Source organism: Magnolia sinica, chromosome 9 (genome assembly GCF_029962835.1).
Source record: "Magnolia sinica isolate HGM2019 chromosome 9, MsV1, whole genome shotgun sequence".
In the NCBI taxonomy this organism is placed as follows: domain Eukaryota; kingdom Viridiplantae; phylum Streptophyta; class Magnoliopsida; order Magnoliales; family Magnoliaceae; genus Magnolia; species Magnolia sinica.
Window position 1 is genome coordinate 6549094 of NC_080581.1, and position 72089 is coordinate 6621182.

The 72089-nt window shown below is 41.5% G+C and overlaps 3 protein-coding genes across 3 annotated transcripts; 2 read left to right on the forward strand and 1 right to left on the reverse strand.

Annotated features, from left to right (window-relative positions):
- The first annotated feature begins 4466 nt into the window (after nucleotides 1–4466).
- Nucleotides 4467–4793, forward strand: LOC131256334 (myricetin 3-O-rhamnosyltransferase UGT77B2-like). The gene has a single exon (XM_058257285.1). The coding sequence runs from the start codon at nucleotides 4467–4469 to the stop codon at nucleotides 4791–4793; it is 327 nt and encodes a 108-aa protein (XP_058113268.1).
- A 33958-nt stretch (nucleotides 4794–38751) lies between these two features.
- Nucleotides 38752–40706, forward strand: LOC131256117 (transcription factor MYB36-like). The gene is made up of 3 exons (XM_058257166.1): nucleotides 38752–38924; nucleotides 39220–39349; nucleotides 39943–40706. The coding sequence occupies exons 1-3, from the start codon at nucleotides 38789–38791 to the stop codon at nucleotides 40682–40684; spliced, it is 1008 nt and encodes a 335-aa protein (XP_058113149.1). The 5' UTR covers nucleotides 38752–38788; the 3' UTR covers nucleotides 40685–40706.
- A 9736-nt stretch (nucleotides 40707–50442) lies between these two features.
- Nucleotides 50443–64724, reverse strand: LOC131256772 (anthocyanidin 3-O-glucosyltransferase 7-like). The gene is made up of 2 exons (XM_058257813.1): nucleotides 64164–64724; nucleotides 50443–51637 (listed from the first exon to the last, which is right to left on the reverse strand). The coding sequence occupies exons 1-2, from the start codon at nucleotides 64654–64656 to the stop codon at nucleotides 50757–50759; spliced, it is 1374 nt and encodes a 457-aa protein (XP_058113796.1). The 5' UTR covers nucleotides 64657–64724; the 3' UTR covers nucleotides 50443–50756.
- Between the last annotated feature and the right edge of the window lie 7365 nt (nucleotides 64725–72089).

Below are 72089 nucleotides of genomic sequence, written 5' to 3' on the forward strand. Positions count from 1 at the left end.
AGTGGGAGACGCGGCCTCCTGGTATTCGGCACTCGGGCGCTCATGTATCCACTCGGTCTCGACGTTGGGGCGTCTCCTGGCCTCGGAGGTTTAGGGATTTTCACCCAGGGACATCTATGGCGCCCGTATGCTAGAACCAAACATTTTCGGTGTCCCATCTGGCCATCCACGATATGCCTGTGGAGGCTACGGCCCTGATGTCGCTAGGGCACACAATGCAAGATGCATGAGTCATACAATCCAATCATACATCAATCCTGCGCATACCATGCAGTCATGTGATATAACTTCCGCCTATCAGGGAGTCTCATAACAATCTGTCCAATGACAAATGCAATGGTCAACTACATCTCATAACAAACATGCAGATGATGCGTATAGGCATGTATCATGATGCTATGCAGTCACATACTCATAATCGGTATCAATATCTGGCCTCAACAATCGGCCTCGACAATGTGGACATTTAACCAACATTGCCCCCCCCCCCCAAGGAATGATGCTCACAAAGCCAAACATATAATGGGACCATGACCTCATACAAAGGCTTAATATACAACACAATGGGCCTTACCCAAAGGCCACATATACACAATGGGTGGGCCCTACACATGGGCTTCAAATACATAACATGTGGGCCCTACACATGGGTCTCATATCCATCAAATGGGCTACGAATCTGGGCCTCAAATACATCAAATGGGCCATGCATTAGGGGCCTAATACATACCACAATGAGCCTTGCCCATAGACCACGAATACATCACAATGGACCTCAACTATGGGTCGCATATACATCATATAGGTCTCGACAATCGACCTTGGCAATCGAAATCGACCTCGACAATCGAAATCGGCTTCAACAATCGGAATCAGCCTGCATAATCGGCCTTGACAAATCAGAATCAGCCTCGATACTCGGCCTCGACAATCGGAATCGACCTATACAATTGGCCTCAACAATCGAAATCAATCGATAATCAGATTTGGTCACGACAATCGGAATTGGCAATCGGTCATGATAATTGGCCTCGATCACTAATCGGTAATCGGCACCAAGGCGAGGTTCATAGATGGATGGCCGATGATGAATCAAACAATATCGAAGGGGGCCCAAGCGTTTGGGTAACCCATTGGAGAACGATGAGAATGGGCCTATCCAGGCCTAAGGGAAGGTCACAATGTGGACATTAAACCAACATTGTCCATCAATGTGGCCTTTTAACCAACATTGCTCCCAGGAGTGGTCCACATAGAGCCAAACGTATTGCGAGCCCATGGCCTCACACAAGGACCTAATACATATCACTATGGGTCTCGCTCATGGGCCGCTTATGCATCACATTGAGCCTCGCTCATGGACCTCATGTTCATCATAATGGGCCTCCAGTACGTCGCAATGGGCCTCTGCACATGGGTCATGAATACATCACGTTGGTCCTCATATAGGGGCCCCAAATATACATTAAGTGGGCCGTATCCACGGGTTGCACCAATGGGCCTCATACATCAAGCAAGTGGGCCCCATCATTTGGGCCGCACCAATGGACCAATATGCATCGAGTGGGCTACACCAATGGGCCGCATCAATGGGCCTAATACCCTGGGCTTCAAATATATCACAATGGGCCTCTACCTATAAGCTCCAAATACATCACAATGGGCCTCAACCCACGGGCCCTAATACATCACAATGGGCTTCATATACAACACATCGAGCCTTACACATCGTCATATAAATGTCACATTGGGCCCCACCACATGGGCCATGAATACATCACTTTGAGCCTTGCCCATGGGCCGAAAATATATCACAATGCGCCACAACCCATGGGGCTTAATATACAATGGGTGGGCCCTACACATGGGCCTAATATACATCACAGGTGGGTCCTGCACATGGGCCTCAAATATACATCATGATGGGCCTCAAATGCATCTCATTGACCGGGCCGTGAAGGTGCATGTAATACACTCACACTTACGGCTGAGCTCCTGTGTAGGCATGCATTCAATTTATATTATCAGGGAGTGCTTACTCGACCTCAAGCCTCGCATGTGCCTCCCTATCATAGTTTAGCTCATGCACGAATCAGGTGTCCATCCCATATATGTCACATATGCATTCAATATAACCCACCACTCATGCATGTATTACTTGCATCCATGCATGTATAACACAACGTGGTGTCATGCACTTTATCACACACTCATCATACATGTATGCATGCATACAACTATTACAAGTACTAACTAGTCATGCATCTCACATGTACATACACACATGCCATGCATTCGAGTCATTCAACGTGACATGTATGCATGCAATCTGTCACCCACAAATGGCATGGGCCCACTTCACTACTAGATGGTGCTCTATGGACCCATGATGTTTCATGTACCTCATCCAAGTGGATGGTGTAGGTATAGTACATACATCACGGCTGGTCCACATCCTCAAATGAACGGCTGGTTTAAATCACATACCTCTTATCAGACCTACATGATTTGTTGTCGTGCACAGCAGCTAAGTGGGGTCCCCACAGCCCATCGAAATGGATGGCGTGGAATGCGGAACATACATCACAGTGGACCCTTCAGATGTACAGGTGGAATGTAGCACGTTGCATTAAGGTGGGGTCCACATCCCCTGCACGGATGGGGCGAATATAAAACAATTACATCAAGGTGGGTTCCATCGCCACACGTGCCACACGTGTGGGTGGGCCCTATCCCCATCTGGATAGACGGTATGTATAAAATACATACCTCATGGCCGGCCCCTCTCTCTGCTCCGTCCCGAAATGGACAGTTTGGGTATAGTCAACACGTCCGAGGTGGGGTCCATAGACTGTGTAGATATACATATACGTACATCATACGTGGGTCCCACAGATCTTGCTGACGTCAACAGCAGTGGGACCCACCATCCCTGCAGAATGGATGGACGGCATATATAAAACACATGCATCACCGTGTAATCCCACCATCCAGCAATCTGGACGGTGGAGGTAAAACACATACTTCACGTTGCCACGGACCGTCCAAATGTCTGGACAGTGCAGACACAACATAATCAAGGTGGGCCCCACCCGATCGGCATATGGACGGTACGGATATCATATAAACATCACGGCGTGGCCCACAGGACCCGCTGCTTTAATACAGCAGCTATGTAACGGGTGTCAGCGTACGCCAGCAACTCCACTACCTGACGGTGGGTCCCTCCATGCTTGTTGACGTCACTACCTAAGCAATGTTGCTGGGGTAGGTACTCGAGCCAAACCTTCCACATGGGTGGGTCCCACATAGGGCCCACCATCATATATAAATTATTTTATATATATATATATATATATATATATATATATATATATATATATATATATTATTCATTATTGTTATTATTACACCAACGGCCAGCCCTGGACGTCCATTGATGGACGGTCTGTATCTGACTCCCATTGAGGGACGGTCAGGGTATAAAACAGATGGTACGGTGTGGGTATACAACGTACCTGGTGGGTACCATCCAAATGGATGGACGGCGTGGATGAAATCCACGGATCAGATGAGTCCCACATGGATGGCCACCCTCCCTTCTATCAAGTATACATATAATTTTTATTTTTATTAAAAAAAAAACTAACTGTTGTTAGTGTTTTCCTTCGTACAGTCCAGCAGCAAAAGCTGCTGGACCTCTCATAGCAGGACGGTAGGGATGCAATACATCCATTAAGGTGGGGTCCACGTACACGTGACTCACCAGTCACATACATCAAGGTGGGTCACATATGGGTGGGCCACACGGCTACATCATCACACTAAAATATTGAAAGAGGGAGGGAGAAGAAAGAGAAAGAAGCACCCACCTTATAGAAATGGAGAAATCTACCCTAAAGATGCACCCACCTTCCTTCTTTTTCCTCCATAGTGCTCCAAAGCTCCAAGGAGGCACCTTCAACGGTGGAGATGGACTTCCAATGGTGGGATTGAAGGGAATCTAAGGTAAATGTGGCTAGAAATGGGAGGGCTGCCATGGACGTTTCACCTTCTCTCTTGCTAGGGAAAAAAATGAAGAAGAAGAAGAGAGAGAGAGAGAGTAATTAATTCATGTAAGGCCATAAATGCTAGGGTTGACTTATGGGAAAAATAAATGCCATAATTGCTTGTAAGCATTTATTACTTGGCATGGGGTGATGCATCATCCCATGACAACTTAAGAAATGGTGCCATTGTGATATGTGGGCCCTGCAAATGTGAGGTCCATAGCTATTACAATGTGCGAGCTACATCTCATGATCTAAGCGTCGCATTAACGCACGAGACGCGGTGTTGGAATCGCGGCGTCGGCGCGGTTGCAATGGTATAAGTCTCGGGTTGAGCCGACTCAGATATATGAGACACATCCCAGGGTCGCGCGCAAACGCCGATAACCGACCGCGGGTAGCCGAAATTCAACCGGGATGACCGGCGAAGCCTACGGAACAGTTCAGGCTAAGATATGGTTCTTACACCTCACATGGCTCGACCGCTTCGCCCATAACCTTGCTTCCATAGCTTACGTTGGCTTTGGCACGGTGATGAGGCTCACGCTCGCTCAAGTAGCAGCACTAGCCGAGGGTCTGGAGTCGAGTGGGGTCCCCTTCATATGGTCCTTGAAAGCGAGGGAAGGTTTGCCAGCTGGATTCCTGGAGCAGATAGCTGGGAGGGGTCTCATTGTCCCGTGGGCCCCGCAATTAATGGTGCTGGGCCACGTGGCTGTGGGGGTGCACGTGACACACGGTGGGTAGAATTCAGTGATGGAGAGCATTGCGGGAACGGTGTCGATGATCTGTTACCCGACTATCGCGGACTAGAAGTTGATTACTCGGTTCGTGTCTCACGCGTGGTGGATTGGGGTGGAGGTGGATGGTGGGGTGTTGACGAGGGATGGGGTGGTGAGATCTATCGAGCTGGTGTTGAGGAAAGATGAAGGGAGGGTAAGGAGAGAGAGGGATTGTAAGCTAAGAGAGTTGGGTAAGGAATATGTTGAAAATGGGAGTTTGGTGGAAATTTTCAATAAGCTGTTGGGAATACTAGTCCCTGGCGGTGGAAAGGCTTTTTTTTCTTCCTTTTTAAATATGAAAATTAGGGTCATTTGCGCTATCTTCATGTAATTCAATAAGACCTTTTTAAATAAGAGCTGCAATAATAAGACTTTTTTTCGTCTTCGTCTTCGTCTTTTATTTTATTAGGATTGTACTGACCTCAAAGTTTGGACAAATTACTTAACGAGATTCAACCTTTCAAATATCCCAAGAGTGATCCTTTCAAGCTTCCATAAATTACTTAGACCAAAATGCCCTTGTCCTTATTTTAGTAGTAGTTGTATGATTTCTTAGGGAATAAGAAGTTACATCGTATTTAATGCTAAGAAAGTGATGTATATGGAATCCTTTTTTGCACGTGGGCAAGGACCAAACTAGTAGGGCTCACATGGATGTTTGTGTATAATCCATGCCGCCCATCCTTTTTGTTGTGCCATTTTAGGGTTAGGGCTCAAAATCAGCCTTAGCCAGAGTTCGTGTGGACCACCTAATAGAAAATTATGGTGACAATGGAACCCACTGTTGAAACTTTTCAGGCTCACCGTGATGCTTGTTAGAAGTGAAGACTGCCCAAGTCAGGACTTTTTGAGCTCATGGCAAGCAAGCCGACAAGGTGAACGAAACGGATCACCCCATTGTGGGCCTATCAGCCTAATCCAGCGCTCGTGTGGGCCAGAAAATAGAAATATAATGGTGGGGCCACATTAATGTATGTGTATAATCCATGCCGCCCATCTTTTTTGGGCCCACAGCGAGCTGGCAGATAAGGTGAAAGGAACAGATCACCCCATTGTGGGCCTTAGGCTATTGTATTAATGGCTATTCTTTCATTTGGTAGTAAAGAAAGTGAACATGCAATAATCGCAACCCATATAACATGACAACCACGACCCATATAATATGATAACTACGATCAATGACAACTACAATCCATATGACATAACAATCACGATCCATGCAACATGACAACCACAACCCATATAACATGGCAACTACGACGTAAACAAACCACGATCCATATAACATGACAACTGTTGAGGGTCAAATATTGCATATCAGACCCAATTATTGCCTGGATTTACAAGCATGATACCGTTCAATGGCCCGATTTAATCGTGTTTGTGATGCAAAGTGTATTTATGAGTATGAACTGACAAAGGGTGCTTAAACAATGGATTTAACGCTCTGATGACACCCATGGCAAGGGACGGACTCCAGGGGACCAAGATTGATGGAATTACATGCCAGAGATCCGAGAAAATTGGGAAACTGAAGCTCAAGTGGCCCGAAAATTATTCAGAATGCAAGATCACGGGGTTCGTACCATCCATTCGGCTCGAAACTTTATACATGGCCTGAGGATCATAAATTAACCGTACATGTAAAATTTCAACCATTGGATCATTGTGGAAGTGGCCTAATGGATGGATCAGCCCATAAAATCTCATTTTGGGGCCCACCTGATATCTGGAACTGCCTCAACTTTGGATTCAACGCCTTAAATGGGGCAATAAAATGAATGGATGGATTGGATTGGATTTCTGAGAAACATCATAGGGGGCCCTGTATGTGCACGTGTACGTACACAGTGCACACTTATTTGCTGTGCACCGGACCGACTGACTTGGTTAAAGTTGGTGTTGACCGACTCTTCACGCGAAATTTATTTTTTTTGTAAAACAGCGTCCGAGAAACGGACGCTCGGTTGCTATTGTGGGGCCATACATTGCCCTAATGGCCCCAATGAACTCCCCTCAAAGTATAGCCAAAAATACTTTTTCCTGACTGGTTTTTCGAGGGGAGTTCAATGAGCGGGTTGGATTTGTCAAAATAACACTAAAATGGGCCCCACCAACGTCACAGCGGAAGCTTCCGCATCCCTATTTTGCATCGGTGAGAGTCCATTTTGCGGAAGTTTGTGGGCCCCACCCATGGCCTGTCCGACCAATCTGATCCGTTCATCATGTAGACGGCCTCGAATACTACAAAACCTTGCTGAAATTATACACCCATGCATGCACATGTGCGCGATACAGAGGCCACAAACAGGCGGTCCTGCGACATTTAAAACGATTTTTGGCATGATTTCTTCTCTGGGCCGCGTCAATGGACGTTCAAAACCATCCATTCTTGACTGAAATTTCATCCTGAATCCAATGGATGGGGTGGATTTCTCTGAAAATATCTCTGTGGGACCCACCGATCATGACAACGAAGAGGTGCGGAAGCTTTCGCACATCCGCAAAAATTTGAATTTCCAGGCGGTTGCGGCCCACCATCTTTCATCATATGGTAAATCTGAACCGTCCATCATGTAGAGCACTCAAAAACGTCCTAAGAGACGGTGTTTATTTGAAATTTGAGTGAGGAAACTGGTGAGTTTTGAGACACTGAAACTTGGCTGCAAAAAGTTGCACTCTGTTTCCTGCTGCAACTCTGCCATTGACTCCAGCCTTCCAGCAGCTATAAAAGGAGGTTGTAAACATGAGAGGGGGGGAGATGATCTAGGGCAGCCGTGGAGGCACCTTGCGAGCTTGGATGTGGGAAGAAACAGAGAGAGAGAGAGAGAGAGGGTGGACGGCCATCAGTATGGAGTTTCCCTTTTCCTTTTCCTCTTTAATTTCTTTTCTTCTTTTGATGTTTTAAGAGACTTTAATTGATCATGTCTATGGTTGGCTGAACCTCTTAGCTAGGGCTAAGAGGTGAAGCTTGTAGCATGATTAGGATGGTTGGTTTGCTTTAATTCATGTTTTATGGATTCTCTTGGATTTTAGTTTGATTATGACGGTATACTTTTAGTTTTTAATGGTTTGTTGTGACTTAAATTACAATAGATCTGTGATAGCTTTAAGTATGTTTTCTATTATTGAGATTATAAAATTAGTAAGACCCGTTGTTCACCATCGTCCCATGGGCATGGTAGGGTTATGGAACCCTTCCTAACTTTCACAATTCTCTTATGATTGGCCGTGAGATTAGTAAATCACTATTGTTTGCCATTGTCTCCTGGGCATGGTTAGGTGACGGGATCACTTCCAAATCTTCACCAATCTTATTTGTTGATGATTAGATCCATAAGAAGTTCAGAGATCTGACAAATCTCTTCTTACCAGCTGGATAAGATAGGACTCTGATTTCAGCTGTGTCCTTGAATTATGCAAAGTAGCTTCCCAATTGCTACAAGTGGATCCTTGACACCCTAGCTCTTACCTTTATTTTTATTAGTTTTTAATTAATTTATTTCACAATTATTCATCAAATTCATTCGATTTAGATTTCATCTTATTCTAGTTCTATTTCTACTTAGTTTCAGATCACGTACAGATATCAGTCCCTTGGGATTCGACCTCGGTCTCACCGAGTTTATTACTACATCACAACCCTATACTTGGGGATTGAACAACAACCACAACCCTTAACTTGACGACCATGATCCATGACAACTACGACCCATATAACATGAAAACCACAATCCATATAACATGACAACCACGACCCATATGTATATGGGATATTCGATATCTACGTATGTCATTTACTAACTTTGATGGGTCGTGGTCCATTACAACCGCGACCCATATAACAGAACAACCATGACCCATATAACATGATAACTTAACCCATGATAATCATGACTCATATAACATGACAACTACGACCCATACCTCATGACAACCACGACCCTTACCGCATTACAACCACCTGATGCGACCTATGCTACAATACAGAATTGTTTGCACGACTATGGCGTGACTTGCACCAACTTGGTGAGTACATGTGATATTCGATATCTACGTATGTCATGTACTAACTTTGATGGACGGTAAGGATATTATATGCAAGTCACGTCATCTTCGTGCATATGTAATCATATGGGACGTAATTAGCATATGGGTCATAGTTATCATGTTATATGAGTCGTGGTTGTCATGTTATATAAGTCGTGGTTGTCATTTCTTGCTCCCAGATTGCATGACAACTACGACCCTTACCTCATGATAACCACGACCCTTACCACATTACAACCACGACCCTCGTGGTTGCCATGTTATATGGGTTGTGGTTGTCATGTTGCCTGGATCGTGGTTGTGGTTTTCAACATGTTCACTTCCTTTTCTACCAAACTATTGGTACCATAACTTAAGGCATGGATTATGGACGACATGGATGCCAACCATGATCCATTGTGGATGACAACAATGACATATTGTTTGTTATATCCACAACCCTTCGGAATCAGCGCCACATTCTTTTTCAGGAAATCGCATTAATGTCGCTACTTCCCCATAATTTCGAGAAATGGTATTCCTAACATCGAAAAATGAATAGTCGCACTGCATCCTAAGCACATTAACCATTGGTTGACCAATGTATAAAAATGGTACTTGAGTTTCAAATTACTTTCACAAGCTAATCCGAACCAGAATCTTTATTACGACACCTTAAGCATTTATTGATTTCTTTGATCTTTCAATCAAAATAATGGAGGAAATATTCGAAGAAGGCTATATGGATCGTGGTTGTCATGCTATATGGATCGTAGTCTTCATTTTATTGGCCTTGGTCCTAAAATGAGAACCACGACCTATATAACATGACAACCACGACCCATATAATACAACAACCACGACCCATGAAAACTATGACCCATTTTTCCATGCGAATCACGACTTATGTTAATAACTACGATTCATGACAACCACGACCCATATAACATAACAACCACGACCCATATTACATGACAACCACGACCCATATAACATAACAACCACGACTCCATGAGAAACCACGACCCATATAACATAACAACCACGACCCATATAACATTAAAACTACGATCATAATTACAATATAATATGAAAAATAATTCTCTTCAACGGGCACCCAGTGAGCTAAAAAACTCTGTTGAGAATGTCTTGTTTAAGCTTGACCTTCTCTCAGCTGTACGCTTGGCATTGCGATGCAATAAATGCTGCCCTTCTCTCAAGCTGTTGCAGTTTATGGTCAAGCTCAAATAAGACATTCTCAACAGAGTTTTTCAGCTTGCTGTGTGCCCGTTGAAGAGAATTGTTCTTCATATTGTATTGTAATTATGGTCGTGGTTGTCATGTTATATGGGTCGTGGTTGTTATGTTATATGGGTCATGGTTTCTCATGGAGTCGTGGTTGTTATGTTATATGGGTCGTAGTTTTCATGGGTCATGGTTGTTATGTTATATGGGTCGTGGTTGTCATGTTATAAGGGTCATGATTGTCATGTAATATGAGTCGTGGTTGTTATGTTATATGGATCGTAGTTTTCATGGGTCGTGGTTGTTATGTTATATGGGTCGTGGTTGTCATGTTAAATGGGTCGTAGCCCTAAAATGACACGGCAAAAAGGATGGGCGGCATGGATTATACACATACATCAATGTGGGCCCATATGGGTCGTAGTTGTCGTTTTATATGGGTCATGGTTATCATGTTGCATGGATCGTGGTTTCACGTGTTCAATTCCTTTTATACCAAACCATTGGTACCCTAGCTTAATGCCCCACAATGGGGTGATCCAATCCATCCGCCTTGTCGGCCAGCTCGCCATGGGCCCAAAAAGTCCTGACATGGGCAGTGTACACTTCTAACAAACATCACAGTGAGCCACACGAGCACTAGATCGAGCTGATATTTGGGCCCTAGCCCTAAAATGACATGGCAAGAAGTATCGGTGGCATGGATGAAACACATACATGGTGGTGGGGCCCACAGACCACCGAGCACCAGCCATTAGCTGGTGGCAAGGGGAGTAGCCAATCCGTCACTTTCTCGGGGGTTGAAACAGAAAGTAACTTCTTATTCACTCCAGGGGGAGTAGCCAATCCGTCACCTTGTTGGCTGATATTTGGGCCTTACTACTAAAATGACACGGCAAAAAGGATGGGCGGCGTGGATTATGGACGGCATGGATGCCTTACTCCTAAAATGACACGGCATGGATTATGGATGGCATGGATGCCTTACTCCTAAAATGACACGGCATGGATTATGGATGGCATGGATGCCTTACTTCTAAAATGACACGGTATAGATTATGGACGGCATGGATGAAACACATACATCATGGTGGGGCCCATAGAGCACCAAGCACCAACCATTGCCTGGTGGCACGGGGGAGTAGCCAATCCGTCACTTTCTCGGGAGAGTAACCATTTCGTCTCTCCAGGACTGTATGAATTCTGAACCAAGGAGAGGCATTTTCATCCGAAACAATATCCAAAGCTTATTAGAAGGTCACTCTTAGGATATTTGAAAGGTTGAATCTCGTTAGGTAATTTGCCCAAACTTCGAGGTCAGTACGGTCAAAATCCCCTTTTATAGGAAAATTGACCGTACTAACCTCAAAGTTTGGGTCAATTACCTAGAAAGCTACGACGTTCCATATATCCTAAGAGTGACCCTCTACCAAGCTTCTGTAAATTACTTGGACTAAAATGCCCTTGTGCTTGTTTTAGTAGTTATACTGTTTTCTAAGGAGAAGAAGTTACATTGTATTTAATACCAAGAAAGTGATGTGTATGGAACCCTTTTTTGTGCGTGGACAAGGACCAAACTAGTGGGGCCCACATGGATGTTTGCGTATAATCCATGCCACCCATCCTTTTTATCGTGTCATTTTAGGGCTAGGGCCCAAATATCAGCCTTATACAGAGCTCATGTGGGGCACATAATAGAAAATAATGGTGACAATGGAACCCACTGTTGAAACTTTTTAGGCTCACTGTGATGTTCGTTAGAAGTGGACACTGCCCAAGTTAGGACTTTTTGGGCCCACGGCGAGTAGGCCGATAAGGTAGACGGAACGGATCACCCCATTGTGGGCCTTAGGCTATTGTACCAATGGCTATCCTTTCATTTGGTAGTAAAAGAAGTGAACATGTAACAACCGCGACCCATATCACATGAGAACCACAACCCATATAACATGATAACTACGACCCACGACCCATATAACATGACAACCACGGCCCATGACAACTACGACCCTTACCACATTACAACTACGACCCATATAACATGACAACCATGACCCATATAATATGACAATCACGACCCATATAACATGGGAACCATGACCCATATAACATGATAACTACGATCCATGGCAACTACGACTCATGACAACCATGACCCATATAACATGATAACTACGATCCATGACAACTACGACCTATGACAACCATGACCCATATAACATGACAACTGCAACCCATATAAAATAACAACGATGACCCATGAAAACTACGACCCTTACCACATTACAATCATGACCTGTACTGCATTACAACCACGACCTGAGAATTTGACCATACATTGAGGCCCATATTTATGTATGTGTATAATCCATGTCGCCCATCCTTTTTACCGTGTCATTTTAGGACTAGGGCCCAAATATCAGCATGATCCAATGCTCATGCAGGCCACATAATAGAAAGTAATGGTGACAGTGGCACCCACTCTTGAAACTTTCCAGGCTTACTATGATTTTTGTTAGAAGTAGACATTACCCAAGTTAGGACTTTTTGGGCCCACAGCGAGTTGGCCGACATTGTGGATGGATCAGATTACCCCATTGTGGGTCATAGGCTATGGTACCAATGACTATCCTTTCATTTTTTAGTAAAGGAAGTGAACATGTAACAACCGCGACCCATATCACGTGAGAACCATGATCCATATAACATGATAACCACAATCCATAACAACCACAACCCACATTACATGACAACCACGACGCATATAACATGACAACCACGACCCATGACAACTACGATCCTTACCACATTACAACCACGACCCATATAACAGACAACCACGACCTATATAATATGACAGTCGCGACCCATATAACATAACAACCACGACCCATATAACATGATAACTATGATCCATGACAACTACAACTCATGACAATCACGACCCATATAACATGAGAACCACGACCCATATAACATGACAACTACGATCCATGACAACCACGACCCATATAATATGACAACCACGATCTATATAACATGACGACCACGATTTATATAACATGACAACCACAACCCATAAAAACTACGACCCTTATCACATTACAACCACAACCCATACTGCATTACAACCACGACCTGAGAATTTGACTATATATCAAGGCCCACATCGATGTATGTGTATAATCTATGCCGCCCATCCTTTTTGCTGTGTAATTTTAGGGCTAGGGCCCAAATATTAGCCTGCTCCATTGCTCGTGCAGGCCATATAATAGAAAGTAATGGTGACAGTGGCACCCACTCTTGAAACTTTCCAGGCTCACTGTGATGTTTGTTAAAAATAGACATTGCCCAAGTCAGGACTTTGTGGGCCCACGACGAGTTAGCCGACAAGGTGGATGGATCAGATCACCCCATTGTGAGCCTTAGGCTATGATACCAATGGCTATCATTTCATTTAGTAGTAAAGGAAGTGAACATGTAACAATCGCAACCCATATCACATGAGAACCACGATCCCTATAATATGATAACTACGACCCATGACAACCACGACCTATATCACATGACAACCACGATGCATATAACATGACAACCACGACCCATGACAACCACGACCCTTAAAATGATCTGAGAAAAAAGATGGACGACTTGGATAAACAGATGCATCACGGTGGGCCGGCCCACAGAACTGCCCATTCGGAGCCAGAGATAGGCGGGGGTAGGATGCAATTCGAGTCGGGCGCGGATTAGCTACTGACAAGTTGAGTACGCTACTGCCAGGTTAAGTAGCGAGACGTCACCAAGTTCCTTGGGCCCCACCATGATGTATGTTTTGTATCCACACCTGCCATCCATTTGGAGAGATCATTTTAAGGCAATATCCAAAGAATGAGTTAAATCCAAAGCTCCATTGGACCCCAGTACGTAAAACAGTGGGGACAGTGACACCCACCATTAAAAACTTCTAAAGGCCACAAAAGTTTTAGATCAAGCTGATATTTGTGTTTTCCCTTATGTCATGTCTTTTTTAACTTTTGAACAGGTTGGATTTCAAATAAACATTATGGTGGGCCTTATGATAGTTTCAATGGTGGGAATCACTCTCCTCACTGTTTTCTGTTGTGGAGACCACTACAGTTTTTTATCTGCCTCGTTCTTTAGCTCATGCCCTAAAATGATATGGCAAAATGGATAGATGGTGTAGATACAACGCATACATCATAGTGGGGCCCACAAAACTTGGTGACGTCACTTCAGTAGGCGACTCGCCACTCAACCTGTCTCTAATCTGCGTCATCAGCGTTCATCGGAAGCGGATTGGCTAGTGTACCTCACACCAGCTACATAGCTGGTGTATTGATGTCAGCAAGTTCTGTGGATCTGATCATGGGTATGTGTTATATCCAAACCGTCCATAAATTTGTCTAGCTCTTCTTAAGGCTTGAGATGAAAAATAAGACAGGTCTAACTATCAAGTGGACCACACTACAAAAAACAGTGGGGAATTGAACGTCTACCATTGAAACCCTTTTTTGGGGTCACAGAAGTTTTGGATCAATATGAAATTTGTTTTCCCTCTTAATTCAGGTCTTTGTGACCTTATGAACAGATTAGATGGAAAATAAATGTTATGGTGGGCCCTACGAATTGTTTAATGGTGAAAATCATTATCTCTGCGGTTATTTGTGGTGTGGTCCATATGATCTTTGGATATGATTCATTTTTTAGATAATTCTCTAAAATGATCTCTAAAAATAGATAAACGGTGTAGATATAATAAATACATCACTGTGGGGCCCATGTAACCGTTTGTACAACTCGGGGATGGAGGAGCGTCAGGGGGAGTAGCCAATTTTTTTCCTCTCCTTGCACGACATGTACCTATAATAGCTATATAGCTGGCGTGTGGTACACGGACGTGGATTGCTTCCTACCCCCGCCCGGATGGTAATCCGTCCGAGCAGGGCTCTATGGGGCCCACTGTGTAAACATGGGTGAAGTGAAAAAACAAATATTAACTTGATCCGAAACTTCTCCATCTCCCAAGAAGTTTTTAATGGTGGACATTAAATCCCCACTTTGTGGTCCACTTAAGCCCTGTACCTTGCTCAGTGTTTAGATCATAACTTAAAATGATCTGAGAAATGTGATTAACGACCTGGATAAAACACTCATCACGCAGGGCCCACAGAGCCCTGCCCGGACGGATTACCGTCTGGGTGGGGGTAGGATGCAATCCACGTCTATGGTACATCAACTAATCCGCTTCCGTTCATGTCCGTGGTACACCAGCCAATCCGCTTCCACGTTCCGTGGGTCCCATCACGAAGGATGTGTTATATCCAAACCGTCCATCCATTTGGCAAGCTCGTCGTAAGGCTTGAGACTAAAAATAAGACAGATCTAAAGATAAAGTGGACCACACTGCAAAAAGCAGCGGGGGATCTAACTTCTACCATTGAAACCCTTTTGGGGTCACAGAAGTTTGGATCAACATAAAATTTGTTTTTCCTCATAGAGGTATTTGTGACCTTATGAACAGATTGGATGGAAAATAAAAGTTATGGTGGGCCCTACAAATCACAACAGGACCCACGATCCTTATAACATCACAACATCAATCCTTATTACATTACAACCACGAACTATACACGTCACGTAACAACCACGACCCATATAACATGATAACTACGATCCATATAATATGACAACCACGACCCATATCAATCACGACCTCTATAATATGACAACTACAACCCATATAACATGAAAATCACGACCCATATAACATGATAACTACGACCCATGAAAACGACGACCCGGATGACAACCACGACCCATATAACTTGACAACTACGACCCATGACAACCACGACCCATATAACTTCACAACCACGACCCTTGCTACATGACAACTACGATCCATTTGAAGGATTGTGGTTCACATGCACAATGGATTGTGGTTTTCATCCACAAAGGGTCGCGGTTGATATTTGACTCTACCCCTAAAATGACACAACAAAAAGGATGGGCGGCATGGATTATTCACATATATCAATGTGGGCCCATTTGGGTCGTGGTTTGCATGGGTCGTAGTTACGATGTTATATGGGTCGTGGTTGTCATGTTGCATGGTTCGTGGTTTGCAACGTGTTCACTTCCTTTTCTACCAAACCATTGGTACCATAGCTTAATGCCCACAATGGGGTGATCCAATCCATTCACCTTGTCAGTTACCCATATAAAATGATAACCACAACCAATATAACATTGTAACAACAACCCATGACAACCACGACCCATATAACAGGATAACTACGACCCATATAACAGGACAACTGCGAACCATATAACATGACAACTGCGACCCATATAACTTGACAACTGCGACCCGTACAACTGAGACCCATATAACAAGACAACTAAGACCCATATAACATGACCACTACGATCCATATACAACTGCGGCCCATTTGGGTCGTGGTTTGCATGGGTTGTAGTTGTCATGTTGTATGGGTCGTGGTTGTCATGTTGTTTGGATATCCACCATTAAAATCCTCCTAAGGCTCACTGTACTGTTTATTTGACATCCATTCTATTGATTAGGTCATACAGACAGATGAAGGGAAAAAAAAAAAAAAAGAAGAAAAGAAGATCAGCTTGATCCAAAACTTTTATGGCCCCCAAAAAGTTTTTAATGGTCTACGCTCATTCAACATTGTTTTCTGATATTAGGATATACCTCATTTTTGGTCTCATACCATAAAATGATCTGGAAAATATATGAACGACATAGATGATACACATACATCATGGTGGGGCCCATAGAGCATTGAGCACTAGCCATTGGGCGGTGGTAGGGGGAGAAGTCAATCTGTCACTTTCTCGGAGTTGCAATAAAAAGGTAACTTCTTATTCACTCCGGGGCCATACGACATCTGAACTAAGGACAGGGGCATTTTTGTCTGAAACAATATTCAAAAGTTGTCAAAAGGTCACTCTTAGGATATTTGGAACGTTATAGCTTTCTAGGTAAGTTGCCCAAATTACGAGGTCAATACGATCAATTTCCCTTCTTGATATGGACAAAACTATCCTGAGATTAATCCCTGACCGTACGTGAGTATGCCTTGATGTTTCTAAGAAATCCATGTTGTTCATCTGTTTTTCCAGTTCACTTTAGGTATGGACTAAAAAAGAAGCATATTCAAATCACAAAGTGGGCCCACAATGACCCCGGGAATTTTCAACGGTGGTGTTCATTCGCCATTGTTTCCTGTCAACTGGATCACTGGATGTTGGTATTGCCCTCATTTTTGGGCCTAGTACATAAAATGATATGGCAAAATAGATGAACAAGGTGGACTTCTCACAAACATCCTATGGCCTGACAAATATTTCAACAGGATGCATTCAATTTCAAATGTTTCTTGTTCGTTTGGCTTGCCCGTGCTCTTGATTAGCCTCATTTTTTTGTCCCACGCCCTGAAATGATATGGCAAAAAAGATGGTCGGAGTGGATTTGTCACAAACATCATTATAGCCTACCAATGATCAAGCAACTCTCACCCATGGACCTAACTGCCGCAAAACCTTGGGCTGCCTACTTTTCTGTTGTTAGAAATCCACCCTGTATCAACTCATTTTAGGGCATGAGTCTAAAAATAAGCTAGATCAAAAGCTAAAAGTGGTGCTAGGATGGCAAAAAGATGTTTCAACAGTGGCCCTTACATCTCACTATTTCTTGTCATATAGCCCACTGGAGGTTGGTATTGATTTTGTTTTTGGGTTCATGCCATAAAATGATCTGGAAAAAACTGATGGACAGGTTAGATTTGTAAAAAACATCATGTGGCTCCATAAATGTTTCAAGGGTGGGCATTTAATTTCTACTTTTTCATGTTCATGTGGCCCACTTGAGATTTAGATTGGAAGAATTTTTACGCGATTCCATAAAATGAGGTGGTAAAATAGATGGACAAAGTGGATTAACAAACATCATGGTAGGCTCTACCTAAGTTAAGCAAGATTGCGCCCCTTTAGACTTAAATGTCCAACAAACCTCTAAGTTTCACATTGATTAACGTTGATTGCAATGCCAACCCAACTCGGACTGTCCATCTGTTTTTCCAGCTCATTTTAGGGCATGAGCCCAAAAATGAGAAAGACCAGAAGCTGAAAATGAGCCTCATGATGGCCCCAAGATGTTACTCATTCAATCTCACTTTTTTCTGTCATCTGGCTTTCTTGATTAGGTCGATGGCCCTAAAAATGGGTGATTATATATAAAAACCTCTTTAGGTTATTGATGGAATTGTCAAATTCAACAAATCAAGAGGAATGGGTAAAAGGTGGAATGTGGGGCCTACCTTCAATATTGGTGGTTCATCATGTGGGCCTACCATCAATCTCAACCTCCATCATGTGGAACTCCCCTTCATTGTCCACCATCCATTATGTGGGCCCTTCTTCGATGTTGACCATCTGTCATGTGTAGCCCACCTTCAATATCTGTCGTTCATCACATGACCCACCTTCAATGTGATGTTTGTGCGGAACAATATTCTTTAATACTAAATTAAAGTTGATTAGTCCATTGCAATATACATGTACTTATTAATGGTAGGCTATTAAACAATTGATTATTTTAAAACAAGTAAGTATAGTATCACAATTCATGATTCAAAATTAACATAATCCATTAAACATAAACTTAAAATTTTTTTTCTCTACCATATTGATTCTTGAGTTACTTTATTTTTTAGCACAAGGACATTTATGCAAGAGCTTAACTATTTGATCATCTAACTCGGACATTTCAACAACAAAAATATTCAAACTTATATGTAAAACCATATTATACTTACAATCATTCGTCCCATCTTTCTTCATCCATCATCATTGCATTGGTGTTAGGATTGAATACAATACCTGTTTGTCACGTTAGTTTCACCCAAGAAATGTACTATTTCTTTGGTAAATTCCATAAATTCTTAAATTATTTATGATCATTGGTTATTCTTATGTTTTTTTGGTGAACACATCCATCACTTGTCTCTATGCAGATGATTTCAAGTGAGAGCTCGGCCTGCCCTTTACTTCACTTGTTCAATGCTTAAATCACTAAATATTCCCTTAATCTTGGGTGCCCATTTTTATTTATAAGGAAGCCCTCCCTATATGGTATTTTTGTTATTTTATTTTATTTTATTTTTTTATTTTTTTATTTTTTTTAATTTTTTAAATTCAAAGGTTGTAATTCTACTGAAAGATTAACCATAGATATCAATCAAACACCACACCAATAATTAAAAATATTACTAAAGTAAGATTATATGTCAAAAGCTTATTGATTACCTACTTATGTGCCATTCTACTTGTTTATTTTGTGCACTCCAAAACCCAAGTGAACCCACCACATACTCGAGTGATTTCATGTATGGTTATATATATATATATATATATATATATGGGAAAAGGTACCATGTGCTCGACCTCACGATAAGCTCCCGTGAGGTCGAGCTGTGTGGGCCCCACTGTGATGCGTGTCGACCATCAACACCGTGTATTTGATGGGTCCCCTTTAAATTATGGGATACCCCAAAAATCAGCCATATACGGAACTCAGGTGGGCCATAAAATCTAAAATCATGTGAAGACACCGTTAAAACATATAAAAGCACTTGGTGGGGCCCACCTGAGTTTTGAATGCTGCTGAAACGTGGTCTGAACCCTCATCCAAGTGGGACACACATAATGGATGGGCTGGATTTGCAAACCACATCTCGGTGGGTCCAAAAAATGATTATGAATGTTTTAATGGTGCACGGCCCCTCCCCACTTCTGTATGTGGTGTGGCCCACACAAGTCACAGATTGACTTGATTTTTGAGACCTAAGCCCACGATGGAATGGTGCATCTAACTGAAGAGGTAGATGTTCGAAACGCATCACGGTGGGGCCCACACAGCTCGACCTCATGGGACAGACTCGTGAGGTCGAGCGCATAGTACCTTTTCCCTATATATATATAAAAGAATCAAACCACCTGAGTTTTGGATCTAATAGAATTTTGAAGTGTCTCATTTTCTGGATGGGGAATTGACCTTATATGTACTTAAAGAGGGAGCTGCGCGCAATGTCTCAAAATAAGCTCGACCAATCTATGAAAAGAGTGTTGAATGTCCAACTTCTAAAGCTTTACACTCTATAGAAGGGTCCGTACTCATGGCTTGCTGTAGATTCACAAGAGTTTCAACGCTAAAGCCGTGGGTTCGAGTACCCATTGTGCGAGAAAAAAGTCTTATAAAATGAGTTTCTTATGAAGGGGTCGGGGAATAAGCCCAAAAATGAAGTAGATCTAAAGCTCAAATGATAAATGACCACACCATATATAAGTAGTGGCGACAATGACGCCCATCTAAAACCTTCCTAGGGCCCGCCATGATGTTTATTTGCCATGTAACCGTTAATAAAGTCACACTGATGATGGGAAAACACAAAAATCAGGAAATTTTTTTTTTCACACCTTACACCCACCCACACACACACACACACCCGCACTCATGCCGTAGTGGGATTTCGCCACCTATGGGTACTAGAACCCTAGACATGATGTTGAAACTCCTAAGAGTCTACCACCAAGGCAAGGATGAGGACCCAAACACAAATATCAGCTTGATCCAAAACTTCTTTGGCCTCAAGAAGTTTTCAATGGTAGGCATTCGATCCCCACTTCCTTCCATGGCATGGTCCAATTGAGCTTTGGATCTGCCTCATCTTTTTTGTCTCATAACCTAGAATAATCTTGCACAAAACACTCAGATCCATAGCTCAACTTGCAGACTGAGTGGAGATACCTCGTTTCAACACTTGAGGTCTTGGTATCGATCCCTAGTGAGGGTGGCTAACATGGAATGTGTGTACTGATATGAGTGTGTACTAACAAGCTAACCCAAAAATAAAAAATAAAAAAATCTTGCAAAATAGATGGATGATCTGGATATAGCAGATACATTATGGTTGGGCCCATGATGTATTCTAGATTAAACATCTACCATGACTTAACCATTTCTCTGAAATTTGTTTCAAGTTTCCCTAAAAGCAGCATTAACTCTGTGATTTACGAACTAAAGTCAGAAGCGTCCTCCATCCTTCTGTACAAGAGGATCCCAATGGTTCAGGAATCTAAACCATTGATTTGATGGGCCTAAATGGTGGGACCTTGATCCAAAAATCTCCCGACTGGTCCAATCCTGACCAGTCAAACAGTGGCCTAGAAGTCGACCATCAAGAAAAGAAACGACAGCAATTAATAATCAACATCCAACAAAAAATGGCCAAACATTCAACGTTTAGGATCTAAATGTCTGGGCGAATTTTGGGGCAGCTCCATCAACAATGGACCCATCAAAATCAACCATCTGGATGTCTGGAAAGGATGATTAACATGCCACCCTATGGTTCGTCTAGTGTATTGCATAGCTTCTTGGCTTTCCTAAAAATTAACGGATTATAATTCAATTTAGAAAATAATTAATTGGCCCATTTTGTGTGGGCCATGATCAAACAATCAAATTAACGGCTGTGGAGTGAAGCAATCATGACATGTGGGGTTACCACTCAAGACCCTCGTTAGATGCACCTACAGTGTTGATGTCCTGGGCCTTGAGAGTCAACCCAACTCAGGGCCCAACATCTGAGCCTGTTCCCTCTTCTCTTCTTCTTTGCAGGGTCCACTGTAAATTTTCCGTACTGTTTATTTGCCATCCAACCTGTTGACAAGGTCATACAAACCTGGATGAAGGGATAAAAAACAAATATAATCTTGATATAAAAAAATTGGCCCACAAGAAGTTTTTAATGGTCAATTACCACTGTTTCCTATGGTATGGTCCACCTGAGATTTGAATCTACTTCATTTTTGAGCTCATGATCTGAAACGATATGGAAAAACAGATGGACGGAGTGGATTTAATTATAATATATACATCAAGGTGGGTCATGCATGTCCAGGGCGATCAAGTGGGGTGGCACTCTCGTTTGGGAGGGTAGCCGTTGGTTTGGTGGGATAGTGGTGGTGCTTTTGCTAGTCCATGGGCCAAATGTGGCGCGTTTATCAGGCATTATATGCAGCAGGTATAGCAGCGGCGAGGGCCGTAGATATTGGGTCCGAGGAGTTGGATTGATTTCATCCTTAGATTTGGGTTTTGCTGGTATGAGGAGGGCTGCTTGCTGGCCTAAGTGGCCAGCTCTAATAGGATCAATTGCATAATTTTCTTGTATTTTTTTATTTTTATTTTTATTTTTGGACCGTATAATGAAATTATGTTATAGGTGAGGTCCATTTGGATGTTTGTTTTTAATGGGAGAACATCACATGTAACTTTGTTAACTACAAAAAAATAGATACTTCTCTATGGGCCCACCATCATTCATGTTTTTATTCATGCAGTCTATCCATTTTTCCAAATCATTTTAGGACGTCATCCAAAAAATGAGGCAAATCCAAAGCTTAAGTGGACCACACCACAAGAAATAATAGAGATTGAATACTTAATGTTGAAAAACTTATTGCGGACCACAAAAGTGTTGGATTAAGCTGGTTTTGTGTTTTCCCTTCATCCAGGTGTATGTGACTTTATGAACCGGTTGGATGGCAAATAAACATTTTGTTGGGCCCTAGGAAGCTCTCAGCAGTAGGTATCATTATCACCAATGCTTCATGTGGTATGGTACAGTTTAGCTTTGGATGTGCTTCATTTTTTGGATCATGCACTACTAGTAGCTCGAAAAATGAATGAACAACGTAGATGAAACATATACATTATGGTGGCACTGATAGAGCTTTGACCAGTACTGAGTTCTAGGGGTGTACATAGAGTCGAACCGAGTCAAGCCAGCCTCAATTCGAATCGGCTCGGCCACTAGCTAACCCCAGCTCGAACTCGGCTCAGCTCGGTCTTCGAGCCTGACTAGCTAGCTCGGCTCGCTTCGGTCAGCAGTTCGGGCTAGTTCGAGGTGAGTTCGAGCCAAAATCGAGCCTTTGTGGCATTTTCGCGAACACATGCTGCGCCCTATCAATTTCTCACCGTGTGTAAAACAGCAGCAGGTGTTTACAAGTATTTTTATCAAACACCTTCTAAGCAACATCAAAATCAAGAAAAAATTATATTTGTTTCATATACATACCTTCCTTGCTACTAGCTGACACTTTGTTTAGTCATTTCATCGAACACTTGGTGAGCAACATCAATATCAAAGTAACTGAGTCATTGAACAAGTTCGATCTGAGTTCAATTCGAGTTGGGGTTCGATCCAAGCCAAGTCAAGCTCAAGCAAGCTCGAACTCGGTTCTTTTTTCTTTTTTTTTGAGCTCCAAAAAACCAACTTGACTCGGCTGGAACTTAGAACCAAGTCAAATCGAGCTTTTTCAAGTCGAGTCGAGCGAGCTAACCGGGCTAACTCAGTTCGTGTACACCCTACTGAGCTTGGTGCTAAAGGGGTCACCACCGAATCTGAGTAGTCGAATAGCCTAGGGTAGACCATCCTGATTTTAGCTACATGAGATCTTTATCAGGCAGTCCAACTTTTACACTGATCGGATACTCTACGTACATAAATGACATGTTTGCAGGAAAGAAGAAGGTGCACGTGAAAATCCTTACTTGGGGTTTCAAAGAAACAATATTTCTCCTTTGTAATTATTTCCTTATTTCTCAGGTCAATTCACCTCATTTTAGTATTAGGAGTGTGTTATGTGCAGCGCATGTGGAGAGAAAATGTTTTGTAAAAAACTATTAATTATTACCATTCAAAAAAAGAGGAAACCATTAAAGAAAGTAATTATATATATATATATATATATATATATATATATATATATATATATATATATATATATATATATATATATATATATAGTATTATATAATACATCCATCAGAATAATCACGCAACTTATTAAAATTAAAAAATAAAAACCCATTAAAAATTTACTTTTTTACGAGTCCATTAAAAATGAAAAGAATATTAAAAAGCCCTTGGCATTAAAATATTAAATTCCAGTAATAACTCATAACACAAATACAATACAAAAAAGAGGTAATAAAAAAATAGAAGAAATAGTATTAAAATCTCATAACCCTAGTAAAAACCCAATTACAACTTGAAAGGAAAAATCCAAATCATAAAACACTAACCATAAATCTCATATTATAACAAAATCTATTAGAGAAACAAAAATCAGGACAAATTTTCAAAATTAAAATCTTGAAATAACATAAACCCATGATCAATTACAAAGATAAAGAAAAATGAGAATAAATGAAAGAATATGTTGGTGCATATAGAAGAAATTTCTTAAGCAATCAGTTTAGGTAATTTTTTAAAAATAAATAAATACATTACATATGGGTAGAAAATGGACTAGGTTTTCCTTATTCTATATTTTACGTGTATGTACATGGCCCAAAATGAAAGAAGTGGAGAAAGAAGTCAAAATCTCCACCCTCAATGGATCTTATGCAAGAAAAATGCTAGATGTACATTGATAAGCAATCATAATTTTAAAATATCTTAGCTATATTTTAAAATGCCTTGCCATGTCCTTTAAATATTGAAAGTTACTTGCGCTAATAAAATTAATTACAAAAGTGATTGTCCCTGCATCCCATGTTATACACAGAAGAGATGAGGTTGATTAAATGATACCTATGTGCCCTATCATTAGGTGTCTGACCTTAGATGGTCATGCTATCTATATTCAAGCACACGTGTTAATGGTCCATCGTGTGAGATTGGGGCCTTCCTTGAGGTGGGTCGTCTTGATTAGATCTTCCGATAAAAATAGTCACTTTATTTCATTCCTTGTGACCTAAACAAAATTTTCTAGCTACTCATCCGTTTTGTTGTGGACAACTTGTGACCTAAACAATGAGGCCCACCTGACGGGAAGCTTGGATCCAAGACACATATACCATATTGGCACATTTGATTTGTATGGATGGGAAGGGTTATGTATGCATGTGCACTTAGCAAAGTTTTCATTTAAATATTCTAATTCCTACTCCACGGAATAAAATTTTCAAAAGACAATGTCTGCTTTGGAGACCTTGTTTTTGGAGGATTATGTTAGTGTTATTCCTTGGCTCGTTGTTAGTGGGCCTGAATGCGTGCATTTGCTTTAGCAACTAATGTTAGAGGTTTTGCCATGGTGTGTGTGTGTATATATCTATATGTATATAGGGAAATGGTTCCATGCGGTCGATCTCATGGGAAATTCCCATGAGGTTAAGCTGTGTGGGCCCCACCGTGATGCATGTCAAACATCAATACCGTGCATTTGATGGGCATACGAGAAACTCAGGTGGACCATAGCATCTAAAATCATGTGAAGACATGCCTAAGACATATAAAAGCACTTGGTAGAGCTCACTTGAAATTTGGATGCATCTGAAACTTGGTCTAACATCTCATTCAAGTGGAACACACATAATGGATGGGCTACATTTGCGAACCACATCTCAGTGGGTCCAACGAATGATTATGAATGTTTTAATGGGAGGGTAACCCCTCTCAACTTTTGTATGTGTCATGGCCCACACAAGTCATGGATTGACTTGATTTCTAAGCCTGAGGCCCACCATGGAATGATGCATCTAACTGATGGGGTAGATGTTTGACACGCATCACGGTGGGGCCCACACAGCTCGACCTCATGGGAAGTTCCCATAAGGTCGACCAAATAGAACCATTTCCCACACACACACACACACACACACACACACATATATGGGAAAAGGTACTATGCGCTCGACCTCATGAGTTCGTCCCATGAGGTCGAGCTGTGTGGGCCCCACCGTGATGCGTTTCGAACATCTAACCCATCAGTCAAATGCACCATTCCATCGTGGGCCTAGGTCTCAAAAATCAAGTGGGCCACACCACATACAGAAGTGGGGAGGGGCCGTGCACCATTAAAACATTCATAATCAGTTTTCTAGGCCCATAGAGATGTGGTTTGCAAATCCAGCCCATCCATTATGTGTGTCCCACTTGCATGAGGGTTCAGACCAAGTTTCAGCAGCATTCAACACTCAAGTGGGCCCCACCAAGTGCTTTTATATGTTTTAATGGTGTTTCACATGATTTTAGATGGTATGGCCCACCTGAGTTCTGCATACGGCTGATTTTTGGGATATCCCATAATTTAGAGGGTACCCATCAAATTCATGGTGTTGATGGTCGACACGCATCACGGTGGGGCCCACAGGGCTCGACCTCACGGGAGCTAATCGTGAGGTCGAGCGCATAGTACCTTTTCCATATATATATATATATATATATATATATATATATATATATATATATATATATATATATATATATGAGGAATGGTCTCCTGCGCACGTACTGTAGGAAAACTTTGTGCGCACCAAGCTAATGTAGTGAGAGTGAGTAAGCTTGGAGTGGGCTCTACGGTGATGTGTTGGTGAAATCCATTCTAACCATTAATTATTTTTTTATAGTAATTTAATGGTAGGTCCAAAGAACATATAGATTCATGATTCAAGTGGACCATGCTAAGAGAAACACTGAGAGAAGGATATGCCTACCGTTGAATTTCTGCAGGGCCTACAATGACTTTTATATGAAATCTACTCCAACCATTAGATACCTCATGAAAATATATGTATAGGGATCAAATTTTAGACCTTTATGTGATTTATGTGGGCCATACCAAGCCAAACAATTTAGACAGTCGCCGTTCCCTTCATTGTTTCCCCTTATATGGTCTAATTAAATTATGAATGTGGGTGATTTTTTAATCCTATTGGTAAATTATTGTCACACATCTTATTATCAGAGTGGATTTCACATACACATTAAGATGGCCCCACCCTGTTAGCACGCTGCAACAAGACCGACGGGTTATGTGTTGGGGAGCGGATTAGGTGATATCCGGGACTAACCCAGGAGGATGCCACCCTTACCATGGGCCCACCTTGATGTATGTACTCTATATCCACTCTGTCCATCTATTTTGCCAACCCATTTTATAACGTGTTTTAAAAAATGAGGTAGGTAAAACCACACCACAAAAAAACAATGGTTACTGAACGCCCCCCATTAAAACCTTTCTAAGGCCCATTGTAATATTTATTTGTCATCCAAGCGATTGATTAGGTCATGTAGACCTAGATGAAGGGAAAACACAAATATCAGCTTGATTCAAAGCTTTTGTGGCCCTAAGAAATTTTTAATGGTGGTGTTCATTCACCACTATTTCCCATAGTGTGGTTCAACTAAGCTTTAGATCTGCCTCATTCTTGATCTAATGACATAAAATAATCCAGCAATACAGATGAACAATATGGATAACACATATGTTATAACAGGGCTCACATAATACTTTCAATACTCACCAGCAGGAGGTAGCTGCCAGCCGAGTCCTTACTCTTACCCGTGTGGTAGACTCCCAGGAGTTTCCACACTGGGTCAAGGGTTTGAGTACCCACCAGTGGTGAAATCCCATGGCATGCATGTGTGGGGTGTGGTGCGTGTGTAAGCATGTGTGTGTGGGGTGTGTGTGTGTTTAAAAAAAGAAGAAGAAGGAGGTAGCTACCGGAACAGTTAGCATGCACAAGGACGTGGACAGGTAAGCAAGGCAGGAAGAGCTGGGGTGGGTCCATCTATTATGTACATGAAATCCACTTCGATCATGAGATGCATGACATGAGTTTAACTATAGTGTTAAAAGCTCACACACATACACAATTCAGGTGGGCCATATGAGTGAAAATAGTGCATGATACGCCCACCATTCAAATTATTTCACTTGTATGGCCCCACATAAATCTAAGATGGGCATGATTTTTTGTCCCCGTGAATGTATTTCTAGGAGTTATGTAATGGTTTGAGTGGATTTCACATAAATATCACAGTTACCCCATAAAACTTTAACGGTAGACATATCCTTCTACTGCTGTTTCTCTTGGTATGGCCCACTTGATTTACCAATTTGTTTATTCTTTTAAACCTATAGTTAAATTATTATCAAGAACCTAATGGCCGGAGTGGATTTCACAAAACATCACCATGAAGCCCACCTCAAGCCTACTCACACCCACTCCATTAGCTTGGTGCGCATTAAGATCTCATGCGGCTCGCGCGCGCGCGCCCGTGTGTGTGTGTAAGAGGAATGTTGCTTGGTGGGCCATGGCAAAAGAGAGGCAAATCAAGCGAAGAAATTGTTTCATTTTACTATAGCCGACTAAAGTTTTGGATCGTGGTAAAAGATAGGCCCCGGGGGTTTCATGGGGTGCTATATTACATAGATGGTTCAGATTTTGGGCTCGTATCACGGGAGATGAGCATTTCCCTCTCTCCATATATATAGACTTTGCTTAAAATATTAATGTTGGTGCTAGCAATCTTGGATCAGCTGTGACTTGAACCAATGGAATACTGTGCCTTTTTTAATGACCCAAACTATGATGGGCCTTGTGATGGACAGGGGATGTTGAAAATTTCTTAGATTGAAAATTTTAAATCCTTTATTTATTCAAAGGTTAAGAAGACCTTCGTGTTCAAAATAAAAGAGTCAAAATGGACAAAAGATTAAAATATTTTATTCTAAAAGTTTTTACCTTTTGACTCTCCCATCCAATTAAGGTCCATTGTCATTGAAAAATGAACCTAAATTGTAACGATGCATTCTAAATAAATAGGTGAGGATGTATTGTGGGATATCTTACCTTGGCTAAGGCACCTAAACAAGTTCACTAATTAAGAATATCTAAAGACTCAAATAACATTTTAACACTTCAATAGCATAATTTAATCTCAATGCATGATTTGATGAATCATGTCAAATTTTAATGATCCATTTGAGTGGGGGAGCCAACAAAATCGAGATTAAGTCTAACCCTAATTTTGGCGGGCCCCATGCCTTCTATGTAGGATTCACTACACTAAAGTGACATTTTCTCCATAGAAATGGAATTAGTGGTGTTTTTTATTTTTCCAAAAACTTCCTTAATTTCGCTAGCGTGAAAGGTGTTAGAACAGCGAAATAAAAAACCGACGAGCTTTTGAAAATGTCATAAGGGTCATCAAGATAATATCACTTTATCAATTCACTGTGAAAAGTCGTCGGATTTTTAAAATATCATGTCACAGTATTTTTGTGGTAAGCAACTAAGCATAACCAATAAAAGATTAGAGGGGTTTTTCTTATTATATATATGAAGTGTGGATGACTAACACTTTTTCAACGGTAGATTGATTTTATTCTAAATATGTATGTGAACAACATGAGAAGTCCATATGATGATAGATTTTTATTGAATAAAATCCAGGTTTGGTAGGGAAGGAAATCATATATGGTCAATCTCGTGACACGTACCATTGGTCCCTTCGAAAAACCATACCTGCTCATGACTTTTGTGGAGTCAATGTTTACACGTGTGACACTTACGTCCCACACGCTCAGAAGTAGAGTTAGAGAATTATTCCTCGATTTTCTTAGTGAACCTTTCTAAGAGAGTTGTGCATGTGAGGTGGAGGGGGTCCTGGTGGCATGTACAATATGGCACACGTGTAAGATCTCGGCCATTCATCAGGTCAGGTCCACTGTGAACGTGTTGTGGCTGAAAAATCAGGAAAGTTGCATGAATATAAAAAACATGGACAGTTAGAAAAATATCTAGTGGTCCACATTAAATGCAAATATGTAGCTCAACTGATCAGTGGTCCATGCTGATTTTAGGACCAGGCAACTTCTAAGGTGGGCCACGTAAATAAATGGACCAGATCTAGCTCACATCTGCCACATCAGCACGCTTGGAGGGAAGAATGAATGTAAACAGCCACTTAAACATGATAAGTGAACCATCTCTACTACCCAATAAGTTTCATGCCCATCGAATCTAGGCCGTCCATTGACAGGTGACATTTTTTTTTTATGGCTCTTACTGCAGGATTTCTACTGATTGATTGATTGCAAACGTCCATGAAAATGACATTTTTGAGTACCATTAGGTGTAAAACCCTTGCCAACCTAGCCAATTATAAGCTATTGCTTGCTGAATTGGAATTAATGCTCTAACCTTTGACTATAGCCCTGTCCAAGTGGCAATAGTAAATGTTTTACTACTCTCTTGTAAATCTCCATACTTAACAAATAACAAAGACTCTATGATGATACATATATGCTGTACAATCACTCTTTTATGTGTGGCCCATAGGCATGATCAGATATATTAATAGGGTGTTTGATTTTTCATTTACTAGTGTAATTCATGGTAAATGGATAATGATTATTTACCCATGTATTTACAGCAACCCTCCCAAGGTTGACATTGATAAGGAGCTTGTTTATAAAGAGCCTGAATATATTACATTGGTACAATTTTCAAATATAGAAGTTGTGGGGCCCACTGTGATGTATGTATCTTATCCGCTGCCAGCTTATTTTAGTGCATGAGTCTAAAAATGAGGCAGATTTGAAGCTCAAGTGGACAATATTATGGGAAATAGTGGGAATTGAAGCGTACAAGTTTTTGATCAAATTGATATTTGTGTGGTCCTTTCGTACATGTCAGTGTGGTTTTATAAACAAGTTGGATGATTAGATACACATCTTTATGGGCCATAGGAAGGTTTCAATTTTGAATGGTGAACATAAATAACCTTCTGTTTCATGTGTTGTGGTCCACTTGAGCTAACAATCTACCTCATTTTTTGGATCATGCCCCAAAATGAGATGGTAAAACAGATGAATGGTGTGGATCACACATATACATTATTACGGAACCCATGGATTTTAACGATATTCAATCCCTCCCCATTTAATTTCACACATTTGATGATATTTTGGAGGCGTAATTACCTAATTATTTTTCTCTCAAACAAACACCCTTCAAAAGTCATTATTAACTATTAACTCCTATTTACATATGTAATTGAAAAAACAAACACCACCTAAACACAACTGCTTATCCAATCTAATTTGGTCAAAACCATTAATTAATAGATAATGGCCCATAAGAACAAACAAGTCTTGTAGCAAATACTCCAACAATTCATTGTATATTTCTTTCCAGTATACACGTAGTTTTTCAACTTAGTGAGCTGACTCAGTCGAGTCAACTTGGCCTAGTCGCCAACTAGGTGATTGGGTCCAAATGCACCTAGATTGCATTTGACCTAGGTTTGACTCACTTGGCTTAGAGATAACTAGGTGAGTCAACTCAGAACTCAAGCAAATCCATATGGCTAGGTAAAAAGAAGAGGGAAAGAGAAGATGAAAATAAAGAAAGGAAGAAGAAATGAGATTTAATTGTTAGACGCTTTTACTTTTAAATATGAATAACATCTTTAGCTTTTAAATCAAAGAGAAAGAGGTTTTTTTCAAAAAAATTTAAAATCTCATGTCCATTAGAGCTAAGATATAGACCGTTTAGGTTATTGAAATGTCTTGTCCAATTGCTAAAGTCCCAATGTGAACTAGAGAATCCATATGCCACGTGTCTACTTGCTTTGATCCAACCTATTAGGGAGATCCATGTGGCGAGCTATGTGGGACCTCTCACCTTGCCAGGTAATTTTAGTGAGGTTCAATCAGGTTATCTTAATGATTTTCTCATGGATCGATGGCCAACCGTACAAATCAATGCAATGATCCTAACCGTACGGTAAGTAAGCTTCTTTCCTTTTGAGTGTGGACCATTTGCCCATTTAAATTAAAATATCATGGACATCTAGAATAGCCAACCAATGTAGTTTTTCAAATTGTGGGCCATTTTGAGTTGGGCCTACCGGATTGAGCATCATAGGTTAGGATCATACAACGACCTGTACGGTGGGCCGACATGGAGTGCTACAGTTCGAGGATTTGTCTTGTTGGACATGCATGCGAGTGAGGAACTCACCCGAGTCAAATCGGACTGGGTCGAGTTTGATAGGATTCAGGACCGAGCCAGCCGGTCCGACTCACGAGTCTCAAGACTATGGTTGTAAGCGCCGTGGCCGGTGGTCGGTGCTCTGTGGGCCCCACTATGATGTATGTATTTTATCCATTCCATTCATCCATTTTTACAGATCATTTTAGGCCTTGATCCAAAAATGAGAGGATATAAATCTCAGGTGGACCACACCACAGGAAAACAATAGTGATTGGTTATCCACCATTCAAATCCTCCTAAGGCCCACTGTACTGTTTATTTGAAATCCAATCTGTTGATTAGATCATACAGACCCAGATGAAGGGAAAAAACAAAGATAATCTTGATCCAAGACTTTTATGGCCCCAAAAAGTTTTTAAGGGTCGATGTTCATTCAACACTGTTTCCTGTAATGTGGTCCAGTTGAGAGTGGGATATATCTCATTTTCGGCCTCATACCACAAAATGATCTAGAAAAATATATGGACGGCATGGATGATACACATACATCATGGTGGGACCCAGAGCACCGACCAGCTGATGGCATGGGAGTAGCCAATCCGTTTCCACCTTGGAGGGTTTTGGGTGGGGTGGTTAAAGAAGTAGAGAGGTTGGCATTTTTTTATTGCCTGGAGAAGGGAGTGGGGCTCGGGTCGGTGACATCTTCTCAGGTGGGCCCCACCTGCGATGGACTGGGCCCTTTATCAGGTGGGCCCCACCGCATTGGCCTAAGCATTTGGTGGATAAAGTCGTTAGGTGTGTCTCCCAAGTACTATAAAAATATGGAAAAAGAAAATAGCGTAGGGGTTGAAGTACAAGTGGGGCCCACCTGGTGAGTGGACAGCTGACTTTTGGGAACATTCAAAGTGGGCCCACCTGAATAAGGGCCCAGATGTAAAGATGCAACTCGGCGGCTGCGAGTGGCCTTCGCCGACTAGACTGCGACGCGGATTGCGTGATGAACCCAACACCACGTAGCTACGTGATGTAAGAACTCTGTGGGGCCACAGTGATGTATATGTGTTTATCCCTACCGTCCATACGTTTTTAAAGATCATTTTATGGCACAAGCCCAAAATTGAAATATATCCAAAGCTCAAGTGGACCGCATCAGAGAAAACAGCAGGGATAATGACATCCACCGTTGAAACCATCCTAAGGATAACAGTGATTTTTATCTGTCATCCAACTTGTTGAAAATATCACGCAGAGCTGGATGAAGGGAAAAAAATATCAACTTGATCCAAAACTTCTGTGGCCCCCAAGAAGTTTTCAACGGTAGGAATTCAGTTCCAACTATTTCCTGTGGTGTGGTCCACTTGAGCTTTTCATGTGCTTTAATTTTTGTATCATGCCATTAAATGAGATGAAAAAATGGATGGACGGCGTGGATAAAATACGTACATCACGGTGGGCCCCACAGAGTCCTCAAACCGCTTAGGTACGAGGCGTTGGGTTCACACGCAATCCGCATCCAATATACATTTGCTACACCCACACGTAGCTTTACATGATGCACACGTGCCACCCTGAAAAATCTTACGGTAAATCTGATCGATGCATAACGTGGTCTCTGTATTGAAGTTGGTCCCATAAATAAATCAGGCTGGTTCACCGATCAGGATATCCACACGTTTACTTTGATTACGGACGGTCAGTATGCATTTAAACCGGCCTTTTTATATATTGGGTGGCCCTGATGAGTTGATCGTGGTGGCTTTTGCATGTGTCCATCTTCATAGCGAGGCCACTTTATACACCGTCCAGAAACCCCACACACTTACTGTGTTGGCACGTGCCATCCGTGTAATTGTGCGCGTGGGGTTGTCCAACCTCTATGTATAAAATAATGGAGACGGAGATGAACGGTGATTGGCTAATACAAGAAAACAAATGCATCCCTTTCTCAGGGAATTTTCTTTCGTCCTTTCTCTTCTCTTTACACCGTCATTTACGGTTTTTTTTTTTTTTTTTAATCGTTTCTCTCTCATGGAAATCCTACTTGCGTGGACATATTGCAAGATCCGGACCGTTCATCATGAATGGCCCCAAATTAAGGACCCACACTCAATGGGAGCGTTGATCAGGGACATTGTGGCCCATCTAATGAGTGTTCCGATTTTAATTGCCTGACTTTTAGAACATGGCCCCGCGAGTACCCTTAACAGGGACTCGGATTGGGCAGTGACCCTTACACTACCCAAGTCGGTGGAAATGCTCTGTGGCCCCCACCGTGATGTATATGTTTTATCCATGCCGTCTATTCATTTTTTCAGCTTATTTCAGGATACTAGATAAAAAAATTAGGCATATCTAAAATTCAAGTGGACCACACCACATGAAATAGAGGGGATTTAACATTTACCGTTGAAAACTTCTTGGGAGCCCATAGCATTGTTTATTTGCCATCCAGCATGATGATAAAGTCACGTAAACCTAGACGAAGGGAAAAACATAAATATCGGCTTCATCAAAAGGTTCCATATCCCAAAGAAGCTTGGTGTGGTCTAATTATGCTTTGGATCGACCTCAATTTTGAGCTCATGCACTAAAATGAGCTGGAAAAATATATGGACGGCGTGGATAAAACACATACAATATAGTCGGGCCCACAAAGCTTTTCCACCACCGACTTGGGTGGTGGAGGGGTGACTACCCAATCTGAGTCCCCCTAACCAGGGCCATAACCCCAAAATCAGGCCTCACCATTTGTAGTACACGTGGCCCACCTGATGATCTGCTTGGTCTAACTTCTGGGTGATGGAAAATAAACCATTTGGGCCCACTCGACGAACGGCTCCGATCACCAAACTTGCAAGTGGCCCATCCTACGAATTAAACTACACGTTTTTTTTTTTTTAAATTCTTCTTTCCAACCAATAATCCATATCTACCTGTCTTTGATCCGTTCTTATCTTCACCAGATCTCATTAGCACAGATATTAAGGGCCATGGTCTCCTTTGATGATGAAACCCCTCTCATTATATTCCACCCGTCCAATAAAAGACAATCAGATACACCTCCATGCAGGTTTTCTGTCTCCTCTCTCTTGCAAATTCCTACGCGTGCGTTCACCACCATTTAAAAAACTGCCGGTAATTGATCCATCGTATGACATGGCCCTATTGTGCATGCAGTACCTAAATACTACAACGAGTAGATGATATCAACCATCTGATTTTTCTGTGAAATCTGGATATTTGCATTCAACCGTTGTTTTTATTATTTGTCGATAGGTATGGATAGGATCTTTCAATTAGTGTGATTTTAAATCTTGGCTCCATAAGCAGTAGCCTCCAAACTTGGACGGTCTGGATAACGGTACATGTGAGCCTCATGCAAGACGAGGTGTATATATATATATATATATATCAAAACTAGTTTGAAAATGGTGGTGAACTTCCACTGGAGTCTTCACTTCCACGCGAAGCGAGGTCAATGGAACACCGTGGCCTTTGGTTTTCCATTCTCCAGTTGAAAGGAAATCCATAACGATTTTACTTCTCTTGATTTTTTCACCATTTTCTAGTTAAAATGGCATTTTACCACAAAATTCCAATGGATTTTAGGTGCTTTGGCATTTTCACCGTCCCTACCCAAGATTTTAAACAGAGCCGATATTACCGGTGAGTATTTTTTCAAAGGTAAATTTACGCTATTGCCCTTATATATATATTATTAGTAAAGTGGTACTGCCCCACCAGAACCTACCTAGAGACGGACGGTTCTAAGAAGGGCCATGTGGGGCCCACTTTAATGTATTTTTTATAAATCCATGCTTTCCATTCATTTCAATAAATTAGGTGATGAGCTTAAAAATGATTTGGATGGAAGGCTCAAAGCACCAATACCACAGATAGTGAGGATTGAATGCCTACCGTTGATTCAACATCATAGGGTTATAGAATTTTTGGATCAAGCGGATATTTATGTCTTCCCTTCATCATGTCCACGTGACCTTGTAAATAAATTGGATGGAAAATAAATATCACGGTGGGCCGTAAGAAAATTTCTAGGGTGGCTATCATTATCACCACCACTTCCTCTGGTGTGGTCCAATTGATTCTTGGATAAGCTTTGTTTTCAAGCTCATCATCTAAAATGATATGTCAAAATGAATGGAAGGTGTGGATTAAAAATACCTCATGGTGAGCTCACAGAGCACCTACCAAGACCGTCCTCTCCAGGGCTTGGTAGGGATAGTTCCCAATCCATACCATGTAAAGTGAGGATCGAGAATTGTGGGCCCAGATGATACGTGTCTAACATCCAATCAATTTGTAGATATAAGTTAGTATTATTATTACATGAAATAAAATTATAGAAAATTCAATGATAAAATAGGCCAATCCATAAAAACTAACAAACACCACTCAAAACATCCAAATTTAATTGTACCCAATTTAATGAATTAATCTATCTGATTATTTATTTGGGTGATCAACATTGCGGGGTTTATATGTTTGACGGGTTAGATTTTTCACACATACCATGTGGGCCCCACAAGCCTACACTTTTACGGCTGTCTAGAGAAAAAAGTTAATGAGGGCATTTTTGTAATTTTCCTCTCAGTGTAATTTCAATTGGCGGAGGCATTATTGGGTAAAACGTCGGTTCCGGGGGGGAATTTTGCGGTAAAAAAGAGGTCAATGGGACACAGTTGCCTTTGGTTTCTTCTCCATTCACTATGAAAAAAATGTTCGATACTCTGGAGAGTGTGATTGTTCATACTCTGGATATCTGCGACTTACACATGTGGCATACTAATTTTTGTCCCACATTATATGGATCTTAAATAACGAAAAACTAAAATGATCTGTTTGTCCCAGTCGCCGATTGTTGGGCGTCTATTACATAGTAAATTTAAAATTTTTAACGGTTTGAATCAAATCTACAGACGCCTATTTATCACAAGTTAGAATCTTTCAATGAATCTGATTCCAGTTTTACAACCTATCTGAAATCTTTCCTACAATTTGGGCCATTTAATTTGTGTTAGATGCGTTCAGAGATGATTATTTATCAGTGCATGTGTTTGAGTTAACATACTCCGCCAGAGCATCTTCTCTTTGAGTTATCTACGATGTGTGGTGCGGTTTGGGTTTCTTTTCAACTTAGGCTTCTGTTCCATTTATTTACCAGTAGTTCTACAAGAAATTACACAATCCTCAGGCACAGGATATACACAACGTACTAGAGTTATTATTTGGAACAATTGGGCCTACGTCTCACTAATCCAGACCGTTGGTGTGAAGTGGACCACCTTGGATGGATCGATGCCTAATAATTTCCTGATTTAGGAGATCCTATCCACCAATGCAATCGTTGGTTTCCTTTGATTGAATATAACTATTAAATGGGCTCCACCATACAAAAAAAAAATCATGTTGCCCATGTTATCCTGATTTCTTGAACGCTGGACTTCTGTCCATTAATGTGAACGGTCTTTTCCAACCGTCCCTTTTCTCCGCCAAGGCTCGTTCAATTGAATGGTTAGGATCATCCTCCAATGAAATTTCATGCTGGGCCATCCTTGATGGGCCCTACGATGTGATCAGTTCAGATTCCATACAGCTTGCCTGTCTATGTGATATCGTGCTACCACGTGTGCCACGTGTCTCGGAGCCGTGTGAGATTTGGGTATTATTGTGCGTGTGGTACTAGCGTTCCTACGATTTAAAATATTACCAAAAGAAGGAAGATTTATTTTTATTTTTATTTTTTAAAATTTTTTATACCTAAAGAAGGAAGTTAGAATGTGCTGTAAATTGTAAATTGTCAAAATCTATGGGATCCGGACCGTTCAACTTATGGACGCTACTACGGATGTGTATTATAGCAAAAAATACGACAATCCTAGCAGCTAATTTTAGGACTCTAAGAATTATAAATGGGCAGAAAAAAAAGTCCAACCAAACGGTCATAATTCAATAAAATAAATAAATAAATCCTCAAATCGAAGGCTAGGATCATCTGAATTGTGTGCATTTTAACATAAGAGCTATCTAGGCCAGGTGACACTAGATGAACAGTACTGATCTCATTCACGTGTGCCAGGTGGACGGATATTAAGTGCTTCATTACTTAACGTAGTTGCTTTTCAGCGCTAGGTAGCAGGTACTTTCAATTGTAAACAAGAGTTATTTGATACTCTGTCACCGTATGAAGCTTGCTACACAGGCGCCCAGAAATTGTACACGTGTCATGCATTAATTCAACTTAAAGCCACTAAATTATGTAACCCACGGTTGCTAAGTAATAGTCACAAAATCAGATTTATTGAACAAATCTCGAAACAGGACCATTTGATATTTGCATTTCTAACCGTCTAATCAAATGTCCACCAATCAATTGTCAGATAATCAAATCATCTTAAGTTTTGGTTAGAGATACATCCGAACTGATACTCATTATTTGGTTACCATAATTTGAATTACTTGCATGCGATATATGAAGTTTTAAAGTTATTTCTAAGTGCACGCGCATCATCTATCCTACTCAGCCAGAGTATCAAAGTCTCTGTTGTAATAAACTAATACCCAGAGTCAACCTCGCATAAACAATCCCTGGAAGAAAGAAAAACGTTGAAAATAGTTGGAGAGAGAGAGAGAGAGAGAGAGAGAGAGAGAGACTTTTGTTCTCTCAACTTGCTATAAAGCTTAAGTCTCCTCCTCTGATTTTTCTCGACCTGAGGGGAGTTGGTGTTTGAGAGAGAGAGAGAGAGAGAGAGAGAGAGATGGGTAGAGCACCATGTTGTGACAAAGGAAATGTGAAGAAGGGGCCATGGTCACCAGAAGAAGATGCGAAGCTAAAAGCTTTTATCGAGGAACATGGCACTGGTGGCAACTGGATTGCTCTTCCTCACAAGATTGGTATGCGCTCTCTCTCTCTCTCTCTCTCTCTCTCTCTCTCTCTCTCTCTCTGGATTGATCTTCCTCACAAGATTGGTATTATACATGAGGAGTCCAATTGTTGATCTGTACCGTTCATTCAGTCTATCTAACTCCTTATGGACGACCATGTAAAAACCCACATTCATAAATGATCTTTTCCATCCGTCGCTACCCTACAAAATGGACGGTTTGGATTAGTTACAAGTAGAATGGTCCCTTGTAAACGTGTAGGATTCAATATTCTCTCTCTCACATTAAAGAAATGAACGTGCAGGGCTTAAAAGATGTGGGAAGAGTTGCAGACTGAGATGGTTGAACTACTTAAGGCCTAATATCAGACATGGGGGATTTTCTGAAGAAGAAGACAAGATCATTTGCAGTCTCTACATAAGTATTGGAAGCAGGTTTCTCTCTCTCTCAATCTGTGACCGTCCATCTTGTTGTCCATACCCTTGGATTGAAAATGGTTTTAAACAATCATAGATGGGATGATTATAGCCATACAATCAGTGTTGACTGATGTCTTAAATCTGTAAATCAACATGTTTGTCGATGATACAGTTCGATGCCATCGATTCTGTGGTCCCCAACAATCAGTATCCTTCAAAAGTAACGTTTTGAAATAAATGTGGTTATATTAATCCATTTTAGGGTCCTCTAGATTGGGTGCCCTCATATTTTTTAGGTAGTCCGGAATCCACCTATCATCTCTCTTGGCTGTGGATATAGACCGTTCAATTAGTGGAACACTCAGTCGAGCTACATCCGAAAACTTGTCCTGATTTGAAATTCATAACTATCATATCCATCATCCATTTTTGGATGGTGAAGAAAATTTGCATGGATTGAATCGTTTGAGCCAATTATTGCAAATTTGAACCAATGGCTCATCCCTGACATCACTTATCATTTGGACGGTTAGGATCAATCAATAGATGCACTTTTTATTTTTAATTTTATTTTATATGCTGATGGTATGTAAATTGGCATACATCAGGTGGTCCATTATTGCAGCTCAATTACCTGGAAGAACAGATAATGACATTAAAAACTACTGGAATACAAGATTGAAGAAGAAGCTGCTCGGAAGGCGAAAAGAACTGCAGACTCGCAATATCTCCACCGTCGATCATGAACGCACCAACGATCCGCATTCACCGGCCTTAAGCTCGTCGGTACTCGAAAGAATGCAACTCCACATGCAACTGCAAAGCTGCCAAAATCCTCTCTCTTTCTACAACAACCCTGAACTGTGGCCCAAGTTCCATGCCATCAGAGAAAGGATCTCCAACACCCAATTCGCCGATCATGGTGGTTCTTCAATACAACAAACTCCCACTACTTCAATCGAGCCATCGCAGAATGGCCCGTTCGATGACCTTTCCATGGCTCAAATCCATCCCACAAAAGAAGAAATAGAAAATTCCATAAACGGGTTTTCGTCACCAATGAGTCCCATTCAAGCTACAATGTCGAAATTAAAGGGCTTAGATCAAACAGCAGCTGAATTGCAATCTGAACTTAATGACATACTTTCCGGCAAACCGGGTAGTTGCTCCGGGCAGGAAGATCAACTACATCAATTTGACTGTTTCAAAGAAATGATCGGCACGACGGACACCGTGATTTGGTGGGCTAGTGATCTCGACATGAAACCATCATCGAATTCTTGGAATTCAGCTTCTGTTCTTCAGCAAGAGGGGATGTTTCAAGAGTATGAAATGGGATGTGAGCTATAATTACAACTAATGAAAAAAGGAACTGAGAAGTTGGGTTTTAGCACTTGGGCTGACAATGTAAATTTTGTTAATAATATTGCATTTTCTCATAATCTCCTGAGTTTTGGGACCTAGCACACAACGTATGGTGGGCCATGTATGATGGGCCACGAGTATTTATATCTTTATAGTGGGAAGATTCATCAATATCCTTTATAATCTCATAAGATCCTTGAAACTTGTACCTTGGGTTATGGTTCAAGAATCCTTGAAGGTGAAAACTCGACTGACTCAGAGTGTAATTGGGTTGGGTCGACTCAAGACTCCAACTCAATCTTTGCTTGACTCGGCTCGCTCTGTAAGGTCTGTTTGGACTATGGCTTTTTATCCTTTTTTATTATTTTTATCCTTTGAGTTAACAACCTGAAAAGAGTTTTCCAGTCTTCAAATAAAAACCATTAATTGGGAAGGTGGTGTTTTATTCCCAACCTGCACATGTGCAAATTCATGGCACGTGCAAAGATCCAAATCATCCAGTAGGTGAGCAGGTCATGTGTTCATGCCCTCATTGAAAAATCACCCCAACTGATTTTTGATTGGGCAACAATAGAAGGGTCAATCTAAACCATACGTTTAAGTGGGTGACAGACGTTGACATGTTCTGTTGCAGTTAACCGGTATAAATAAAAGGACTGATTGGGTAGTGGACCTCGGTACTGGTCGGTGCTGTGGGCCCCACCATGATGTATGTGTTTCATCCATGCTCTCGCTCCATTTTTCTAGCTCATTTCAGGGCATGCATGAGGCCAAAAATGACGCAGATCCAAATCTCAAGTGGACCACACTACATGAAATAGCAGTGATTGAATGTATCATTAAAAACTTCCTAGGCCCAATGTAATATTTATTGCCTATCCAACTTGTTGATTAGGTCACACAGAACTGGATGAAAGGAAAACACAAATATCAGCTTAATCCAAAACTTTTGTAGCCTCCCAGGGGGTTTTTAATGGTGGGAATTCAATCGCCAATGTTTTCTTTGATATGGTCTGCCTCATTTTTGGGATAATGCCCTTAAATGAGCTGGAAGAATTGATGGATGTCATGGCTAAAACACATAAATCATTGTGGGGCACAAGAGCACGGCGACGGGTCACCACCAACTCCTAAGTCTGGTTTTAAATGGGTTAGAATGATTTTTCTATGTTGTCTAAGCTCCACTTAATAATTAAAAATATTCACAGTAGTAATAATGAGTAGCATGCTTTATGGGATCAATGTAGGGGCCATCAAGGATGAGTGCAGTGGAAATGAAGATGGTGAGACGAATGAGTAGTAAAACAAGAGACTAGAATTAGAAATAAGTGCATTTAAAGAAACTTAGTAATAACACCAACAGAAAATAAAATTATGAAAAATAGACTGTTATGGTTTAACCATGTGCAACAAAGATATAATATATTAGGCAGAGTGAGTTGGCGCGAGTTAAAAGCTATAAAAGGAAAAAAATTAAAAGAAATTTTTTTTTTAAAAAGGAAAAGTCCAAAAGATGATTTTTGCTAACGGTAAGAACATACATTATGATTGATGGTTAAATTAAGAATCTGATTCATGACAGATGGGATTAATGGTGGAACATGATTTGTGCAATGAACCTCAAATGGACACAAAAACCCCACATGGGCACTTGAATCCATGACTTCGGGGTTGAAACGCACTCTATCTAATGAAGAGCCATGGGTCAAAATAAGCGTAACCAGCCCAATTAGTTAGAATATATAAGACTTAGATGTTGACAATGATTTGCAATAATATATATATATATATATATATATAATGGACAGCCCACGGTGTGTTGGTTACAGATCTTTGGTGTTATTTACTAAGGATATGAGTTTAAAATTCAATAGCTTCAGTTAACTTTTATTGCAAACAAAAGTCAATTGGGCAAATGACATGGCCCAAGTTGCATTGAGTCAACCGAGTTAGACAGCTAATCTCCTAATGACATGCCTTGTGATCGTGCTAACTAATTAGGAGTTTTCAAACCATAGTTTTGAGCTACAAGTTAGTTTTATTTATTTATTTATTTTTATCTATAGATACACTGCGGGCTGTGAGTGGACACCACAAGCACTTAAACCTATGACCTAAGTGTTGAAACGCAGTACTCCATCTATCAATGAGCCATGGGTTGGAACCCAGCTACAAGTGTTAACCTATTCAAAATTAGTCATTTGGTGGGCCTGGCCCAAAACATTGCTTACCTTGTCCTAGACCAACCCAATCTCAATAGAGAAAACTTTTCTAATTAAGTCAAAAGCTAATTTGTAATTATCAAGTGAGAAATATGTTTATATAAACAATGGGATCAAAGCTATCTTCAATCAGATTTATTTGGACTCGAAAACTATCTAGCGAACAGAGGTCGAAAAAATTGAATTTTCTTTATAGGATCGAGTGGGTTGCTCAATGGGATTGAGTGGCCTATCGATGCCATTGACAGACCCATATTAGAGACAAATTAAAGACATTTGACAACAATCTCCACTATGTCTTCAATTATCACGAACTATAGCTCCAAGTTCTATATCTAATTACTTCCATCATAACTCCACTATCATCGTCACTTCTCGTGCACACTTCGCATTTGTTAAGTCATCGTCAAGCTCAGAGAAGTCGCACAAAACTTGTACTTCTTAGTAGGAACCATCTTCTTAAGCATGTATATCGGATTCACACTTGTATGGATCTTCTCAAGAGTCAGTCCAGCTTCCTCAAGCACCCGTCGGATCAAATGATGACGAATAACAATATGTTTATTATGAGAATGGTAAATCGAGTTCTTCGCCAAATTGATCTTGTTTTTGCTGTTACAATTTACTGGCATGACTTCATGTTGAAGCCCAAGCTGATTTATCATCCATTTCATTCAAACATATTCTTTTAATACTACCTTCACTACCATATATTCTACTTCGATTATGGAAAGAGTCACCACAGATTGAACCTTTGACATCCAACTGATTGCTCTACTCACTAACACAAACGAGTAGCAAGAAGTCGATCTCTTGTTATCCACATTACCTGCGTAATATGTATCCACATATCCTACCAACTTGTCCCGATACTATTAAACGTCAAGACGTAGTATACTATACCTCAAATATACCGAAGTAACCATTTCACTGCCTATCAATGTTGCTTGCTAGGGTTATCCATGTATCTGCTCACAACACCCACTGCTTGTGAAATATTATGTCTCGTACCGTTCTCTCAAGAAAGGCTTTCATGTATAGGGAAGTTAGGTGGGGCTAGCTCACCATGATATTTGTGAGAAATCCACCCCATTCATCTGTTTTGCGAGTTTATTTTATGGCCCGTGACAAAAATGAACCGAATACAAGACATAAGTGGGCCACATGAAAGGAAACAATGGGAATTGAATGACCACCATTGAAATATTTAATGAACACAAAAGTGTTGTACCAGGATAAGTTGTTTTGTGTTTTCAGTTCATCCTAGTGTGAATGACCTTAGGGGCACATAAACATTAAGGAATGGTAGGCATTTTTTTAAAAATCACTTTTCCCTCTTGAATGGCCCACTTGAGTCTTGGATCCTGCTCATTGTTTGTCACATGTTCTCAAATGAGCTCAAAAAACTAGTGGGTGAGGTGGATTACTCAACATACATCATAGTGGGCCCCACTTAACTTCCTAATGTTGGAACTTTATGCAAAAGGCTTTTTGGTAGGAACTTTTGTGATGTCCGGTTCCAGAACTAGCCATGTGGGTGGGATCTGATTGTAGGCCTCACCTTGGTGTATGCATTGTATATCCATGGTGGTATGGCCCTAGGAAGGTTTAATCAGTGGGTGTCATTATCCCCACTTTCTTTAAGCAAGTGAAGAGGGAGCCGTTGGGCTAAGGCGAGATCGTGGAAGAGAGAGAGAGCATGAAAGGTATTTTAGGATTTTTGTTCAAAGGTAGAAAAGTCTTTTAAAAAATACAATACCCCGTACATAAGGGAATAAGAGGCAAGTGTGTTTTTGGCTAACAGTGGAGACCTTAGCTAGGTTTTAGGAAAGAGTTTAAAAGCAAGTTTTGTTTTAGAATTCAACCAAAACATAAGTGTCTATATGATATTCACAGTGCATTACATTTAGTTAAAAATTCAGTATTTCATCCTTAGATCAAGCACATTAATGTTCAATGTTACTTTGTTCTGAATGTAGTAAAACATGAACTTATTTAATTATAAAATATTCATATCAATGACAATGTAGTGAATATTTTAATGAAGCATATTGTTTCATACAGTAGTTCTCTTGGGGCCTCTTGTTACCTAATGAATAATGGTGTATGGGTAGTTATTATTGGGTGTGTTTGTTAAGTTATTAGATAAAATACTCCTTAAGTAGGAAAACATTGAGGCAGTAACTTCTTACCGCACCATGACAATGGCATATATATTCCCATGACACATATCCCATAACGAGACACCCTATCCCATCCTCTCATGAGTGCATGCATACACTTGTACGTATGAAGCCTAGTTTCATTAGGTTACAAATAATTCTCTCCCTTGTGGAATTGTCTATATAAGAAGAAGCACAAGTAGAAAGAGGGTATTCTTAATTATAGTGAATTTCTTGGTGAGAGAATTCTTATATAAAGAAAGAATGGGATAGATAAATCTTATATTTCTACTTTCTTTTATTTCCGTGGAGAAGAAAGCAAACCTCCATGTTAGTGCTTGTGCACATAAGTTGAACATGTAAAGTTTTAGGCATTAACTCTTCTTTTAGCTTTTGACATTTGGTTTTCAGTTAGGCTCATTTCCTTTTATGGTTTTCTACTGCTTGCACAGAGGATGTGCATGTGTTTTTTTATGCAACATTGATGTAAAGCGGGTTGCAGATACTTTCATGGCCAAGATGGACTAAAGAAGTCCTGATCAGAGGAAGAGGTGATCAAGACTGTTAGAACCTTAAAATGGTCATATCTCGCAAACTGGAATGATTTTTTCGATGTATCATATATGATTTTGCCCACGCCAAATTTGTGAGATTCCATCGGATCAACGGTCAAAAGTTTGTTTTATTTTCATTTTTACTATAAATAGTGTTATGAGTAGAACTACACTAACCAAACAACTGGAACAAGATGGAAACAATAGAGACCAACAGCTCGGATGAGAGATTAGGCAGGAGCTCAGCCTCATATACCAATTGCGACCTCCGCGACCAATCCAAGCACCAACCATAAGTGTTGACCTCAATCACCTAAGTGACATCTCACTGTCCTAACCAATGGACGATTACGAATGCCAATTTAACCTTGACCAAAGGCCCTAACCTCAAAACTCGACCCCAACCTCAGTCATCAACTTCAGTTGTCGACCTTGGTTAGCAGGACCTTGACCAAACGACCTAGAGGTCGGCCTTGGCTAATCGAACTCAGCCTTGGATCCGACCACTATGGAGGACCATTAGGGAACATCCCCTCCATATATGGAAAGGATTCCCTTCCCGAGATCTTCGCCGAGGATCATGCTGAGATAAACGCTATATACCCGGGGAGAGATTCCTTGTATAATACATATCTACACAGTAGATTAATTACAATACACGGAAGATATGTCAAAGGTTTACAAATAAGGACACTACATACAGAAGAAGATAGGCACAATCGCCCAAACTTGACTACACGCCCTTTGTGTGCTTACTCTAGCTTAGGCATCGGAAGGCCCCCCAACTATAATCGGTGCCACCCTTGTCACTTGATTTTGCAGGTATACAATAGGCTAACAGGGATAACCAGATTGTAGCATCAACAACTAGTAAGTTTTAATTCGATCATAACTTTTGATCCTTTAAGTTTTAGGAGTTGTACCCAACATGAAAATGGCTTAGGAAAATTAGGAGAATAACGTCATGAGGCCAAATTGGACACTTACTATTTTTAGCCAAAAACCATGAAGTCTAGTAGGAATCATGATAGTCTATAAATAGTAAGTTTATTATTTATAGTAAGTCACATTTTTTAAGAAAGTTTAAGTTGGAGTTTGATTCTAAAACTTTGTCCTACGATTGAGTTCACTATTTACAAGACTGTAATTTCATTTTTTAATCAATCAATTTATTTCAAATTATTAAAAATTATTTCTATTTTCTTTCCCAATGAACTCCAAGAATCTTTTCGTGGAACCTAGAAAAACGCCATAGATTGGGAGTAGTCATCCACTTATACCGCCTCCTCGTTGAAGTGAATGATATAGTCATTTAACAGTTCATCTTCCCTTTGGGTGATAGTGAGGAGGTGGTTGTCAGCTTCCTTCTGTCCTTCTCATCGATGAACTATATGATAAAGACTTTGTTGAGATGGGCGAATAAGGTAATGGACTTCAGCTTCAACTGTCTATACCATTTTCGTGCCGCTCCTGACAAAGTCAGAGAGAATGCTCGGCACATATCCGAGCTTGAAGCTCTGTGCGAAGTTCCATCTAGGGTTTGAAAGACTCGACACCCAAGATGCTCGACTGGGTCTCCGGATCCAGAGTAAGGGGTGATCTGGGGCATCCGAAACCTCGACGGGAGTTAGGACTTCATGATGTCATCGGTAAATGGAGGCTTCGTTTCCTCCAACATGGCTTCAACGGAGGTCGGGGCTCGGGTGCGATAGGCTTGTTGGATGTCGCCAAGCTGTCTTCAAATTTCTTTGAGCTCGGCCTCCCATGAGACCTCACTTTCTGCAACGACCTTAGGGGCCTTCCCACGCCTCCTTTTCTATAGAGTGTGGTGTAAGTCGGACTCAGTAAGCACAGTGGTTCCCACGGTATGTGTGGAAGCTTAGTCATGCTGCCCTGGTCGCTGTTTTACAATGTGAGAGTCGTGGGGTATCTGGGGAGGTCAAGACAACTCGGTCAACGCACTTGCTTCCGTGCCACGATAAGGAAATGATTGTTGCCTCTCCAATATCTGCATTATTTGGTTGAAGTTGTCAGCTAGAGCTTCGACCTGATTTTCCAAGGAGCTGAGTTGACCTCCCCTGTTGCGGGGTCTTTACGCGGCAACCGCAGGAGGAGGGTCAGTATGATGCTCTGAAAGTGGATTATGGAGATTTTAAGGCTATTCTTCTGGTGCGAGGAGTGGTGCAGTGATGGCAGCCAAAGCCCTCTTCCTTCCTTTAGCCACGATAGGGTAGACAAAGACACGATGGGTGATCTTTAATGGCTTCTTTGTCGCTTCCCACAGAAGGCACCAAACTATTCATGCTATAATCTTGTTGTCCCTGTCACCCCCTTGCACACCTGTAAAATAGAGAGAAACAAGAAGTCTCTGTCGTAGCACGGAGCCCTCTGATGCCTTAGTTAGTATAAGGTTGTAACGGGCATAGTCAGGCTAGGGTAATTGAGCGTACCTTTTTATGTAAGGAGGGTCCCTATTTATAACCCTCTGACACTACTTACATATTTAGTTGTGAATCTGCTAGATAAATACGTATTATAGAATGAGTCATTCCCGAGATATATCACGCTTTTTTTTCTTGTGTGATCATCAGCGAAGATCTCAGGGGGATAATCCTACCTGTATATGAAGGGGATCTCCCCTCCTCTCTTGTGATATCTAAGGTCGAGGTCGATAGCCGAAGCCAACCTCTGCAGTCGGGGCCCTTAGTCGAAGATGGTCCTCAAGGTTGACGAGACTGTGGGGCATCAACTAGGCGACTGATGCTGTCATTCATGGTTGTCACTCAGATTGGTCACGGAGGTCAGGGTCAGCATTTGAGGTCAAGCTAACATCTAACCTCATGTCGAAGCCATTTCCCTTGTTATTTCTATCTTGTTCCAGGTGTTTGGTCGGTCCAATTTTACCTACAACAATGACAACATAGTGGATATTTTAATGAAGCTTATTATAAGAAAGAAGTTTGTTTGATATAGTACTTCTCTTGGACCTCTCATTACCTAGAGAATAATGGTGCATGGGTAGTTACTATTGTGAGTGTTTGTTCAGTTATTAGATAAATTACTCTTCAAGTAGGAAAGCATTGAGATGGTGACTTCTCACCGCACTATGACAGTGGCGTGTATATTCCCATAACACGTATCCCATAAGGAGACACCCTGTCCCATCCTTTCGTGTGTGCATGCATACACATGTACCTATAAAGCCAAGTTTCATTAGGTTTTAAATAATCTCACTTGTGGTATGGTCTATGTAAGGATAAGCATAAGTAGAAAGTAGGTATTTTATGGTCAATTTTTTGATGAGATCATTTTTATATAGTGAAAGAATGAGAAAAATATATTTTATATCTTTATTTTCTTTTATTTTAATGAAGGAGAGAGCAAACCATCCTATCAATGCTTGTGCACATATGTTAAACTTGTAGGCATTGTCTCTTCTTTTAGCTTTTGTCTTTTGGTTTTTAGTTAGGCTCATTTCCTTTTATGCTTTTCTACTGCCTGCATAGATAATGTTCATGTGTTTTTTTTTATGCAACATTTTGTATTATAAGGAGTAGCATATCGTATGGAAAGATGCACCTAATTTACATTAATATCACCTTCCCACGTGTGCTAAGATATAGATGGTACCTAATTTACAATATTACCTTTCCACGTATGCTAGCTATTAATAGATTGCACCTAATTTGCATATCACCCAACTACACAAGTCTATAGTAATCAGCAAAGGTTCAAGCCATGTAGGGTCCTCATGATGAGCGAGTGCCATCCAACACTCTTCTATCGTTAGGTTCATCCATTTAAGTTCTCTGTGAGATGGGCCACACATGGAAGAGTCGGTCATGTTGAAATTTGTGGTTTTTTGAAACAATAATTCAAAATTTTAAATATTTAAAAATTTTGGGATTTTGCTGCCAAAAAAGATTTTTGGGAATTTCAAATGGAAAAGTGCAGTGTGTGCTTTTTGTCCCACATCGAAAATGATAGGAGAAGATTTAGGGTTTATATGTGGATGTGTGTAGTATTCTTACTTGGACCTTTGGAGATTGAGACGCTCGGTTTGCGTGGAACATACGCACGTGCGCGCTTGGGCACGAACTAGGGCGTGGGCAGTGTGGCTGTAGTGGCGCTAGTTGGTGCACTTCGCACATGCACATTGTATCACAGAGTGGTCGCTCCCTCGTGACCTTATGCGAACCGTCGCAAGCCGGTGCAGTTGGTTTAGTAGGAGCTTAGGTGCGATGGATCTGAAATGAGTCAGGGCTTTATAAGTGACTAGGTACAGTAAGATCTTTGATCTGAAATGGTCAGCCGTTTCTGAAAATGACTAGCTACCTTGAAAGCCACAACGGTTTGAAAACGAACAGGCCATGATGATCCAATAGTCAGATCTTTCGATTCGACGATAAGAAACGATTGAAATTAATGATCAATGGTCAGAAATATTTTTCAAACGTTTTGAACCATTGATAGCCACCCAACAATGGTCCACTCCCTGGTGCCTATATAAAATGGACCATTCCGGTCCAAATTTCATCATCTCGAACACAAACCTCTCCCTTTCCATCAGATTCTCCAAATAGCATCTCCGTTTAGAATACTGTTAAAACACACCCACTGTTTGATTCTGCTAGACAATCTGCTATGTTAAATTATTCCTAAGTGGATCCATCATGATTTCTGCACGCGGGATCCAAACAAACTTTTCCTATACTGGAAGCAATTCACCTGTAACCCATTAGCAATTGATAAGGGGACGAATCATGCTTTAAGGACAACTTATGTTTTTACATGATTCAGCCTAGTGAAACAAAATAATTAAATTTTATTTCATTTTATTTTTATTTTCCAATATAACCAACGCATTTTTTCCAACAGGTCACGCCGAAATACTCTCACGTGCATGGCACTTACATTTTACTAGTGTATATAAGAGCCACGTGTGAATAGGACAACAAGAAGTAAAGGAGTCTTAGCCTTAAGTAGAAAACACTCAATAGTCCACTTACACACAGGCATAAAATTCAAGTATCTCAAACTCTTAAAGTTCTAATGAACATATAAAAAAATAAACTAATTTTCATCCCTTAAGAAAATATCAATCAAGAGAAAAACCCTTTCAACGACCAGAGACTATTATTTCCAAAAGCTTATTGAAACTCTCCACAGAACTCCCGCCATTTCCAACCGCTTCCTTAGCCATCTCACTCAGCGCGCGAGCCCTCTCTCTCATTCCCTTCCCTTCGTCCTTCCTCAACACCAGCTCGATGGACCCCACCACCCTATCCCTCGTCAGCACCCCACCGTCCACCACCATCCCGATCCGCCACACGTGCGACACCATCCGAGCGTTCAACATTTGGTCCCCGAAAAGCGGACGGCAGATCATCGGCACCGAGCCCGTGATGCTCTCCAACAATGAGTTCCACCCGCAGTGGGTCACGAACGCTCCCACCGCCACGTGGCATAGAACCGCCGGCTGCGGTGTCCATGGGACGACGAGGCCTCTCCCAGCCGTCCGATCCAGGAATCCAGCTGGCAACATTTCCCTCGCCTTCTCCGGTAGGGACCACAGAAAGGGGGTCCCACTGGCCTCGAGACCCTCGGCCAGGGCTACCAGTTCTGCGGGCGGAGGTGTCATCATGGAGCTGAAGCTAATGTAGGTGACGGAGGAAGGATGATGGGTGAAGCGGTCGAGCCACGTGAGGGAGGCGTGAGGATCGGTCTGTTGTAATAAAGGGGACATGAGGTAGAGAGGACCGACGGGTAGACAGGTAGGGAGTTTGGACTTGAGGTCGTTTAGGTTGGTGGAATCTAGGCCGTTGAAGGTGTTGATGGCCACGGCCCTACCACGTGTCAACTGCTTGCCCATGCGGTGGAGGAGAGACGAGAAGAGGGAATTCAGGTCGCCGAAGACCACTCCTTCGGGAAGGTCACATACTCGCATTGCGGAGTAGCCCGGGACGAAATCCAGTGGCTCGTCTCGCCGCGTCGCCACGACTGCCACGTGTCAGAAAAAGTAACATTAAAATAATAATAATAAGCAATTCCTGACCTTTAAAAACAACAGGAGCCGGCACGGGACGCGGTTTGGCTAGTGAGGCTGCCATCAGCCTGCTGGCTAGTGGTCGGGGCTATGTGGACACTACCATGATGCATGATGTGTGTTTTATCCCCGCCGTCCATCCTCTTTGAAAGATAATTTTAGAGCTTGATCCCAAAAATGAGGTAGATCTAAATCTCAGGTGGATCACACCATAAAACAGTAGTGATTGAATATCCACCATTAAAAACCTCTTAGAGCCCACTGTATGGTGATTTGACGTATAACCTGTTGATTAGCTAATACAGACTTGGATGAAGGGAATATATATATATCAGGTTGATCCAAAACTTTTGTGCCCCCTGAAAAGTTTTTAATGGTGGGCGTTGAATCAACACTGTGCGGTCCACTTGATATTTGGATCAACCTCATTTTTGGGCTCATACCATAAAATGATATGGAAGAATGGATGGACGGCATAGATGAAACACATACATTATGGTGGGTCCCACAGACAACTGACCACTAGCCATTGGCTAGTGGCAGGGTGAGGAGCCAATCCGTTTCCACCGCACGGAGTAAAATCTGTGGAGCCCACACTGATGTATGTGTCTTACGCCGTGCATCCGTTTTTCCATGTCATTTTAGTGAGAATAGCTTAAAATTGAAGCACATCCAATACTCAAGTGGACCACGCTATAGTAAACAGTGTGAATTGAATGGTTACAGTTGAAAACTTCTTAAGGGCCACCAGAAGTTTGAAGTTTTGGATCAAGCTTATATTTGTGTTTTCCCTTCGTCTAGATCTGTATGACCATGAATAAGTTTGGATGGTAAATAAAACGGTGGAATAAGTTTGGATGGTAAATAAAACGGTGGCCTTAGAAAGTTTTCAACCGCAGTAGTTTAATTCTTACTGGTTTTTATGGTGTGATCGGCTTAGAGCTGTACACGAGTCGAGTTAGCTCACTCGACTTGACTCGGAAAAGCTCGACTTGCCTCGGCACGAAATTGGATTCAGACCAAGTACAGGTGGAATTTAGAGCTCGAAAAAAATTTCAAGCTAAGTTGTGCATACATTCCCCATGGGATCAGCTGGTGGTGAAGAAGGAATGGATACAAAACAAATTGCTAAAAAAAACTTTATATTATAAAACTATCCTTGTATCTTGATTTTGATGCTATTTGCTAAGTGTTTGATGAAATACCTGTAAATTGCTACTACTGTTTTATATTCTATAAGAAATTGAAGATGCACTCTATATGTTTGGGAAAATATCACACGGGCTCAAACTTGGCTTGAACTGGCCCGAGCTGCTGACTGAACTGAGCTGAGCTAGCCAGTCAAGCTCAAGGACTGAGTTGAGCTGAGTTCGAGTTGGGATTAGCTACTAGCTGTGCCAAGCTTGACTCAGTTCAACTTGTGTACAGCTCTAGGTCTACTTAAGTTTTGGATCCTTATCATTTTTGGGTTCATGCTCTAAAATAAGTTGAAAAAGGATGAATCATGTGAATAAAACACATACATCATGGTGGGCCTCACAGAGCTTGGGCAGTTAGCCACACGCTGATACCCCCCACCACAAGCAATCTACTTGGAGGTGATAAACGTGATAGGTACACCTCATAGAGCTTGGACGGTTTTGATCATCCGATCATAATGATTTTTTTTTACAAGCTGGACCTAATGAACAGTCGAGACAAGTGAAGGAATGCCAGCGACTGCAAATGCAACTGTATATACGTTAAGGTTTAGGTGCACTCATTCCATTAGACCATTGCTTCACAATTTAGGGGTGTGGCCCGTTGGATGGTCAGGTTTTCTGCCCGGCTTGAATCGGAGTATCAGGGACAAGGGATAGGCTTGGGCTTAAAAGTCCATTTTAAAATCCGGCAAGGCTTGGATGTAGATGTCCAAAAGCTTATAAGCTTGTCTAGGTCTGGTCATGAAAGCTTGCAATTTTATTTTATTTTTTATAATACATCTCTCCTTTGATCATTATCGAGCCTCCATCCCTGGCAAGGGTTTTTTATAAAATCTAGAAAATTACAAGAGAAAAGAGATTTTGCTCAGAGAGGGGTTTGCACTGCCTTAGCTGTGAAATCTGCTTGTTGAGGTTTCCATGAGAGTTTCTCCTTTTCCTCCATTAGAGGAAAATCATCTCTCTCGCTCTTTCAACCTTAACCCAACTCTCTTCTTGATTTGGTTTCGGGTTTAGGCTGGACTCTGGCTCAAGGGTGGTAAAACACTGAGGGGTGGACTCGAGCTGGATTATTTTAGCCCATCATAGGCCAGTTAGCACTTCTACCAAACATTAGAAAGTGCGGACCGAAATTAATAGAGCTTGGACCGGTCCTGACCAGGCCTGTCGATACCCCTACATCACGTGGTTATGATTAGGGTTGTCAATGAGCTGGGTTAGGTCTGGGCCAAGCTCTGTCCAAGCCTGGCCTACAATTCTGAACCTAAGCCCAAATTAATTGTTCAGCCCAAGTTCGGCCCGAGATATTTATAAAAAGTCTGACCTGAGTGCGCCTGAGCCCCGAGCCCAAGACCTGAATATCTTCATGGATAAATGATATTTTGGTGTGCCTCATATGTGAGAGAGAGTGAGAGAATGAAAGAAAAGGGAGTGAATTAGGTTTAGAAAAGATCTATCGGGCTGGGCTAGGTTTATGGGCTTTTGGGTTGCTAAGCCTGAATTTGGCCCGATTTACAATCAGGCTCAGAGTTGGGCATCGAGTCTAGTCAGACTGAGTAAGGGCTGACCCGACTCGATCGGTTTTGAAATAGGCCTGACCCGAACTCAACCCGACTTGGTACCCAAGTCTAGCATGCCTGACCTGATTCGAGTCCAGGTCTGGCCTGGATTAATCCGGACCGAGTCCAACCTGGTCAAAAGTACCGAGTCGGGTCGAGTTGGCACTGAGTCGGATCGAGAGATGATGGAGGGAGGGAGTGGAAAGAAGAGAGAGAGAGAGGAGGAGGAGGAGGAGGGTGGTGATGGTGGTGGGTGGCTGCCGAGCTTGGAAGAGGAGGGAGGGAAGGAATGAAGAGGAGGGTGGTATTGGTGGTGTGTGGTTGTCGGGCTTAAAAGAGGAGGATAAGGGAGTGAGAGAGAGTTTGAGACCGGGTTGGGCTCGAGATTGGATGTGGTGTGTGTAGGGTTCGAAATACTTCGAAATTAGAATTTTTTTTATTATATATATACCCGAATCCGAGTTGAATCAGGTTTCAAATTGAGTTTCGACTTGAGTTGGATCGAGTTACTGGGTAACTCGAACCCAACTCGGTTTGAGTTCGAATTAGGTGAAGCCTACTCGGTTCGGACCGACCCACCCATTTGGTTCGGGTTAAGTTGTCTGGTGCCCAGTTCTAATCAAGCTCTTGATTTAAGCCCGAGCCAGAGCGTTGGGCCTTATACACCACCTGAAACCCGGCCTAATAATGGTCAAGCCCGTCTCAACTACCCACCTGCCCCATTGACAGAGTTAGGATAGATGCCTTACTGCATTATGGTGCACTAAATCTTCAATTGGGTTTTGAATCTTTTTTGTAGTTTGTGGCCAGCATCACCGCGACCACGCGTGCCTGGTTTCCACCATTGATGCATGCATGTTAATGATCAGGCCCATTCATCAGGTCATGTATGGATGCCTTAACCAAATAAGCAGTGTTGGCCGCTTATCAGAAAGATCAAACCTGTATGAAGAAAATTAACGGTCTATCTTTCTCGTGCATGTGATGCTTACTTGGTGAGTGCTGTTAAATGTCATCACCACCTCTCTTGAATATTCTAGAGTCTTCCGGAAACTTCCAGACATTTCTTAAAAATTCTAGAATTTTCTAGAATCTTCCGGAAACTTCTAGAATTTGATAGAGTTTTCCTGACTCTTCTGGAATGTTCCGGACTATGCTAGAACCTTCCGGATTCTCTTAAAATGTTCCAGAATATAATAGAACCTTATAGGATATTTGAAAGCTTCTAAAACTCTTTAAAGTTGTGTTGACTCTAGAATCTTCCATAGCCCTCTATAAATATGGGAAGAATCTCATTATGTACACACATAAACAACAAAAAGTGAGTTTAAGAGTGAAAGCAAGGTGTCCAAGTATTAAAAGTTTAAAAAGAGTTTTTTCTTGTGTGTGAGAGTTGTCATTCAAGAGTAATAGTTTGTGAGTGCTGTAAAGTGTACCCTTGTTGCTTACAAGTATTTGTAATAAATATAATTACATTTACTTGTCGTGTTCAACTCTTCAATTTGGTATCAGAGTGAGGTTTGGTCAGGATCCGTTTTCTAAGGTGATCGTGCACAGTTTGGAGACTGTGAAGTTTGTTGGCTTGCTTGATAAAGGGAGTGATAATCACACCAAGTCACGATGACGGATCTTATGGACACAACAAGCGGAGTTACGAGGCTTAATAACCACAACTATCAAAGTTGAAGGAATCGCATTAAGTCCTACCTTAAAGGGCAGGACTTGTGGGAGGTTGGTAATGAGAATGAGATTACCCCACCTCCTAAGGAAAATGCTGAAGCACTCCGAAAGTGGAAGATTAAGGCCGGGAAGGCAATGTACATACTCAAGTCAACCATTGAGGATGAGTTGCTCGGGCGAATCAAGGATGACGACATGCCCAAGATGGCATGGGACACCTTTACATGATTGTTTTCAAAAATAAATGATGCTTGACTTCAATATTTGGAGAATGAGTTAATGTCCACCACCCAAGGTAATAAGTTTATAAGCGAGTACTTTACAAGAGTAAAGGATTTATGCCGTAAAATTTCAGAATTGGATCCTAAAGCAAATATTTATGAGGAAAGAATGAGGAGGATAATTATACATGAGTTGAAGCCCGAGTATAATGCTTTTATCACGGCAATACGAGGTTGGCCTACTCAACCTACTCTCATAGAGTTGGAGAATTTGTTGGCCAATCAAGAAAATTTATGCAAACAAATGGCTGGAGCATTAATAAACAAAGAAAATGAAGCACTCTACTACAATAATAAAAAAGGCGGACATCGACAACAGAACAGAAAGGGCGAACAAAGTCAGCAGAACTTTAAAAAGTGAGAAGCATAAGGAAGAAGTCTTCGGACAGGGGGAGTTCAATCCAACAACAATACAAATGAACGATGATCCTCCGTATCTCGAAGGTATGATATAGAGTGTTTCAATTGTAGCAAGAAAGGTTACTTTTCAAAAAATTACTGGTTCAAGAAAAAATCAGCCGAAGGTAACTTGGTGACTTCTAGAAATCACCAAGAAGACAGTAAAGATGACTGGGACTTTCAGGAATCCTTAGCAGTGTCTGAATCCATCAAAGGAGATTGTTCAGAGAATGAGATAGATTTTGATGAACCACTCAAGTACTCTAACATAGTCACTAACGAAGTAACTGCTTCCTCAATAGTACAGAGACAGGTGAAATAGCCCTTGCCATAGTTTCTAATTAAGGAGCTATCAACTACAGTGATGATTGGATCATTGATTAAGGGTGCTCAAATCACATGATAGGTGATAAGAAGAAATTGTCAAGTTTATCTGCCTACAAAGGAGATCGGGTGGTGGTAACAGCTAATAATTCAAGGTTGCCGATAACTCACGTAGGTACGACTACTATCACACCTCGATTTAACTCTAATCAAGTAAAGTTGAAAGATGTTTATCACGTGCCAGAGATGAAGAAAAACCTATTGTTAGTATCACAACTGACATCTTCTGGTAATTATGTGGTCTTTGGACCGGAGGATGTTAAGGTGTACCGAAACCTTAAACCGTTAGGTACACCTATCATGGAAGGACGACGCTTGGAGTCAATTTACGTAATGTCAGCTGAATATAGATAAGACTCGAAAAAATGAGACTGCAAATCTCTGGCATACATGTTTAGGGCACGTGAGTTATCATAAGCTGCAGATAATGATGAAGAAGGCTATGCTCAAAGGTCTTCCCTAGCTGGATGTTCGAGAAGATATAATTTGTGCAGAGTGTCAATATGGTAAAGCACACCAATTGCTATATGAAGAGTCAAAGTTTAGAGCTAAAGAACCCTTGGAGCTTGTCCACTCAGACGGTTCGGACGGGTAAAACAGGCATCAGTTAGTGGCATGCGTTACATGGTGACCTTCATTGACGACTTCTCAAGGTACGTTTGGGTTTACTTCATGAAAGAGAAGTCAGAAACTTTATTAAAATTTAAAGAATTTCGAGAGAAGGTCGACAGTGAGTTCGATAGAAGGATCCGATGCTTGCGAACGGATAATGGTGGAGAGTATACGTCAAATGAGTTCTCAAATTATCTAAATGAGTGTAGAATCCGACGATAATTGACTTGTTCGGGCACTCCACAACAAAATGGCATTGCTAAAAGAAAAAATCGTCACCTTGCAGAGATATGTTGGAGCATGCTACATGCTAAGAATGTGCCCAGTCGATTCTGTGCAGAGTGCATGCAAACGGCAACTCATATAATCAATAGGCTACCACAAGCAAAACTAGGCTTTGTCTCACCCTTCAAGAAGCTATGGAACATAAAGCTCAAGGTGAGTCACTTCCGAGTCTTCGGATGTATATGCTATGTGTTTGTGCCTAATCACTTGCGTAGCAAGTTCGATAAGAAGGCAATTCGTTACATCTTTTTGGGCTATAGTAGTGAAAAGAAATGGTGAAAATGTTGCAACCCTGCAACTGGTCAGTGCTACACATCGAGGAATGTAGTCTTTAATGAAGCCTCATCATGGTGGTCGCCACTGAAGGAGCTGCCAAACTCTCAAGACTTGGAAGATAAACTGCATGAGAAGACAGGGGAGACAAGGGAAGGAGAAGAATCTCCTAGTTCAACTAAGGAGTTGATGCCTACAGCAGGAGATGGTGAGCAAGTGCCTAATCTGTCTGGAATACCAGATAAATCGATGAGTCTATGGCAAACTGGAGTACATCAAAGTAGTCTAGAAGAGCTTCGCTCGGGTCAACAGGAGGTTGCGGTAGACAACCCACCACTTAGGAGGTCGACTAGACAGAGAAAGCCTAATCCAAGATACGTGGATGCTGCCTTAGCAAAAGAAGAGACCGTGAAAGAGCCAACAACATTTGAAGAAGCATCCCGAGACATAAAATGACAAAAGGTGATGGAAGAAGAGATTAAGGCATTGAACCAAAATCAGACTTGGGAACTAGTTCTAAGACCCAAGGATGTGAAGCCGATATCATGCAAATAGGTGTACAAAGTCAAGACTCGCCCCGATGGATCAATAGAAAGGTACAAAGCTAGACTAGTGGCTAGAGAATTCTCACAAGAACATGGGTTGGACAATGATAAGACTTTTAGCCCAGTAACAAAAATTACAACGGTGCGAGTACTATTAGCACTTGCAGCGAGCAAATCTTGAAAACGGTGGCAGATGGACGTAAAGAATGCCTTTCTACATGGAGAAATTGATCGAGATATCTACATGGAGCATCCAAATGGTTTTCAGAGTAAAAGGCATCAGAATTATGTCTGTAAACTAAAGAAGGCCTTGTATGGGCTTAAACAAGCACCGAGGGCATGGTACGGCAAGATAGGGAAATTTCTAGTGCAAAGTGGGTTCTTGGTGGCACCTACAGACTCCAGTCTCGTTGTAAATTTCCAGAAAAGTAAACTAGCAATAGTGCTAGTGTACGTGGATGACTTGATCATTACTGGATATGATGACGGTGAGATTAAAAGGACAAGAGAGAACTTGTCCCTGCGATTCCTAATGAAGAAACTTGGAGAACTGAAGCATTTTCTTGGACTGGAGATTGACCGAAGCAACAAAGGCATATTCCCCTGTCAGCAGAAGTACGCTAAAGACTTATTAAAGAAATATGAGATGCTCGAATGCAATCCAATTACCACACCTATGGAGGCTAATGCCAGGCTATGTTCAAAAGAAGGAAAAGACTTGGAAGATGCAACTATGTACCGACAAATAGTTGGTAGTCTAATCTACCTTACATTATTGCGACCAGATATAGCTTACACAGTTGGTGTGAATAGTCGGTTCATGCAAACACCAAAGAAGTTGCATCTTGAAGCAGTACGTCAAATACTGAGGTATGTGAAGGGTACAATAAACCTTGGTCTATTTTACAAGAAAGGTGGAGCATGTAAGATAGTTGGGTATTGTGATGCTGACTATGGTGGTGATCATGACACACGACAATCAACTACTGGATACGTATTCAACCTCGGCTCAGGAGCAATCTCTTGGTGTAACAAGAGACAACCTATAGTATCTTTATCAACCACGGAGGCTGAATACAGTAATGGCACTGGTAGCCCAAGAAAGCACATGGCTTATACAGTTAATGAGAGATCTTCATCAACCAGATGATTATCTAATGATATTGCGCTGCGATAATCAATCAGCAATCTGCTTGGCTAAGAATCCAGTGTTTCATGCTAGGACCAAGCATGTAGAGGTACACTATCACTTCGTGAGAGAGAAAGTACTTCAAGGAGAAATCGAGATGAGTCATGTGAAGACCGACGACCAAGTTGCAGACATACTCACGAAATGACTTAGCAATGCTAAGTTCACCGAATTCAGAAAGCAACTTGGCATGATGACAAAGGCAGAATTGTGAGAGTTGGTGCTGAGGGGGAGTGTTAAATGTCATCACCACATCTCTTGAATATTCCGGAGTCTTCCGGAAACTTCCAGACATTTTCGAAAAATTCTAGAATTTTCTAAAATCTTCCGGAAACTTCTAGAGTTTGATAGAGTTTTCCTGACTCTTCTGGAATGTTCCGGACTATGCTAGAACCTTCCGGATTTTCTTAAAATGTTCCGAAATATAATAGAACCTTATAGGATATTTGGAAGCTTCTAAAACTCTTTAAAGTTGTGTTGACTCTAGAATCTTCCATAGCCCTCTATAAATATGGGAAGAATCTCATTATGTACACACATAAACAACAAAGAGTGAGTTCAAGAGTGAAAGCAAGGTGTCCAACTATTAAGAGTTCAAAAAGAGTTTTTTCTTGTGTGTGAGAGTTGTCATTCAAGAGTGATAGTTTGTGAGTGTTGTAAAGTGTATCCTTGTTGTGTACAAGTATTTGTAATAAATATAATTACATTTACTTGTCGTGTTCAACTCTTCAAGTGCACCACCTGAACTTTGGTATGTGGCATATTCAAAGTGCGTACTACCCAATGAATAACCTGGATCCATCCAACGGTGGAAATAAGCCCATGCTTTGTAGTTATGATGCAAGGCCCCACATACTACCAAAACCCAGTTAAGTGGAAGCCCAAACCTGTTATCATTAAGTAAAACGGCATGAGGGGCGAAATACATATCACGGATCCGCAAATACGGCACACGTGTCAGATATCGAAGCCATTTATGAGGCAGGTTGCAGTGTGAACTATTGCCATTGGACTTCTTTCAGACCAATGTTTTTGGTCCATCACATCTTCATGGTGTACCCTACCTGATGAATGGCCCAGATTTCCAAAATGCATGCTGTACACTCAAATCTCTGACACGTATTCTGCACATGAGCAGCTGCTTTCTGAATCAAGATCACAACTTACACACTTGTTTGCCATCTCTACTCTAATCTAATAAAAGTTTTTCAAATAAGAATTATTTTAACAAAGTCTTTTTGTTCTTAAGTTTTGTTTTCAATACTATGTTTGCTAAAATGATATTTTCAAAAAAAAAAAAAAAAAAAAAAACCTCTTATTTAATTGAAATATGCACATTTGAGTAAGATGTTTAAATAAAAGGTTTTTTTTTTTTTTGGAAGATCTTGACATTTGGCCATCCATTATGATGGAAATTGGATGTGAATAGCCCATTATAAGGAGCTTACCTTTGATGTGGATCATCCATCACATGGAGCCCACCTTTGATGTGGATCATCCATAATGTGATCCAAACCTTCAAAGTAATTCATCTATCATGCAAGGCCTGTCTTGTATGTAGACCATTCATCATTAAGGGTTGACCTTTGACATGGACCATCCATTATATGAGGCCCACCTTAATGTAGGTCATTCATAATGCTAATTGTCCTTTATGTGGGCCCCCTCAATGTCCACTACCCATCACATGAAATTCACATTTCATGTGTCCATGTGGGGTCCACCTTTGAAGGAGTTGTCCATCATGTAGGGCCCACTATTGATGTCTACCATCCATCATATGGCTCACCTTCTATGTGGATCATCCAAATGTTGGGCCACTTTGGATATGGGTCATCCATCATGTGAGACCTTGGATGTGGACCATCCATCATGTGAGCTCCACTTGATTTGGACTGTCCATCAGGAGTGGCCACGCATTGATGTGGGTCATCCATCATGTGAAGCTCACTCCATCGATTATGTAGGCCACCTTGATGTGGACCATTGATTATGTGTGGCCCGACCTTCAATATGGGTCGTTCATCATCTGAGCCCACCTTTGATGTCAATCGACCATCACGTGAGGCCACCTTTGATGTCCATCATCCATCATATGGCTTCCACCTTTGATGTGAACCGTGCGTTATGTGGGCTCACCTTGATGTGGACCATTCATCATGCGGAGGCATCTTCAATATGGGACGTTCATCATGCGAGCCCACCTTTGATGTCCACCATCCATCATGTGGGTCCCTCCTTTTCTATGGACTTTCCATCATGTGGGGCTCACTTGATGTGGATAGTCCATCATGTGGGGCCACTTTTTTAATGAGAGCCACCAATCATGTGGGACCTACCTTTGATGTTCAACATACATAATGTGGGTCCCACCTTTGTTGTGTACCATCCATCATGTGGGGCCCAACCTTTAATACAGGTCATAGATCATGTGGGCCCACCATTGAGGTCAACCTTCCATCATGTGGTCCCACCTTAAATGTCCACCATCCATCATGTGGGTCCCACCTTTGATGTGGATTGTCCATTGGGTGGGGCTTGCTTGATTTGGATCATCCATAATGTGGGGCCACACTTTGACGTGGGCCATCCATCAGGTCGGGCCCACCTTGATGTGTACCATTCATAATGTGGAGCCTTACCTTCAATATGGGTCATTTATCACATGGACTTACCTTGTTAAAAAGTTTAAGGACATTTGTTAAAAATTAGCTAAAATTATTTACCCGTTTAAGGTAAATAAACTCTTAAATAAAAAGTTACCTCATTACTTATTGTTAAAAGATAATAAATAATAAAATTAAATCTTTATCAAATAATTTATTTTTAAAATAAAAGCTTCTTTAAAAAAAAAAAAAAAAAACAAATAAGTTATTATTAGTAGCGATGCAAGATGGCCCCTTAGTATATGCTCTACGACAAAAGTGTGCACGCTTCAATGGACCCCCACAGCTACCGAGGTAGGTGGATCCATATCGATGAGGCCCACCATGCCTTACATCCATGTTGTCCATCTGTTTTAACATCTAATTTTAGGATATGGTCTAAAAAATGAAGCAGATTCAAATCTAAGGTGGAGTATACTACATAAAACAATGGCAATTACCCATTAAAAACTTCTTATACCCTAAATGCATATGCCTAAATTTCAAAAAAAAAAAAAAAAAACAAAAATATTAAAGTACATGGAAGAATGGATGGGACACAGCACATACACTGACACTGCCAGCAGTGACCTGGCTGAATGACAATAATGTGTGGGCTCCATCATAATATATATGTTTTTATCCATGCTTTCCATCTGGATTATTATTTTAAAAAATGGCATAAATCTAAAAATGAGCCAAATTCAAATCTCAAGTATATCACAGCATGAATCAAAAAATGACGAAACCCCACCCAAGAAAATGGGGATAATTGAAAGGGAAGTTAAAAACTTCTTAACTTTCGCTATCATGATTATTCATTTATTTGCCATCAAGCTTGTTAATCAAGGTCAGTAATACAGAAATATCATCTTGATCCAAAACTCTTGCAGCTGACGGAATGTTTTTAATCGTGGTCATTCAATAAATGATGTGATTCACCTGAAATTTGGATCTGCCTCATTTTTAGGATCATATCTTAAAATGAACTGGAAAAATGGATAAACGGTGTGGATAAAACACATACATCATGGTAATGCCCACAGAGCACCCTCTATTATCGACACGCTACTGGCAGTGTGATGCAATCAGCGTCCCATAAAAACGAACAAGGTGGCATGAAGGCTCGATGCATTTGCATCCTCATAATACATGCGACAAACATGTCCGCTGATCAGGACCGTCGTTCTGGTGGGCCACCACGTACTGATCGTCCAAATACAAAGCGGCAAGCGGATTGGACTGTGATATCAATCCGATCAGTTGCCTGAAAAATGAACGGTTAAAGAAGGTCCGTACAAGAGTTCTAAAATCACACCCATTTTTTCGGACTAAAGCACGCCAATTGGGTGACCGACCAAAGATGAACGGTCCTGATACCCGGAATTAAGGAGAACAAGAAAGAAAGAGCTGGAGTCTGATCGATTACCATCTGGTCCGGTCCCTAACTTGCGCCGGAGGAGCTCCGTATAAAAATGCGCCGCGAGACTAAAAGATCCGCTTGTCCAAACCGGGACCCACGGTACGCCCCTCTCCTCCGCCATATCTGCCGCGAACCACAGAAACGAATCGGTGAGCACGCAGGTCACCTCCCCGATCTCTTTCACCACAGCCTCCAACGCCTCTGCGAAATTCCCTGGCGTCGCCTTCAAGAACCGCTCGATGGCCTCCAGCGGATTACCGAGAGGGACGTAGTTCTCAGGCAGACCGTCCGACACGTCGTAGAACTTGAGATTAGGGAGGGGGCCGGATGCGGCGACGATCGACGAAATAGAGCCGTTGGATTTGGGGGTGCTGAAGAAGGAGAAGCTGGCGTCCGCGGCGTTAGCGGCGAGCCGGTGGGAGAGGGAGAGGAGAGGAGCGGCGTGGGTTCCAAAGGGGAATGCGAAGATCGCGACGTGGGGTTTCTTGGGAGTGACCATGGCTGCGGTCGGGTTTGGGGTGCGCACGTTAAGAGAGCGTGCGTAGGTTTGTCACTGAAAAAGGATAAAAGGTTGGTGGGTTTATAGAATAGAAAGCGGCTGATCTGTCAACGTAGTAGGCTTTTCCCTGACGGTGGAGCCCACCTTGATCTATGTATTATATATCAACGCCGTCCATTAATTTCTCCAGCTCATTTTAGCATATTTCCTGAAAAATGAAGCAAATTCAATTATTAAATGGACCACACCATAGGAAACAGTTTTCATTAAATGCCTACCATTAAGAACTACCTATGGCCCACAGTAATATTAATTTTCCATCCAATCTCTTGATAACCTCACAGAAACCTAGATGAAGGGAAAAAACAAATATCAGCTTGATCCAAAAATTTTATGATACTAGGAATTTTTTTAACGGTGGGTATTCAACCCCCATTGTGTGGTCCACTTTAGATATGTAACTGCATTGTATTTTTCGAAAATGCCCTAAATTGTGCTGAGAATATCGATGAACGGTATGAATGTAGAAAACATACATCACGCGGGCCCCACGGTTAGCGGAAAGGACGCGGATTGCGTACTGAGTATCTCAGCACGCTAAGCTTAGTGAGTAAACTCTGTGGGTCCACCATGATTTACATATGTTATCCACTCCGTCCATCTATTTTAAGAGATAATTTGAGGGCTCTAGCCCAAAAACAACGTGTATCCAAATCTCAAGTGGACCTCACCACGGGAAACAGTTGAATTGAAATTCTATGGTAGAAAATCATGGCATAAATGGATGGAAACGGATTGGCAGCTCTATAGCTAATGTAGATACGTGTCGTGTGTGGACGAGCGCCGACGCTCATCAAGTTGTACGAACGTTTCAAAGGAGATCAAAGTTACATGGGCGCAACAATGATGTATTTATTATATTAACACCGTTTATACATTTTCCGAGATCATTTTAAAGCATGTTACAAAAAATAATCATATCCACAGCTTAAATGATCCATACCAAAAATAGCAGCGGTGATAGTGATTATCATCATTGAAAATTTTGTAGAGACCAATATAATGTTTATTTTCCATCCAATTTGTTAGTAACGTCACAAATATATGGATGAAGAAGAAAATCAAATTTCATATTGATCCAGAACTTTTATGACCCTAAAAGGATTTCAATGGGAGACGTTCAATCCCCCACTGCCTTTTTCAGTGTAGTTCACTTGATCATTAGATATGCCTCATTTTTTGTCTCAATCCATTACTACAAGTGTTGCCAACCCATCTCTAGCTCCGAGTGATATGAACTGTTAATGGGAGAACAAAGTTACATGGCCCCACAATTATGTATTTATTTTACCTGTATTGTTCATCCATTGTTTTGAGATCATTTTAAAGCATGAGCAAAAATATGTATAATAACCGGAGCTTAGATAGCCTCCACCAAAGGATAATGATATTCATTGCTTAAAAATTCATAAGATCTGTGACATTTATTTTCTATTCAATCTATTCATTAGGTCGGAAATACCTATGTGAAGAGGAAAACATATTTCATATGGATCTGGAACTCCTTGACTCTCAAAAGGGTTTCAATGATAGATGTTCAATCCCCGCTGTTTTTTGTAACGTGGTCCACTTGTTCTTTAGACCTGCCTTATTTTCCAGCTCTGCTTTAAGACGAACTCGCAAAATGAATGAGTAGTAAGGATATAACACAAACCTAATGACATAACCCACAGAGCTTGCTGACATGAGTGCATCAGCTACATAGCTGCTGTGTGGTACACCAGTCAATCGGGGTAGGTATGGGATGTAGCGGTGTGTGACTCGCCACGCAGTACGCTTCCTTACCCCGGGTAGGTTTGGGATTGTTGTAGTAAAGGAGTGTACGGTTGGCATTTCGGCCACTAATGTCTGGTGGGAGCGCGGGAATTTTCATGTGCGAATAGCGTATTGCGGGTTGAGCAACGGTGCATTGAGAGTGAAAGTAGTTGGGAACAACGGCTGGGATGTATGCGACGTATATATTTATAGATGGCCTGAGATCGCAAAGGCTATGTGGGGCCTACCGTGATGCCAACGAGAAATCCACACCATCCATCCGTTTTATCAGCTCATGCTTAGAAAATGAGTCCAAAAACATGGTAGATCTTAAACTCAACTCGGCCTCCTGTGGAGAAGGAAAAAGTGGGGGAAGGAAACGCATACCATTGAAAAATTTCAGGGATCCATCATGAAGTTTATATGCTATCTAAACCGTTCATAAGGTCATTCGGACTGGGATGAAGTGACGATATAAAAATATTAGTCTGATCCAAAACTTCTGTGGCCCAATGAATGTTTCAATGGTGGGTGTCCAATCTCAACTGTATCTTAAACCGTCTCAATTTTGGACTTGTGTCCTAACATGGGCCATCAAAACGGATGAATGGGGTGGATTTGTTATAAACACTATCGTAGTGGCCAACTAGCTTCTGTCCATACGGGAACTTCCCTACGGCCAGGGGTTGTACGCAATCTGCTTTGCAATACCTATTTTCAACGAATCCGGATCCCCTGCTGGCGTGGATTAGGTACTGCCCCGTCTGTTCGGAGCTCAGGATAGGAAAAGTCTCGAGGGCTACTGTGGGGCCACCGTGGCGTATTAATTTTATCCGCACCGTCCATTCATTTTTACATATTATTTTAGAGCAATGGACTAAAAATAAGTTAGATCCAACGCTCAAGTAGACCACACCATGGGAAGCAGTAATGCTAAGGACACCCACCATTGAAACCACCTTAGGTTCCACTGTTTTTCTGTTTTTTTACATCCAACCTGTTTATATGGTCACACATACATGGGTGAATTAAAAAAACAAATATCATCTTGACCCAAAACTTACGCGGTCCTTAAAAAATTTTCAATGGTAGGAATTTAATCCCTACCGTGCGGTCCATTTGACCCTTTGATATTCTCCATTCTTGGGTCATAATTTAAATTGATATTGGAAATAGATGAACAGTATAGATAAAATTCAAACATCATGTGGACCATTAGTGGCCCTAGAGCCTCCCCCATCCCAAGCTCCAAGGAAGCGGACATACCATGTCATCCATGATTTTTACTACATTTTGATTGGTATACATTATCAACTATTTATTTTTTCTACGCTGGAGCTTCCTTGCTTAAAATCAAGGCTTTATATCAGTCGGTTTCTATCCATGTTAGGTTTGCAATTTAAGACTTATAAATGCTAGTAAATAAATAATGATCATGACTTATGAGAGCTCCATCGCCTCTATGTTGATGCAGAAATCTTATCGATACTTCCTCAACTCCTAATCACCAGAGTACCTGTGATTTATTATAAAATGAGATAAGACAATGGGTCGTTGGTTAAGGCCGGGACCCTCTGATGCCTGAGTCATGATATGGACTTGTAGGAGTAGTAGAAGAATCGGGTATTGTATATGTACATTTTACCATAAGCGGAATCCTTATTTATAGCCTTTTGGGGGCGGTGTCGTATATGGTAATGTTTCTTTATGGTGGATACGTATTGCGGAAGAGATCTTTCTCTGGACGTGTGGTGATTGATTCCTTATATCCTGTGAATATCTCGAAGGATAATCATATATTTATAAAGAATATCTCGAAAGATAATCGTATCGTTATATATTCTAACTGCATTTTTATCCCGAGGCCGAAGTCAGTATTTGAGGCCGACCTCCAAAGTTGGTAATCAAGGTCAAGGTCAGTATCCGAGGCCAACCTCTAAAGTTGATAATCGAGGTCGAAGCCGATATCCGAGGCCGACCTTCAAAGTTGGTAAACATCCGAGGTCGAGGTCAAGATTGGTACCCAAAGGCGAGGTCGGGGTGATTTTTTGGTCCTCAAGCAATCCATACTCTTCGAGTCTGTTCATCTGGTCAGTCCATTTTTACCCATAGCAGTAGCCCCCCTACTTCCGAGCGTTCTACAGGAGCTCGAGTAGTTAGTATATACTGACATTGTGTGATGACTTGCGCCAAAGAGGTCGAGGTCAAGAGGTCGGACGAAGTAGGGCTAAGATCGATAAGTCAATTGTTCAGTGGTAGATCGCATACGGTAGAATTAATAGGAGAGACTTTTCTTCCCTTCAACTGAGAGAAGTCTTAGTCATTCCCATAATAGTAGGCCGAGCACTCGATCAGCAAAATGATTTTCTTCCTTTATACTAAGGAAAGTCCTCATAGTCGATCGTAAGATCAGATAGTAAGAAATTAAAAGAAATTCTCCTCCCCTGACCTAGGGAGGTTCTTTCACAGTAGAATTCACAGTGGGGGATTTTCTTCCATTGCACTAAGGGAAGCCCTCGTAGTCAGTCATGTAGTCCGAATAGCGTTGCCAATTAGTGGCCCGACCACTTCTTTAAGGTTTGGACGACTGGTTAAGGACTATTTTTCCTTGTACTAAAGAAAGTCCTCAGTAAACCATATAATTTGAATAGTCGAGAAATCATTTAAAAGAATTTTCTTCCCATAACCTGGGAAAGTCTTTTTATTATAGAAGCTCATAAAGCAGTTGAAAACATAATAGTAGAATCATGAGCACATTTTTTCCTTTTAAAAAGGGAGGTCGCTCTTAGTCGAGTGGGTTGGCCAGTTGATGCGCTCATCAATATCTGATGTCGAGGTACACTGGCCTCGGTCTTGGTGGTCCTCTTTCTTTCTTTTGGCGTTAACGGTAGAGGGCTCCCCTCCTTCCATTTGCTTTCTATCCTTAGCCAAATTATTTTCTTCCCGAGTAGCTCTTCATGGACTAAAGAACTCCTCGGCATTAGAATATTTTTGAACTTGGTTAAGTAGGTCGACGAGGATAGTTGAGGGGTTCTTACCAATAGAGAAGAGAAACTTTCCTCATTTAAGGTCGGCCACCATGGCAGGCAAAGCTATCTGGTCGGAATAACCATCGACCTGGACAGCTTCAGCGTTGAAACGGATGACATAATCTTTTCGCAGCTCGTCATCCCTCTGAGTGATCGTAAGGAGGTGGGTCGATGGCTTTCTCCTATCTTTCCCACCAATGAACTGAGTGATAAAAGTTTTGTCAAGCTGTGTGAAGGAGTTGATGGATCTCGACTTCAGCTGCCTATACCACTTTCGTGCAGTCCCCGATAAAGTCAAGGAGAAGGCTCGGCACATAACTAAGCTTGACACACCGTGGAGCTCCATTAATACCCTGAACGATTCCAAATGCTCGGCCGGGTCGCCAGACCCGGAGTAGAGGGTGATTTGTGACATTCGAAATTTCAGTGGGAGTTGGGCTCCCATAATGTCATCGGTAAACGGCGGCTCGGTCTCCTTCAACATAGCCTCGACGAATGTTGGTATTCAGTAGGCTTGACGGATATCGCCGACCTGACCCCGTAGTTCCTTGAGTTCTACCTTCCAAGGGCCCTCGTTCTTGGCTACCGCCTCAGAAGCCTTTCCACGCTTCTTCTCTAACGTGTGGCACAAGTTAGAGTCGGCGGGCGTGGTAGTTCCCGAGATGTGGGAGAGTGCATGGCTTGGCTGCCCAGGATGTTACTTGGTTCTCTGTGAGTCGACTGGTACTTGAGGTGGTGTAAAAATCTCGGTGACTGCCCGTGCATCTATCCCCTAGTTAAGAGGTAGGTTTTGTCTCTCCAAAATATGCATTATCTGGTTAATGTTACTGGTCAATGCTTCGACTTGATGTTCCAGAGAGACGAGCCAACCTCCTCGGTTTCGGGACCGCTGCGCAGGGCCTGCAGGCGTAGAATGAGAGTGGAGTTGGGAAGGCGGATCTCCTTGGTTTGCGGACTGTTCCACTGGTGCAAGAGCAGTTGCAGCAATGGCGGCCAGCTGTCTCTTTCTTCCTTTTACCATTGTGGTTTTCTGGTATAGTAGGAATGGCTTTGATGTTGTTCCCATAAACGGTGCCAAACTATTGATGTAGAAATCTAGTCGATCATTCATCAACTCCTGCTTGCCAGAGTACCTGTGATTTATTATGAAATAAGAGAAGACATTGGGGCGTTGGTTAAGGCCGAAGACCCTCCGATACCTGTGTCATGATATGGACTTACAGTAGAAGAATCGGGTGTTGTATTTGTACCTTTCATCATAGGCAGAGTCCTTATTTATTGCCTTTTGGGGGCAGTGTCGTATATGGCAATGTTTCTCTATGGTGGATGCGTATTGCGGAATAGATCTTCCTCCGAACGTGTCATAATTGATTTCCTTATATTCTGCGAATATCTCAGAAGATAATCCTATCTTTGTAGTGAATATCTCAGAAGATAATCTGATCTTTATATATAATAACTATATTTATATCCCGAGGCTGACCTCCAACGTTGGTAACTGAGGTCATGGTCGGTATCCGAGGTCGACCTCCAAAGTTGGTAATTGAGGTCGAAGCCGATATCCGAGGCCGACCTCCAAAGTTGGTAACCGAGAGGTCGAGGTCTTTAGTCGAGGCCATCCTACGAGACAGAGGTTGGTACCTGAGGGTAAGGTCAGGGTGATTTTTCGGTCCTCAAGCAATCTATAGTCTTCGAGTCTGTTCATCCGATTAGTCCATTTTTACCCATAACAACCATTATGTCAAAACACTATAAGGCCCAACTTAAGGAGAAGTATTATGTGGTGTGCCACCGTGTTGTGTTGATGTCACCAAGCTCTGTGGGCCCACCATGAGGTGCATGTTATATCCATTATTCATCCATTTTACGAGATTATTTTAAGATATGGGCCCAAAAATAAGTCAAATTTAAAGCTCAAGTGAACCACACTATATAAAGCAGTGGAATTTGAATGTCTATCATTGAAAACTTCTTGGGAGCCACATAAGTTTTGGATCAGCCTGATTTTTTTTTTTCATCATCCAGGTCCATGTGAGCTCATGAAAAATAAACATTATAGTGTGCCCTAGGAAGATTTCAATGGTAGGAATCATTGTCCCAACTGCTTTTTGTGGCGTGGTCCACTTGAGCTTTAGATCTACCTTAGTTTTTTTACTCTTAACTTAAAATAATCTTGCCAAATAGATAGATGGTGTAGATATAACACATACATCATGGTAGGGCCCACAGAACTTGGTGACATCAACACACCACCACAGCACACCATATGCTTCCCCACCGTGATGTATGTGTTTTATCTACACCGTATATCCATTTTTTTCATGTCACTTTAGGACATGAGTCAAAAAATGAGACAGGTCCAAACCTTAAGTGGCCCATGCTAAAGGAAACTGTGGCTATTAAACATCTCATTGAAATTGTGACGTAGGGATGGACGTGATGAGATCGAGCATCATTTTCCTCATGGGATAATTTTTCCGAATCCATGAAGCTTCTCTAAACTCCTCATAAAGATTATTCAAATCCACGAGGAAAAATAAAAAATAGAAATAAATTCTAATAAATTTTGAAATAAATTGATTGATAAAA

Excerpts from the sequence above, each read along its gene's own strand:
- LOC131256772 (XM_058257813.1), bottom strand. The coding sequence starts at position 64,656 with ATGGTCACTCCCAAGAAACCCCACGTCGCGATCTTCGCATTCCCCTTT. Across the intron at positions 51,638-64,163 it reads GTTAGGGACCGGACCAGATG|TCGTGGCGACGCGGCGAGAC; the intron begins GTAATCGATCAG and ends GACACGTGGCAG.
- LOC131256334 (XM_058257285.1), top strand. The coding sequence starts at position 4,467 with ATGACCGGCGAAGCCTACGGAACAGTTCAGGCTAAGATATGGTTCTTA.
- LOC131256117 (XM_058257166.1), top strand. The coding sequence starts at position 38,789 with ATGGGTAGAGCACCATGTTGTGACAAAGGAAATGTGAAGAAGGGGCCA. Across the intron at positions 38,925-39,219 it reads TGCTCTTCCTCACAAGATTG|GGCTTAAAAGATGTGGGAAG; the intron begins GTATGCGCTCTC and ends ATGAACGTGCAG. Across the intron at positions 39,350-39,942 it reads TACATAAGTATTGGAAGCAG|GTGGTCCATTATTGCAGCTC; the intron begins GTTTCTCTCTCT and ends GGCATACATCAG.